The following is a 72089-nucleotide window of genomic DNA, read 5'->3' as shown; positions in this document are numbered from 1 at the left end:
TAGCATACCATCCACTGAGCACCTAGGAGGTGTGCTATAGTGTGTGAAGACTTTAAAATACTGACTTTTTTCTAAATCAGGAGAATAGTTTACATTATGCACATTCACTCATTCACTCAATCTTATTAAATGAAATTACAATATGCCTGGCATGCTGTAAGCATCATATAAGTGTTAGTGACCATCTTCTTTTATTCATATAATGGCTCAGTGTCTACGTTGAGCCAAGCACAATGATAAACATCAGAGGTACGACTGTGAATGAGACAGACACAACCACTGCCTTCAAGTTGTTTGCAGTCTGGTTGGGTATAGATACTATATAAATCAGCTTATATATATATTGATGTTATTGTCATTACAATGAATGTAGTGAAGGAGAGTTCCAGTTCCCATAATAAGATAGAATAAGGGACATGATTTAGTGTGATGTAGAAGGAGGAGGCAGTGAAAAAGTGATCTTTAAGTTAAGACTCAGAAGATACCCAGGTGAAGAGGTAAGAGGAAGAATGTTTCAGAAACATGGAATAGCATGGATGGAGGTTTTCATGCAGGAAGGAGCTGTGTAAAAAACAAGGAAAGGGAAGGTTTGTCTGAAGATTAATGAGCAGTGATGGGGAGGTAGCAGACATAAGATCACACAGGGCTTTGTAAGGCATGGTGAGAGTGTGAATTTCATCCACTCAGCCACAGACACTGAAAAATTGATGATTGGTCAGTCAGGGATTGGCTCTGAATGACCAATCATCATGATTTATATGACTTCTAGATGAATTATCAACAGCCAATCCGTCCTGAAATGTTTATTTAGAAACTACTGTATGAAAATCACTTGTGCAATGATGAAGAAAGCATGATAAATCTTCCATTATTTCCTGGATTATTTAAAATGAACTGTTTGGCCAGGGTACAAGGTTCAGCAGAGAATTGGAGGAGGATGAGGTTGAAAGGAATGCAGCTTAAAATGCTAAGACAAGGAATTGGATTTTAGAATTTTTTTTTGTCTTTTAGAGAGGAGAAAAGAAAGGCAGAAGGCAGGGAGAAGTTAATCTCGTTGATTGTCTTTCATCTGCCAGGCATCTGTATTGGATATTTTATACATAGATTATCATTTTATAACCAAAACTCTGAGAAATTAATTTAAGCATCTCTGCCTATTTACCCTCAACATCAAATTTTTAGTTATGAATACAAAAAAGGAAAAGAAATTTTTCAAGCTGAGCTTAAGATGCCGACCACTGCCTTCCCATCCTCACCTTTGTCTAAAACATTTTAACCTGCCTGCATCCTTGCTACCACACTGATATCCCCACCCACACAGCTCTCAGCCACAATTGAGCACCTTGAGGCATCTCACCCAGGAAATCTATCTCATAGACCATGGTGAGGTGATCAAGTTCACTCTACTGAGGATCTGAACCAAGTGAACCAGAGTTTGTGTCCGGTAGGAGATGGTAGGAGTTCAAAACCAAAGCCAGAGCCAAATGAGTCAAAGCTGAAGCTGTGGAGAACAGAGGAGTCCTAAGCAACAGAAATCTCAGCTGCAGAGAGATGCAGATGAAGAAAGCATAAGGCACAGAAAAATGCAAGGACAAAAGGCCTCATAGCCTCATCAGAGACAGAGGGCATAAACTCAGCTTTCCAAATCTTATACTCTCAACCTGTGTTCAGTTATCTATTGATCTGTAACAATCACCCCAAAACTGAGCAGTCTGAAAGACCAATAATCATATTATTCTTATTTCCCACATTTCTGGGGTTGGCTGGGACCAGCTAGGTGGTTCTCACTTGAGGTCTGTCATGTGGTTGCCATCAAACAGTGGCAGGCGCTGCAATCAATGGATGGATGGATGGCTCACTTGCATCTTGGAGGCCTGAGTTGGGAAGATCACACAGGTGGGGCTGAAACAACTTGGGCTCCTCAGGCATCTTTCTCTGTCTCTACATGGTCTTTCCACATGGTCTCTCCTTCAAGGTGGTTTCAGAAACCTGGAAGTCTTCCTGGAAGCTGCTCAATGTTCCAAAGGCCTGGGTCTGCCAAGAGAGAGCCGGCCAGAAGCTGCATTGCCTTTTATGACCTAGCCTAGGAAGTCATGAGGCATCCACTCCTGATGCATTCTACATTCAGCAGCAAGGTATGGAGGCCAGCAGTAGTTTAGGGGAGGTGAAAAAGACCCGCTCTATTGATGGAGAAATGTCAAGTAATTTGTAGACAGGTTTTTGAACACCACAGCCCACCTATATACTTTGTCTCTTGCTCTTTGATGCCTGTAAGATGCTCCTTATTTCTCTAAATTAAAACACCTCTTTACCAGTGAGGATGGATTTTCATACAACCAGATATGTCCTGATCAAAACACAAGATATACAGGCATACTTCTTTTTCTTTTGTTTTGTGTTGTTTTTTTTTTTTTTTTTTGAAACAAAGTCTTACTCTGTCACCAAGGCTGGAGTGCAGTGGTGCAATCTCAGCTCCCTGCAACCTCCACCTCCCAGAGTCAAGGGATTCTTTTGCCTCAGTCTCCCAAGTAGCTGGGGACCACAGGTGTGTTCCACCATCCCCAGCTGATTTTTGTATTTTTAGTAGAGATGGGGTTTCACCATGTTGGCCAGGCTGGTCTCTAACTCCTGTTGTAGAAGCTGCAGCAGGTTATCCAGAAGATCTAGCTAAGATCATCAATGAAGGTGACTACACTAAATGACAGATTTTCAGTGCAGATGAAACAGCCTTCTATTGGAAGAAGATGTCATCTAGGACTTTCACAGCTAGAGAGAAGTCAATGCCTGCTTTCAAACTTCTAAGGAATGGGTGACTCTCTAGTTAGGGGCTAATACAACTGATGACTTTAAGTTGAAGCCAGTACTCATGTGCCATTTCAAAAATCCAAGGGCCCTTAAGAACCATGCTAAATCTACTCTGTCTGGGCTCCATAAATGGGGCAACAAAGCCTGGATGACAGCACATCTGTTTACAGCACGGTTTACAAATATTTTAAGCCCAGTGTTGAGATTTTCTCCTCAGAAATAAAAGATTCCTTTCAAAATATTACTGCTTATTGACAATGTACTTGGTCACCCAAGAGTGTCAATAGGGATGTACAAGGATATTAGTGTTTTTTTTCATGCCTAATAACACAGCATCCATTCTGCGGCCCATGAATCGAGAAGCAATTTCCATTTTCAAGTCTTATTATTTAAGAAATACATTTTATAAGGCTATAGCTGCCATAGATAGTGATTCCTCTGATGGATCTGGGCAAAGTAAATTGAAAATCTTCTAGAAAGGGTTCACCATTCTAGATACCATTAAGAATATTCATGATTCATGGGAGGAAGTCAAAATGTCAACATTAACAGGAATTTCCCAGAAGTTGATTCCTACTCTCATGAATGACTTCGAAAGGTTCAAGACTTCAGTGGAGGAAGTCACTGCAGATGTCGTGGAAATAGCAAAACAACTAGAATCATAAATGGAGCCTGAAGATGTGACTGAATTGCTGCAATGTCATGATAAAACTTTAACAAATGTGGAGTTGCTTCTATAGGTAAGAAAAAAATTGCTTTTTTTTTTCTTTTGCAATGGAATCTACTCCTGGTGAAGATGTTGTGAACATTGTTGAAATTGCAACAAAGGATTTAGTTTATTACATAAACTCAGCTGAAAAACAAGCAGCAGGGTTTGAGAGGATTGACTACAATTTTAAAAGAAGTTTTACTGTGGGTAAAATGCTATCAAACAGCAATACATGCTACAGAGAAATCTTTCAGGAAAAGAAGAGTCAATCACTGCAGCAAGCTTCCTTGTTGTCTTATGTCAAGAATTGCCACAGCCACCCAACCTTCAGCAACCAGCACCTTGATCAGTCAGCAGCCATCAACATCAAGGCAAGACTTCCCACCAGCAAAAAAGATTACAACTTGCTGAAGTCTCAGATGACCATTAGCATTTTTTGGCAAAAAAGTATTTTAATTACATACGTACATTTTTAGACATAATGCTATTACATACTTCACAGACTACAGTATAGTGTAAATATAACTTTTTTAACCCCTGGAAACCAACAAATGTGTGTGACTCACTTCATTGTGATATTAACTTCATTAAAACATTTCCTTTATTGCCATATTTTCTTCATTGCAGTGGTCTGGAACCAAACCTGCAAGATCTCTAAGATATGCTCATAGTTCATTATGCTTAGATCCAGTATTTATACTCAGGCCTGCCTAGTTTCAAAAGCCCATGTATTTCTTATTGCACAATGTAGTAATAAGTTTCTGGACCATTGTGAGGCATTATATGGATGCAGCTGTCATCCAGACCAGCCACTGGAGCTCTAGGGTGGACTGTTAAAGGGTCTCCCCCAGCAGCGGCAGTTAGTGCTGTGTGAGCGGGTGAGCTATCTGAGGATAATGCCTGGAAAGCAAAAAGTAGAAAGGGAAGTACAGAATCATGGGGAAAGACACCATGGAGCAGCAGAAGAAACAGCGGCCAGCAGAAGTCAGAGTGGGGATCCAGTTAGAGAGCTGAGAGACCTGAGAGCCACAAAACCAAAAAAGAGAGAGATTCAAGAAAAGAAGGGCTGCCACTATTTGGAAATCTTGTTACAGTAGTCAGAACACTTTTGTATGTGAGAGAAACCTCAACTCAAACTAGCATGAGAAGGAAGGAAGGAAGAGAGAGAGAAAGAAAGAAAAAGAAAGAGAGAGAGAAAGAAAGAAAGAAAGAAAGAAAGAAAGAAAGAAAGAAAGGAAGGAAGGAAGGAAGGAAGGAAGGAAAGAAAGGAAGGAAGGAAGAGAGAGAGAAAGAAAAAAAGAAAGAGAGAGAAAGAAAGAAAAAGAAAGATAGAGAGAAAGAAAGAAAGAAAAAGAAAGAAAGAAGGGAAGGAAGGAAGGAAGGAGAAAAGAAAAGAAGAAAAAAGAAAGAAAAAGAGAGGACAGAAGGGAGGGAGTGAAAGAGAGAGAGAAAGGAAGGAAGGAAAGAGAGAGAGAGAAAGAAAGAGAAAGAGACAAAAGAAGTAAAGAAAGAGGGGGGGAGGGAGGAAGGAAGGAAGGAAGGAAAGGAAGGAGGGAGGGAGGGAGGGAGGGAGGGAGGGAGGGAAGGGAGAGAAGGGAGGGGAGGAAGGGGAGGAAGGGAGAATCTAGGGAGAAGGATCCTGAGGTAGCTCAAGGATGCAAAGCAGAGTTTTAGGAATACAGGCAGATAGGAGACCTCAGTAACTGAAAACCAACTTACCTCCCCCTCTTCTCCCCCTCCCTTCCCTCTCCCCCCCCCCCTTCCCCACTCCCTCCCCTTCTTCTCCCCCTCCCTTCCCTCTCCCCCTCCCCTCCCCCTTCCCCACTCCCTCCCCCTCTCCCTCTGCCTCTCCTTTTCCCTCTTCCCCTCTCCCTGCAGACAGACTCTCTCCAAGAAGCAGAGAATTTGGTCACCAGCAATCATAGATTCACACCCTTCTAGCTCCATGAAACAGACAAGAGTGACCTCCCTGCTAGCTCAAATTAGAAAAAATTCCTGGAGAGCACATGTGCACAACGTGCAGGTTTGTTACATATGTATACATGTACCATGTTGGTGTGCTGCACCCATTAACTCGTCATCTATATTAGGTATATCTCCTAATGCTTTCCCTCCCCCCTCCCCCGACCCCACAACAGGCCCTTGTGTGTGATGTTCCCCTTCCTGTGTCCAAGTGTTCTCATTGTTCAGTTCCCACCTATGAGTGAGAACATGCGGTGTTTGGTTTTTTGTCCTTGTGATAGTTTGCTGAGAATGATGGTACCCTAGAACTTAAAGTATAATTTAAAAAACAAATATATATATATATATATATATATATATATATATATATAAAGTTTTGTTAATATTGTGAGGAGATATTTGGCCTTTATATAGGTAAAAGCTTGTGGAAGGATGAGAGGTATATGGGAGGTAGACGGTGAGGAACTGATACCTGAAGAGTTTGTATTGCAAAGAATGCAAAATTTAACTGACTAAACCACAAACAAATAAATAACCAATATCAATTCATTTACAAAAAAAAGAAAAGAAAAAAGAAAAAATTCCTGGACAAAGACTCTGATTTCTCCAACTGTGGCCATTTCTACCATGAAGTCATCATGGCGGCTGAGGATGGAATACTCAGGCTGGACCACTGCAGTTAAGAGGCAGAGCCTGTTCTCAAGAGAAAGGTGCAGGAGGAAGCACACCGGGAGAGGCAATGAGAGTTTCCACAAAAGTTACAGTTGAGGAAGGGCTGAGAAGTTTTTGTGTCAAGGAGCGAACTGCTGCGGGTGTCCCCTCTGCTGCCTCACTTTCCACTACAGCCAGCTGGCCACCCATATCCCATATATCCACCTTCACCCCCTGCTGGGGGCAAACGTCTCAGAATCCAAATTCCACCCTGTTTTTGACTGTCTTGGTCACCCAGTCTCTCACCTGGATCTTCCGGTCATACAAAGATCTCTCACCAGCCCTCAAACCCCATCTCATAGTCTAATGAGTCTATGAGTCACAGATATCCCCCAAGCTGCCCATAGTCTCTCCGCATTTCCCAAATTGGGCCCCAGACTTAGCCTGGAACTTTGAAACCTGTCCTATGCTCAGGCTTTGCATGTGCCCCTCATGTTTATTTACTGCCTGTTCCTGACCTGTGTCCTGTACATGCTCCCAATCAGCCCTGTTCTCTTTATCCCAGCTCAGGTTGACCTTGATCAGCAGCCTCCAGAGCTTGCCAGCCACCTGACTCTCAGCCACTTTTCACCCTAGTTCACCTCCTCACCCTGTGTCTGGGCCCAGCATGACAATGGCCCCATTACAGAGCCAGCTATGAAGGTTTGCCAAGAAGAGATGAGGGCTCTCAGGCATGGGAGTTTCTTAAGCACACGTAAACAATACCCCACCTAACTTCCCCATCCGCAGAGACCTGTCCAAATGAACCGTAAAATCCAAACTCAGAAGAAACAGCCCCAACAAGGCTAGACACCAGAAGGTTTTCCATTTGAGGTCAGCTTCCTTACCTCCTTCAAGTCTTTGCTCATCATCTTGTCAGTGGACTGGTGGAGCTATCCTGATCACCTGTTTAAATTAGCACCAATCTCACCCCCTCCTACCACCATTCCTGATCCTCCCCTTTCCTGCTCTATGTTTATATCAGCTTATAAAATACTACATAATGTATGGCATATTATGTTTGTTTTTTGTCATCTCTCTCCTCTTCTAACTCCTGCTAGAATCTGAGTTCCATAAGAGTAGGGGTAATTAGGATGGCTGCTATTAAAAAAATGGAAAACAACAAATGTTGGTGAGTATGCGAACAAATTGGAACCCCTATGTGTTGTCAGTAGAAGTGTAAAATGGTACAACTACTGTGGAAAACAACAGGGTGGTTCCTCAAAAAATTAAAAATAGAACTACCATATGATCTAGCAATTTTACTTCTGGGTATGTATCCAAAAGAAATAAAAGCAGGGTCTCTAAGAGATATTTGTACACCCACGTTCATAGCAACATTATTCACAATCGCTGGAAGATAGAAGCAACTTACGTGTTTATTGATAAATGAATAAACAAAATGTGGCATATACACACAGCAGAATGTTAGCCTTAAAAAGGAAGGAAATTCTGACACATCCTAAAACATGGATGAACCTTGAAAACATTATGCTCAGTGAAGCCAGACACAAAAGGACAAATTCTGTATGATTTCACGCATATGAGGTACCTAGAGTAGTCTAATCCATAGAGGTAAAAAGTAAAATGGTCGTTTCCAGGGGCTGGGAAGAAGAGAAAATACTTAAGTTGTTGTTGAATGGGTACAGAGTTTCAGTTTTGAAAGATGAAAAGAATTTTGGAGATTGGATGCCTACCAATGTGAATGTGCTGAACACTATTGAACTGTGTGCTTAAGAATGGTTAATATGGTAAATTTTATGTTACATATATTTTACCACTATCGCAAATAATTTTTTTTAAAAAAACAGGGGTATTTATCTATCTGTTCATTCACTGATCATCACAAGTACCTAGAAGAATACCTGGAAAATAATAGGTATTCAATAAGTGTTTGCTAAATAAATACATGCCAGAAACTTCAAGAGGCCTCATAGATACTGAGGAGATAGGACCATACAGAAAGCACAGAGTTTGAAATTCTCTCTCCAAACAGAGTGATCCATCTGGGGAGAAAGTAAATGAGTCTCCGAAAAGACTTTCAGAGATACCTCAATCCTGGCTCATTTTAGGCAGTATAGCTTTTTCTCGGTACAGTTGGGCAAAAAAGCATTAAAAGTCTGAAAAGTGAAAAAGTAAAACGCAGTAACAAATTTTTAAATCATGGAAGAAAAAAGAATAAAACATTATACTGAATAAAACATTCAGTGATACTGATTTTAAAAAATACTAGCTTTCCCAGAATTAAGGAGAAAAAGACAATGACAAACATTATGATAAAGAAGATAATAGAAATGGAGGACAGAAAATGGCAAAATGCAACATAAAGATAACTTATTCATTTTCAAGAGATACCAGAACAGAACAGAAGCAATAAGAAGAAAAGAGAATGTTTTCCCAGACTAGAGAAATGATCTGTAATAAGATTATAAGGATATCTACATTTCAGATATCTGATTTCAAGCATCAATGAAGAGATTAATATCTAGACATAGTCTGGAAAAGTTTGCCACTTAAGAATTTTAGACCCGGAAAACTCGCCTTTTTTAGTGTAGAAGCAAAAACAAAACCGTTTTCAACGAAGACTTTGAAAATGTGCCACCATGCATCTTTCTGGAAATTAAAAAACCACTTGAACACTAAATAGTCAAGACATGATATAGTTAACAACTCAACTTTGGGGAAATCAAGGTATTAAAAGACAATGGTGAGTTCTGCAATCAGCCAAAAAGGTGATACGTCTAAGTAATGCTTGTAAATCTGTTTATAAAACAATGCATATGTCAAAAATTATTCTTAAGAAAAGATTACCTAATGCAAGACACTAGATTGTGTTCATAAAACCCAAGAGGTTGAGGATAAGAGAATAAAAATATGCTCATACTGCATATTAAGGAGAAAAAACTGAAAAATTAATTTCATGTTTAGTTATAAAAATTTAAAAAGCAACAGTTACAGAATGTTTTTGAAAATCTTAAATAAACCCACTACTCTGATTAAAATATATCTTCCAAAATGGCATTTTTTGAAGTAAATATAGTTCTCTAGTTTAAAACAATGCAAAGAAAAACAATGAGGCATAAAAGTTTAAAACATGAAACAAAGCTAAGGAAATAATATCAAATAGTTTTAACAGTAAATGCCAATATGTAAAACTCCACTATTAAAAGAAAAAAATTCCCAAATTAAGTCAAGGACAAAATCCAACGATACAGTTTTCAAGGACACAAGTGAAGTATCTTTCTATGTTAAATATGAAAAGGGCAAATGTGTATTAGATAAATGCAAATTTTAAAAGCATAAGTACTACATTCATATCAGATAAAGTACCTTCAAAGCAAAAACATATTACACAGGACAAGAAAGATTGTTATATATTGATAGAGTCTAGGTTTCATAATGAAGATTCAACTGTCATATCTTAGCCTGTGTTCTCTCAGAAGAGCATGAGACAAAGACTTAAATACAAGGACACATGGAACATTAATTACAAAAATTGACCATATCCTGCACAAAAGCAAGAGTCAGCAAATTTCAAAGGATTTACATCATGCAAAGTAAGGTCTCTGGCTACAGTGGAATTAAGCTTGAAATCAGGAACAAATAATAGCAAAAATAATTGCCATTTGTTTGGGAATTTTTTAAGTTGAAATACACTTCAAACAACCCATCAGTCAAAGAACAAATGATTAAGGAAATTAGAAAATATTTTTATGTGATTTATAATGAAAATAAAACATATTAAAATTTGAGAGATATAACTAAAGTCATGCTTATATTAGAAAGAATTTACAAGCTGAAAATCAGTAAACAAAGCATTTAGTCTTAAAAATTTAGAAAAGGAATAGCAAATTGAGCCCGAAAAAAAAAAAGGAAGCAAATGAGAAAGTTAAGAGCAAAAACTAATGAAACTGAAAAGTAGAATGCAACAGAGAGCCTCAAGGTAGAGAAAGTTTTCTTAAATCATACATAGAAATTACTAACCAAATAAGAAAAAAAGTGTGATAAGTTGGACTTGATTATAATTAAGAATTGTACTCATCAAAAAATACCATTAAGATTACAAAAAGGAAAGTCAGGAGAAGAAGTTATATAAATTAATAAGAAAAAAGACAGTCAACTCAATAGAAGAATGAGCAGGAGACTTAACTAGGTACTTCCCAAAAGAGAAAATCCTAATCTCCCCCCAGTCAAAAAAAGTATATAAAATGATGATTGATCTTCACCCAGTGCGGTGGCTCACACCTGTAATCCCAGCACTTTGGGAGGCCAAGGTGGGCGGATCATGAGGTCAGGAGTTTGAAACCTGCCTGGCCAACATAGTGAAACCCCATCTCTATAAAAATACAAAAATTAGTTGGGCATGATGACACATGCCTGTAGTCCCAGCTACTCAGGAGGCTGAGGAAGGAGAATTGCTTGAACCCAGGAGGTGGAAGTTGCAGTGAGCCGAGATTGCGCCACTGCATCCCAGCCTGGGTGACAGAGCGAGACTCCATCTCAAAAAAAAAAAAAAAAAAAAAGATGATTGATCTTATTAGTCATCAAAGATATACAAATCCAAACAACAAGATGCCACTACACAGCCACCGGCATGACTAAAAATAAAAAGTCTGACCATGCCAAAGTGTTGGCAAGGATGGATGCAGTGGAAGCTCTCCTACAATGTTGGTGAAAGTGCACATGGATACAGCTACTTTGAAACAGTTTGTACTACACCACTGAAGTTAAACACACACAAAGCCTCTTACCCAGTAACTTCACCCCTAGTAATGCATGCTCACATGCATCAAGAAACATAAAAGAATGCTTGTAACAGCATTATTTATAATCATAAAAAACTTAAAACAAGCCATTCAACCCCATTTCACCATTTATTCATTATCAACTCATTAATCCCAAAGCTGAAGAGACCCATTAACAAAACAACCCATTAGTACTCAAATGAACAAATAAATGGTGGTATATGCGTGTAAAAGTATAAAAAAATAAATTGCAGTATATTCATATAATGAAATAAACAGCAATTAAAATGAGTGAACTATGTCATAAATCTCACAAAGATAATGTGAAACCAAATAAGCCAGAAAGACAAAAATAAACTATATTAATCCATTTCTATAAAGTTCAAAAAGCAAACAAAACTAAACTGTAGTGTTTAGGTACACATATGTAGCTGGCAAAATCAAAAGGAAAAGCAAGAAAGTAATTAACATAAAAATTAAGATAGTAGTTACTTTGAGGGGAGAGAGGAGCAGCAACCGAATAGAGGCATAAAGGCCATTTCTTGGAAGGCTAGCAATGATCTGCTTCTGCACCTGGGTAGTAAATACTAAAGTGCCTCTTTGTGATCACTCATCAAACTATGAAGACAAAAATTAAAAATAAAAATAAATTTTAAAAAAATTTCCTATGGTATGTGACCAAATCTCTAGTCAAGGACAAATTCACTTAATTCCATGTTTTACTATTAAACAAAAAGGAATATAAAATATTTGCTAAGCTTAAAACTCAAATCTTAGCTATAAAATATTAGAGAAACCATGCAATAATTTATTCAGCATGTATCTATTAAATGCCTACTCTATGTTTGACACATATAAATTAACAAAAATACAAACAAAAAGTAATGATTCAGAAAACTGAAAAACACACAACACATACACATATACACATCCTTCTGGTAAGTTTTTCACCATCAACAGAAAGTAACCTGTTGATTAATTGGGGATACAGTTTGCATTGTGAACTACAGTAACACAATTCATATTATATGGCAGATATTACAATCTCACCCCTCATTGTAGCCATGCCCTTTGCAATGTGACTTTTTAAGTCCTGTCATGAAGAGAGTGAGTCTATTTTGGCTTAATTCTGGCCAATAGAATACGGCAGAGATGACCTTGTACAGTTCCAAGCCTAGGTCTCAAGAAACCTTACTTCCTCTCCCTCTCTCTTAGAACCCTGCCATCATAATGTGAGCAAAGCCAGGCTAGCCTTCTAGAAAATCAGAGACCATGTGAAGTAGAGATAAGCCACTGAGTTGAGCTCACTCCTTGTTCAACCAGCCCTGAGCTGGCCTGGCAGCTGACTGCCCAGCCAAAACCAGAAGAATCTCCCAGCTGAACCCAGCCCCAGTCGCCAAACCACAAAATCGTGTTGATTTTTTTAAGGAACTACATTCTGAAGTGGTTTGTTATGCAGTAAAAGATAACTGATATACTTTATGGGGACCACCAATGGTTCAAAATTAGACAAGCTACTGACTGAAAAGAAGAAGACCCAGCAGCCTGCTGTGAGTGCTCGAGTATTATCATAGGAATGTGTACTTTCATTTATCCTCACATTCTATGGTTCATTTTTACTGTTGACTTTTATAAATTGTGCTGCAAGCAAAAGTGTAAGGTTAAGTTCAAAGTTGACTCAAGGAGAATAGGAGGTTCCTGCATGTGAGAATATAAGGACAAGTAAGGAGATATTTGAGTTTGTTTCTGTTGGTATTGATAAATCAATTTTTTCATTTTTCATTTGCAATGACAAAATATACCTGCAGAAATAAAAATAAATAAACCTTTATTATTGACATTTCTGTAGAAAAAATAATTTATTGTAGATCTGAAACTGTCTAACTCCTAACCTTCTTTTGTCATATTGAAACAATTTTTTCATAATATAATCTTTCAAATGCAGTGCTTCTAACAGTATAATTGTTTTATACTAGAAAATACCGTAGAAAGAAACTGGGTAACATATATGAGCTTTTTCACATTAAGTAGTGAGTTTATTTTTACTCATAAGAAAGAATTAGGGATAATTCTCTGCTAATCAATTTGAAATCCTCAGTAAAGTAAATTTGGGTAATTTATATATTCCTAAAGAAGAGTTGAGAAGTTGGACGACTCCAGCAAACCATTAATTGTGTAAGAAATATTTTTTAAAAGAGAGAGGACCTATATTCTCAGGATTAGAAGTACCAAAAACCAAATTTAAACTTACCTTGGGAATTTATTAGAAGGATAATGGGGCAACTCAAATAACTATAGGAATGAGATCCCCTCCCCAGAGCTGCGTGTCAAGGGCAGCTGCAGCCAGACACTCATGCCATCTGCACTCTCTCCACTGGGTGCAGTTTTCTGTATTAGATTCATTCTGTCCTTCACATGGCAAGGATCTAGTTGAGCTGTAATTCCTGACTTCTAGTCCTATGGCTCCCACAATCAAAAGGGGGCTTCTTCAGTCCCCTTACCTCCAAATCAAAAAATCCTTGAAAAGACTCTATCAGCTACAGCCAAGGGAGCCGACTCCCATAGAACATACACAACTACTGGGAGTTGCAAAATAACTAATGAAATATTATCATATGTAATTTAAATTAAAAAGCAAGAGATATTTCTATTCTGAGTTAGGATGCTCATTGTTACCTTAACATCATCATAGAAGTGCTGGAAATATAAGGAAAAAGAGAAAGAAAAGGAGAGAGAAAGAAAAGGGAGAGAGGAAGAGAGAGAAAAATGAAAAAAAAAAGAATGTTGAAAAATATTCAGAATCATAGTTATTGTAAATGATGCCAGTTTCTACTTAGAAAACACAAGTATCAACTCTAAAGTATTAGAACTAATAAAACAGTTCATTAAATTTGGCGGTTACAAAATACATATTAAAAATGAGTACCTTCCTATATACATGCCATAATCTGTTAAAAAAAAAAAAGTGGAGGAAATTCTATTCATAGCTGTAACAAAAATATAAAATCTCCAAGAATAAATTTAATTATCAACAAGTAAACATTTTATGAAGAACACATCCAAACCTTACCGAGGCCATAGAATATGGCCCCTTCCCTCCATAGAAGAGAAAGTGACAAAATGCTCCTGAGGGCAAGACTTAAATATATAAAAATATAAATTATGCCAAATCAATTATAAATTTAAAGCAGTTGATAAAATTGTAAGAACAACTCTGAAGTTTAGGGAATAAACATCTGAGAGAAGCCAAAAAATTTAGAAAAAGAGGAAATATTGGCTGGAAGAATTAGAGACAGGGTAAATCGTCAAAAAGTAAAACCTTGTATACAGTTTCAATTATAAAGCCACTTGGGTACTGTACAAGATTAGACAGATCAATGAACACAATAAAAAGCCTTAGACATAAATATTTAGTACGTAATAATGGCAGCACTTTAAATCAATAGGAAAAGACTACATTAATAAGGATTGCTCAAATTATTTAACTACTTGAAAAGGAAAAATCCCAAGAATACTATCTTGTACTATTCACATACCCAAATAAATCCCAGACGTATTAAAGATTTTTAAATACAGGAAATGAAACTACTAAAGTGTTAAATATGTAGTTTTTTTCAGTTGGCCTTTGAATAACACAAGTTTGAACTGCACAGGTCAACTTATACGTGAATGCTTTTCAACCAAACGTGGATTGAAAATACAGTATTTGAGGGATGAGAAACCCAGGTATACTGTTGAAGCAAACTGAATATGGTCTGAGAAGGACTCTGTGCTTCTCTATTTGAGTCCTTGTGGATGAACTGTAGCCTAGCTTAATAGTCAGACAAGATTGAGAACCTAACTTAGGAGCATGCGCCTGTAACGATAACTGAGTCTTGGCAAATCCCAGCAGCCGTGCTTCAAACACTCAGAGGACTAAGTGTTCAAACTGTGTTCAAATGAGGCAAACGCCAACCTGGAACCAATCCAGCTGTTTCTGTACCTCTCTGCCGATGTCTGTACGTCATTTCCTTTTTTGGTTTATAAATTTTCTTCCACCACGTGGCTGCGCTGGAGTCTCTGTGAATCTGCTGTGATTCTGGGGTCTGCCGATTCACAAATCATTCATTGCTCAATTAAACTCCTTTAAATTTAATTCAACTAAAGTTTCTCTTTTATCAATACAAAGGGCTGACTTTTGCATATTTTGGTATCCTGGAAGGTCAGACACCAATCCCCTGCATATATCAAGGGACAACACACACACACACACACACGTGTGTGTGTGTTATATGTTATGTATATAAACACATACATATGTATGTTATATATACACACACATATACACACGTATATATACACACAGATATACACATCTATATGTGTAAATTAAAAACATCTATATGTGTATATATGTGTGTGTATATATACACGTGTGTGTGTGTGTATATATATATATATACACACAGAGAGAGAGAGAGAGAGAGAGAGAGAAATGTATATGTTTGAGTCCTAAGCAAGTAACCAAAGTAAGGAAAACCATCAGTAAAAACTAGATTGATTTTGCTATATAAAAATGTAATATTTTGGCCAAAGTGGCTCACACCTGTAATCCCAGCACTTTGAGAGGCCGAGGCAGGCGGATCACTTGAGGCCAGGAGTTCATGACCAGCCCAGCCAATATGGTGAAACCCCATCTCTCCTAAAAATAAAAAAAAAAATTAGACTGGCATGGTGGCATGTGCCTGTAATCCCAGCTACTCGGGAGGCTGAGGCAGGAGAATCACTTGAACCCTGGAGGCAGAGGTTGCAGTAAGCTGAGATCACACCACTGCACTCCAGCTTGGGTGACAAGAGTGAAACTCTGTCTCAAAATATATATATATAAAATATATATATAACATATTATTATATATAATATTTCAATATGTCAAGAAACATAATGAAGAAAATTGGAAGGCAAAAGACAAATGAGAAAATAATTGAAATAACTGCAATGTGCTTACCAGAAAAAGGGTTAATATTCTTAAATTTTAAAGACTTCTTGCAAATTAGTAAGAAAGGAATAGGCAGTGGCAAATTGAACAGAGTATATAAATAAAGAAATCATGAAACAAATGACCAAAAATATATGGAAAAATGTTTACCCTTACTACTAAACAAACCAATGAAAATTAAAACAACAATGTGATGCCATTTCTCATTCAGTGAATTGACCAAAAACACTTAAAGTCCAGTCCTGTGCACAATGTCAGGATATGGGAATTCTCAAGACTTATGAGGGTGCAACTTAATGGTACTTTCCAGAAGGCAGCTAAGCAATGCATATTACAAGATTTTAAAATCTTTGTACACTATTTTTTCTACTTTTATAAAATATATAAAATTTTTCATTAAAAATAAGTTTTAAAATTCATATGCTTTTAGCTAGTCATTTTACCTGGAAGAATTTATCTAAAGAAAGTAATAAAGAATGTGCATAAAGATTTATGAAGATATTATGGGTGGCGATGGTGATGGTGAAGATAATAGCGATTTGAGATGCTTTTGCTTCAAATGCAAAGAATGTCTTTGACTTCTTATATCTGCATCATCCGTACCCCCCAAATGGCTAAATAAAAAAAAAAAATCCTGCCTATTAGGCAGAGACCCCAAAAGCTTCCAACACTAATATTATCCCAAGATCCATTTGTATAATAAAACCAGTATTTTATATATTCATCATCCTTGAACATCTTAGAAATCTCTCCTAAAATTTGGTATCATAGAGAAATGACAATTGGTACCTTTTCTATTTCTTTGAGATAATAGTAATTACCTAGTAAAGTCCTCCTTGGCCTCCATCCTTTCTCAAAAGCCTGTGTCTTGACCTTTCATAGCTCAGGGGTAGTGGGGCGGGGAAAGTGGAAATCATGTGGGATAGGACCTTCTTATTAATGTCAGGCTAGAGCCAAGTCCCAGGCTCTGTGGTTCTAGTTTGACCCATCGAGACCCCTAAACTGCTGAAGTTACCATTATTTACATTTACTCAGATCTCTTATAAAAAAAATAAAAAGACGAGATTAACTAAGCGCCCTGAGTTCATAGGTTGATACACAATAACAATAAATGCTTATTTAAAATGGCAAATAAGGCCTTTGAAACATAATGAAAGCTCACATAACAATCAAATAAAACATGGTCAATTGTGACAGACTGGGCACCATTGTTCTTGGCTAAGTGGAAATTTAGAAGTGTTAAATATCATTAGAAGGCTTTGTTCTTTTTCTAGGAAAGGGTAGAAACTGATAGAAACTCTATATTGTCTGAAAATCCTTTCTGGGAGAAACCCTGTTCCAAGAGAACCATCTATGTCTCCTTCTGGGCTATCTCCACCTTGGCTCGTGTCTGGGAGCTTGGATAGATAGTTCTGGGGTGGTCTTTATAAAATCAAGCCAGCTTCTGTGTAGATGAGTGCAGAGAGCAAAGCTTCTCAATGTTTATTAGAGTGGGCTCTAAAGCCACCCGGAACCTTTACACCAGCCGACTGCCTCCAATACAAGCAGCCAGATTGTATGAGATTGATAAAATTAAATGCTTTCTGGCCTTCTCCAAAGGCTGAGGAAAAATATAGGTTTTGAGCAGCCCTTGGAGGGGTGCCATACCAGGGTCATCTTGGATTTCTCCCAAGAATGACTGGGAGGAAACAGCAGGGATGGGATTCCCAACAGAAGAGATAGAATACCAGATGGCCAGACAGAAGGAAGATAGATTCGGTCAAGGAGAGTTAAGACTCAGCTTTGAACAGCTGCCAATCCCAGAGACTAGTAACACCAGCTCATGACAGTACCCACCAAGTACAGCCTTTCCTGACCATACGTCTCCTCTCTCCTCAATCCCAGCCCTGGAGAAACCAGAAGTAACTATTGGTGGGATGGGGAGGGGAGGAAGGAAAGAAGCCAACGCAGATGGAAGAGAGAAGCTTTAACTTCTCCCCTTCCTGCAACTAGGATCCTGTATGTGACGCAGCACTGGCCAAGCAGATGCTCCTACCTGGGATCCTAAGGAGGTGAAGCAAAGATGCATTTACAATTGAGAATGCATTCACAGCAGCAGTAACCAGCAGCATCATCCTAACCAGAATGCCCCTGTGGTCCCTGCTGCCCAGCTTCCTGCCTGATCCTCAGCCTTCCCAATTCTATGAGCCATACCCAATATCCCACCAATGAATTCCTTTTCCACTTAAGTGAGCTGGGACTGTTTCCTATTGCTTGCAACTGAAACCACCTCTTTCATATCCAGCCACGCTATCTTTATCTCTTTTTGACTCTTACCTCTCAGATACCACTGTTTTCCTACAGAGGCAGAGCAACTTGAGACTGTAACAGCCAGTGTCCTTGCATGAAGCATAGACAAACTCATACTGGGATCACATGAACAGGACTTAATAAAAGAACCATTTGCAAAGGTGGGGGCAGGTTATAGGGAAGCTTTCAGGGACAGTGCAGTACCCCGGGATTAGTAACAATGTGGTCGTTATCTTTTCTAGGCTCATAATGACGAGGAGAGAGAACAGATACCAGAACTGGAAGGAGAGAATTTCATAAAAGGAGCCACCTTGAGGGGAACATTTACCTTCCACTGAAAGGCACAGCCAGCCTGAGGCAATTCCTTCAGAGGAATAGATACCCTGAGCATACCCTCCTCCCTCCAAACCTCTGATCTCCTGCCAAGGGTCCCTGTTGACTGGACCCGCCTAGCTGAAGCTAAAGGGCACAGGAACCTGCTCATGCAATCGATCAGAGTCAGCCTACTGGGAAGAGAGCAGAGCACAGCAGAGAGGCAGCAAAGAATAGCTCTGGGTGGTCAAGAGGCACTTGAAAGGCACTTGACACAACCACCTAAGACAAAAAGAGCTGCAGGTGATCCTCACTTGCCCACGGGGATATTTACCTAACCTGGCTTCTAGCATCCCAGTCCTATCCCAGACAACTCCAGGTTAGAACTCCGCCAAGACAAAAGAACTTACTTACAAGGCGTTGGGGTTCTCTGCCTTTGCTTCCTTTATCTGTCCCAGGACTGCTTTGCAAGAGCACCTACTTCTGCATCGTCATCTCCATTACTTCCTTCAGTCTTTCCCACCATTCACAGTTCCATTCCTTCTTCTATAGCATGAAGACGCCTGCACACACAGCTGAAACATTTTCAGTTGAGGACAAATCTAAAAGTTTTGTTTCTGCCAAAAAGCCAGGGGATATAAAACCACAGTGAGACATGGAGGCAGCCAAGAGACATAAACCTCAGATCACAGGGCACTCAGATCCAAGCAACAAAGCGGAGCAACAAGCCATGTGAGCCATTTGTCATTCTGCAGGCGATTGTCTGTTGGCATTTTTCTGAGAATATGAGAGGAAAACAAGATTCCCTTGAAAACATAGTTCAGAAAAAGTCCGTACTTGACAATATGAAGACCATAAGCAATTGCAGATGGAGAGACTGAGAATTCTTTGAAACTACAGAAGTATAAAAGGCTTTGATACAGAGAAACAACCCGTATAACATAGACCATCATGAGATGCAGAAGCAGATTGGGGAAAAACACTGACCTACGATTCATCTATTCAACTTTCTACAAATATGTATTGAGCCTTGTGGGCACTGGACTAGGATTATAAAAGAAGGCCAAAAGAGCTAAAACAGAATGCTTTCCCTTAGCTATGTCTGATTAAGTCTTTTTTATCTTTTCCCTAGGGAAAAAGGGTTGGAAAAACAATAATAGCTACCATTTTCTGGGCATTTACAATGTATCTGATATTGTCCTAAGCATTTCCCATTTACATCTCTCTACAGCTCTGATAGGCAAGTACTATTCTTATCCCCATTTTACATATAGGGCATGGAAGGCAAGTAACCAGCAATGAGTCACACCAAAGGAGATGGTGCACAGAAATAATAACAGAACTAGGACCATAAGGTGTAGTATTTCACTGGATGTATAATGCTTTACACAATAAGAGGTGTGTATGGGAGAGGATGGGGACATAGCAGAGGGAAGGAGAAATGCATGCTACCTAGCTACCTACAGATGCTTTATCAAAGGGTTCAACTAAACTTTCAGTCTAATTGATTCCCCCTTCCATGGTTATTTTCTTCATTAACTGGTCTTCTGTGCACTGACAATGTTTTGTCAGAGAATATTGATGCTTGGACATTTAAATCAATTAATGCATCCATTTCAATTGCTCATCTGTCAAGAACACCAAGTTTTCTTTCTAAATTAAGGATAGAAGGACAGTGAGGGCAGGAAGAAGCATGTATTTGGAGAAGTATTTATAGTTATATAAAAAGGAGAAGTGTTTATACTTTGTCAAGATAAAAAGACTGATTATCATTTTTTACCTAAACAGACAATCAGGGGAGTTCAGTAGAGACTCTGGATGCAGGCTGGCTGGGTCTACCTCCCAGCTCCAGCTCTTTCTAGCTATGCGGCTTTGAGAAGAGTCCTTAACCTTTCTGAACCTCATAGAGATGATAATAACATGTGTTAAGAGCTCAGCTGTTTGGTATTCAACCACCATTGCCAATTCTCTAAGACACGTTGACCAAACCCATGGCACTAGAATGTTCAGGGCTAATAAGCTACTCTCTGACACACTCATTCGCTTCAGCTTCTAAAAGCTGAGTTGTTTAATCTTGCATTGGTTCCAAGCGTGCTAACGCTATTTATACTTGTTACTATAATCACAGATTTAATTAAATATTATATATAAGAATCGATGCATCTATGAAAACTGTGTTTGAATACTGTGCACAAGGCAAATAACTTTTTTAAAAATTCTACAGAATTCGGAGTTTGGGAAAAACAAAATTCTAGAAGGATTCCTGCCCTCAGATTTCTTCACAGGTTGAATTCTTGCCCACTTCAAAGCAAGTTAAGTTAGAGATCATCGTTGATATGTAAACTTCAGCAGAAAGGAAACCTGGGTACTCAAGGAAAATACCTGGACCCCCCACATCAAAAGACTCATGAATGCATGTACACTTATATGCTTAAGTTAAAATTAAATGCTTAAAGTGTATATAATTTGTATGATTTCTTACCTTAATTGATTTTGTTCAGTTATCTAGCCAAATACCCATTCTAGATAAGCAGATTTTTATACCTACCTCAAAGGGATATGGTGAGAATTAAACGGGAAAAGCCAGCCAGGCATGGTGGCACAAGCCTATAATCCCAGCTACTTGGGAGGCTGAGGCGGAAGGATCACTTGAGCCCAGAAGTTTGAGGATGCAGTGAGCTATGATCATGCCACTGCACTCCACCCTGAATGACAGAGTGAAACCTGTCTCTAAAGAAAGTAATTTTTTAAAAGTCCAGGGGCCAATGCTGGCACATAGTAAGCCCTCTTTAAACAAAAGCAGCTCCAAGGCTCACAAAGCACACAATAAATGTTAGCTATTTAGTAGGAGTAATAGCAGTCTGGTTCTGTCACTACTTAGTGCAACATCTACCAGTCATTTTGCCTCTTGTCAACAGTAAGTGGAAGCATTTGGAGTAGAATGAGTGATACTCAGACTTCAGCATGCATATAAATCACCTGCAGATCTTCTAAGATGCAGACTCCAATTCAGTAAGTCTGGGTGTGGCCTGAGATGTTGCTTTGGTAACAAGCTCTCCCAGGACATTGATGCTGCTGGTCTATGGCCCACAATTCCAGTATCAAAGGCCTAGCGTATCCTTCTCAAACTTGAACATGCATCAGAATCACCTGGAGGGCTTGTTAAAACACATATGACCAACTGGGTGCGGTGGCTCACGCCTGTAATCCCAGCACTTTGGGAGGCCGAGGCAGGTGGATCACTTGAAGTCAGGAGTTTGAGACCAGCCTGGCCAACATGGTGAAACCCAGTGCCTATTTTTAAAAATACAAAAATTAGCGAGGCATGGTGGCACATGCCTGTAGTCCCAGCTACTTGGGAGGTTGAGGCAGGAGAATCACTTGAACCCGGGAGACAGAGGTTGCAGTGAGCCTGGGCAACAGAGCAAGACTCCGTCTCAAGGAAAAAATATATATGTGACAGTGTTAAAACACAAAAACTCTGAGAGCTTCTGAATCTAGTTCTAGCATAGAACCCAGGAATTTGCGTTTCTAACAAATTCCCAGGTGGTGCTGATGCCACTGGTCTGAAGACCACGCTTTGAGCATCACTGTCCTAGATAATCTCTAAGCACTCTTACAACTTGAAGCAGAAACTCAGAATGGTATGACCATTTCAAGCCAAAAAAACGCACTGTTGTTGTGTTACAGATAGAGGAGACCAGGCAAGCTCTCAACCTTCCTAATCACCAGAGGCCCTATCAGGAATCAGAAAGATAGTGATACAAATCCTAGCTCTCTGTTTCTCTGTAACTCACTTCGCCTCTGAACTATAATTTCCCCACAAGTCAATAGGGTTCCTTTTTCTGCTTCTTTTTTGCTTTTTCCCCTTTCCTTCCATTCTCATCAAGAGGCCCACAAGAAAATCTTCGTAACGGGGGTGGGAACAAGACTTTGGCTCTAATCCTAGTGTCTTGACAAGCTCAAAGATGCAAACATCACTTAACGTGACAAGCAAACCATAACTGCAGTGAGAAAACACTGTTAGTCAGGTAAAGAGATAATGTGCACAGAACATGCTGAGCAAATAACAGCCCTTTGTGAATCAGCATTAGCATAATTACTGAACATTGGTAATTGCTGAAATTATGTTCACTAGGATCCTTTATAATTCTAAGTGAGAGGCTTCTTCCATGTATTCTCTCAGCAGGGAGATGAAAGTGGCTCACCAACTGGTGTTAGACACTCAAAAAAGCACTAGTTGTCTTCCACAGGACATCCCAAGCATAGTCTTCAAATGGATTGTCATCATCAGGCGGGCCCCAAACTCTGCCTGGAATTTCCTGCCTCTGTATCTTTGTTCCAGTTGTACATTTCCTCTAGAATTCTGTCTCTTCTTAGTTCAATTCGTCCAACACTGGCTGGTCAAAAAGACGTATGTAGTAAAATATAGAAAGTTATGTAGTAAAATGTAGAAAGAAGGGTTTGGATCATGGCATGCAGCAAGTGCAATGAAAGCTGGATCACCTGTCCAAGTGGGATCATTTTAAAGTCAGATTCAACCAGGGAGCTACCACATGCTACTCAATGCAGGGCAGGATATGAGTCCTCCCATCCCTGCAAGAGAGCAAAGGGGTTAATTGGTTGTGAATAGCACCTTGCAGAGTATAACAAGGGAAAAGAAACCTTAAACCCAGCACCATGTGTATCTACATCATAGATGGAACTGTGCAGGTATGTGAAGAGATTATATAAAAGGTAACCTTCCGGCATATTAATAGACACTGAGAATTGACTCCCATTAGTCCCTGGCAGTAGGATGCAGATGATGGAACAAAGAACAAAGAAGAAGATCCAGAGCTTCACAAAGAAGAGAAGGAACTGGATAAATCAAGGCAAGATGATGCCCCTTAGCAACTTGTAACAAAGGGTATCAAAATCACATTATGAAGCAAATATCACTCCATCCCCTCAGGCAGGAAACCTGGGAATCATCCTTTTTACTCCCCTTTCTTCCCCTGCATTCTACCTCCCACCAGTACTTAACCTATATAAGCATATTTTTGTTTGTTTTGTTTACTGCTATATCCCCAGAGCCTAGAACAGCTGAATTAATAAACTGAATGAATACATCAGTGAGTCCTGACAGCTCTACCTCCAAAAAAGATCTTGCCTCTGTCTGGGTTTCTCCGTTGCCACTGCTATAATGTCCTAGCCCAAGCCACCATCATTTCTCACCTGGCCAACTCCATCAACTCCTACCTTGTGTTCCTCTTCAACTTTTGCCCACCCTGAGCTAGGCTCCTTGCAAAATCCAGGAAGTTACTAACACCCAGATCAGGTAACACACCTGATTGTAATAATCCAGATGCTTCCCCAAGTGTAAAAAGAAGTCACTTCAGAATTCCTCTTTGCTAAATCAAGACCTCTCCTAAGCTTATATCTCTGTTTGCTAAAAGTTGGGCCTCGTATATGCCAGGCAGTATTTTCTGGACTTTCCAAAGCCTGCCTCCTCTGAAAGCCCAGTTCAATCCCACCTTTCCTGGTAAGCCCTTTATGACAATCTCTGCCCAAAGTGTCTCTCTTGATGCTGAACCTTTCTGTGTCCTACGCATTTGGCATTTAGCATTTGCCACTCCATGTTACAGAATGACCTTTCGCTGGTATAAAATTGCTAACAAATACACTGTGCTTTTCTAGTCTCAAAGTGGTTTTCTAACTAGAAACATACAACAAGCTGGCTTGTCAATCACTGTGATTTTCACCTGCCATTTTACAGGTGAAACAGTTCCAGGGAAACTGCTCAAAATCATGGAGAAGTAAGTGGTAGAACTGATATTCAAACCCAGGACTTCGGACTTCAGTCTCTATGTATCAGGTGCCCCATTTGCCTTGTGTATGCCTTGCCTCTCCCAACTGGCCTTATTTATAACCCTCGATGCCTAGTGAAGTGGCATATAAGTAATAAATAGTGATTACTATTAATGGTGCACTTATAACATTCTCCATATTTTATAAGTGGCTTACACAGGTTGTCATTTAGTTCTCACTGCCCTATGAAGTATATCTTATTATTATCCTAAGGTGCAAAATGAGACTTCTGAGGCACAGAGAAGTTAAATAACCTTCCCAAAGCCACACAGCCATTAAATAATGGGGCCAGAATTTAAACACAAGCAGTCTGGCTCCTAAGCCTACACACTTAGCCACTGCGCTATGCCACCTCCCTCTCTAATAGGCCCCCAGAGACTATTTAGAGGTTGACTGGTGGCACCATAGACTTTCAGAGCCAGGAGAAGGGCCTTGGTGAGTTCAAATGTCTACACCATCCTTAAAATACCTGGCTTGGAGTGACAGTTAGCAGTTGATAAGGTTTGACATTTTCAAATCAATTTCTATCGATTTCTTTCTCCTGAAAGAAAGGACTTGAGTTTGATGGATAAAGCAAGTACTTGGTGTGCTTAGGAACAGCAGGGAAAATGGGCCATGAGCTAGCTCTGCAGAGGACAGTGGGGAAGGGAATAGCAGCTGCATACTGTCTGTCAGAAAAACCCCTGCTTGGCAGAGCCCTGCTCCAAGGTATCAGAACACACTGTCAGGTAAATAACACGGGCTCCGTTTTGTTGTCATGTGATGTTTTCTCCTGGCAGAGTGGCGAGGACGCAGAAGCAGTGGTATGTGTTTGGGCATTGTCATAAAGTTATGAATATTTATGTGGTCAACACATAAAATCCCATTTTAATAAACACCATTTTGATGGATTTAACAAGTTAATCTAAGCAATTTCCACATCCTGGTGGATGCCTGCAAGAGATGAATGGATGGCGTTTCTGTCAATTGTACTGAGTGAGGAAACGTCTGAAACAGATGTGTGCATTAATCCACATTCATTTGGTAAATGTATTGTTTTGTTTCAGTATCGGGCCTGTGCCATGTGCCTAGCACCATGCTGTTGCTTTTAGTGCTGGATCCTCACAGCCACTCTTAGAGGCCCTATCCACACTGTTCACATAGGTTTGGGTGAAACCCAGAATCTGAGATGGGGATGGGCACCTTGATGGGGCAGAGCTCAGAGGTGTGTGTGAGAACACATAACTTAGGGCTAAGCCCTTGCCTGGCTGGGGCAGAAAATCTGATGCCCCAAGCAGGTGGACTTGAGAAGGACCGAGGTTCCTGCATTGTTCTGCCGTGAACCTCTCTCATCTTCTCCACCTTCCCTGACCACTGGGGACAGTTGCTCCCATTAGCTTCTTCCCCTACTTGGGCTCTTTCAGCTAGCAAAGCATCTTCACCTGCTTGTTCACAAGCTGCCCTCCCAATAAGTATAGTAATTGTACTTTTGTCTCCATTTTGTGGCAGGAGAAAATGAAGTTCAGAGAGTTTAAGGGTTTTCATCATGAACAGATGGTTAGCAAGTTCCAATCTGGTCATAGACATAAATATCGATCTTCGCATTTTAAACTATGTACTATTGCTCCTATGTCTGCTCTTTATCCTTAAGTTCTTTGTTCTTGTACCCGTTCTGTAGGGGTTTTCTTCCCCAACCCTGAGATCACTGGAGGTACATTGGATTGCTATCTCCAATTCTTTACCCCCTCCCTTTTTGGAATTTCACGTCCAAGCCTTTTGCCATATGACTTTGCAGCTCCTACCACTACCTCAGCAGTATATATTTCCTCAGCCCATTGATGTTGGGCTTGGCCATCTGATTTGCTTTGGCCAATAGGATTGTGGAGATAACACAAACTCAGGCTACAAATATGCTTTTAGGGTTTGGTTTGGCCTCTGACACTCCTGGAATCCATTATAAGAAGAGCACACTCCAGGGAGTTACTAATCCAAGGAGAAGAAGGAACTATAAGACTCAGACCTGAACCCAAGCCATGACCTGGAGCCAAGATTAGCTTGATCAACTCACCTGCAAGCAAGAAAATAAATGTCTATTATAAGCCAGTGAGAGTTTGAGGTTGTAGCATAGAAAAAGCTGACTGATACGCTACCAAACTGTGACAGAAAGGCTTTCAGAAGACAAGCTCAAAAGTCCTCTAGAAAACAGATTCTTATCCTTCCTCCCGCAAGACAACAGTTTTCAGCAAATGTACACTCTGCACCAAACTGCTGTAACATTAATTTTGCCTTATCAAGTAGAATATTTTGCAATTATGTACTTGAATTCAACAAATTTCAACTCAACACAGTGAACCTGTTAAACATGAGATAGGACAGACCACCACGGAGAGAGAAATCTGGCTCAGTCCTCACAAGTTCACAATCTAATGGCAAAGACAGACATGAACATGAGTAATACTAACAAAAGGTTTTGAGAAATAAGCGCTGTAGCAGGTGACAGAATGTTACCTGACAAGGGGACTTACAAAGTCAGCATGGCAAATATGACATTTGCAGTCGGAGTTAAAGGTCAGATGGGATTTCCAAAGGCTAAGATGGGAGAATAGGAGGAAAAGACCATATGGGGAAAGAAATAAGAGTATAGTCACACAAAGGCCAGAAAGCCATGTTTAAGAATAACTTTTTGCAAAACTGGCCAATAGCAAGGGTATCCAAAATGGGGTGCTAATAGATGCAGTGATGTCACAGAGAGCCTTTGATGCTAGACTGTGGTGTTTGCACAGGATTTGATGGGAAGCAGGGAGCCATGGAAGGTGTGAGAGTGAGTGAGGGAGGACTATGGGGGATTTGTGCCTTAGATCATTATGGCACAGTGCCAGATGAAAGGATTGAGGGGGTTGAGCCTGGAGCTGAAGGCACCAGGTAAGAGTCTGTTGCCATTGCTCAACTTAGGGGTTTGGGTAATAGGGTCTGGACCATCAGACACTGTGGGCAGGGCCACAGCAGGGATCTCCAGTTCACTCCGATTTTCTCCGCTCCCCTTTCTCCCTCTCAGTTCCCCCACTTCCCTGAGCTATTCCTGTTTTTCTTTTTCTCAGGAGCCTGCAGGGTTATTCCTGCCACACATCCTATCACTCCAGCAAAGCATCAGCAAAAGCCATCCATCCATCTGCTGACTCCACAAAAACGGTCAGCACCAGATCCAGGGACAGAGGAGGAGGGAGGGAGGGAGGGGACACTTTCCTGATTACAGTATTTTATCCTCAAGCATTTGCCACCATCCATCAAATTTGCTAACACGGCAAAAAAAAAAAAAATCAGGAACTGAAATGTGGGGGGAGGAAAGGAAAAGGAGGCTCCTATCTCCCAAATAACCTAATACGGCTTCCCCAGCAGTCTGGGATTTGTGGGCCGACTGGATGTCCAGATGATAGTGAGTGGGGAACCAGATTCGGGAGCTTGGGGAAACCAACAAACCCAGTAGGGGGCTCCAGATTCACTGGAGTATTTTAATAACCACTCAAAGAAATGACCTCTGTTTTGACGGGGAGAATTGGAACAAATTGAACACAGGTCTGTAATTCCAGTGTGATCCGCCCCGTCCTCAGTCCAAGCAGCTGGACAGCCTCTACCCTTTGTGTTCCATCCCAGCCCCAGGAATCTCTGCCTCTCCTTCCCTCCTTTCCTCTCCCCATCCCTCTTCCCCATCCACCGTCCCCAGCTTCTCAGTCCTCATATTTGTTTTCTGTGAACAGGAACCTCATCTGTCAGTTCTCTTCAGCACCTCATGCAGGGCCTGGCACTGCCTCATGCTAATAAATGCCTGTGGACAATGGTCAGCAGAGGCGTGCACTGCCCAGCTCCCTGCCAGAGCTGCCCTTGAAGCCAGCAGACCCAGCCCACACAGCTCCGAGAACGGAGATGCCAGCACCCCCTTGCCCATGGCCTCGCTCTGGGTCATTTCATATCAACTGGCCTCCTGCTCCCCTGGCTGACCACAGCTTTGTCTCCATCTCCCAGATTCCGAGGCTCTGCCCACCTCCCCCACCAGAGACCTTGGCTCCCACATACACTTCAAGCCATGTCCTGCTCAAACATCTCTGAGTTGCACCTGCCCCCACCCTGGCCAGGACCTCAGGACCACGTGCACACACAGCACATATGTATATGGACCATGTATACCCCACACATTCATACCACACATGTGTATACATGCCACATATACATATACCACACATGTGTATACACAAACTACATACAACACATGCATATACATACTCTGCATAACACATACCCACACATACAAACATTGATAGACACCACACACATATGCACCATGGGCACACACACACACACATGCCACACACATATACATAGGGGTAGACACCATGTACACACCCCACACATACACCCACGTGTGTATACATATGTGTACATGGCCTGTGCACACCAACCCACATGTATACATACCACATATACCATGCACACATACCACATGTATATACATAACATGTATACATGCCACACACATATACACAGCATACATACCCCATGTATGCACCCCACACAGCTTTCCACACCATGTACACCACACATATGCACACTCACACACACAACATTCACTAGGACTATAATTCCTCCAGAGTGGCCTGTTCTGATCCAGCCCAATCAGAGGTTTCTTTGGAAGGCCTCTAGAAACCTCATTTCTGTTTGTTATTTTTCTAACCAAACCTAGGACTTTTCTTAAATAAATGTGAAGATTTTCAGCTCTCAAGGAGGAGGGCCATACTGGGCCCACCTCGGGATGCCAAGGGTTTGAGCCAGCCCACTCTAACATCTTAAAGACAGTGGTGGAAGGCAGCCTGAGATGAAAGGTATGCAGGGGCTGGGACTGGGATCAGCAATTGCAAGAAGTCATTGTCCTCTTCTCACAAGGGCTGGGGCTGACCTGGCCAGGGGCCCACCAAGAAGCCAGTAGAGATGGCAGTTTCCACAACATCAATGCCAGAACTGGACCTGAGATATCGGTGGCAGATGCAGACCAAGCCCATAAACATGGGCAAGGCCAGGTCTAGATGCCAAATAACACAAAGAAGCCCAGGATCTGGGGCCAGAGGCAGGACCCAGGTCCTTACCCCAGAGAAGAGGCCAGAGCCCAAGCAGTTCTGGAACAAAGATAGAGAAGTCAGAATGGCCAGAAAGTGGGGCTCGCTTTCCTAGCGCAGCAAGGATATAGGACGGAGAAAGGCAAATTGGCTTAAAAGATTAGGGTAGATCAGACCTCCCTGTGGAAAGTGGAGGCAGAAAGCAGTATTTAGAGTGGTCATTCATTCAACAAAAATTTATTGTGCTGCTACTACGTGCCAGGCACTAATACAATGGCAATAGGCAAGTTCCTGCCATTAGGGAGTTTACCAATTTATTACAGTTAAATACTGAGATAAGGACTGACAAAGAGAGTGTGATTCTACCAGGTGGCCTCTCTGTCAAGAGCCACCGTTAATCTCTGAACCTTAAGTCGCCTAACTTTAACTTTTAGCAGCTCCATGTCACATCCCCAAATTCCCTCTAACATACACCACCTCTCAGGCTCACTATTTTTCCCATTAGCATGCCAATCTTGTTCCTAATTTAGCCCTCAGAATAAGCCAGGTTGTCAGTTTGCTATTCCCTAATCCCTTCTCACCCCAGCAATTAAAACTAATGTTTGCAGTGTTGCTGAGTGCCTTGTGTCTTGATCTGTTGTGCTCAGAGTGGGTAATCAGTACCACAGATGGCTTATGGGAGCTCACAGAGCCAATGCCAGGTAAACAATGTCTCCTGCCTCCACCCTGGTCTGATCTGTTTCAATAAGCACCTTTAGGGTCCTTATGTTAGGAATTGAGAACCAGTTTCTGCCCTCTGGAAACTCACGGTTCAGTGGGAAAGGCAGACCCTGATGGGTTATTCAAATGATACTGAAGGCCACCTAAAGTGGGTGGGTGTTTTGCCAAACCCCTGTTGACTCCAGTGGGATGGCACCATGTTCAAGAGGCCAAAGAAGAGACCCAGAGCCAGCGAATGAGACATAGAGTTTTATTGGGGGCTTACATAAAGGGGAGAAAGTACAGAGGTTGGGGGCTGGACAAGAGAACCACACAGCCCAGTGGTGTTGGGCTGGGAAGAAAAACTGGAGCCACTTGCAAAAGGCATGGAGTTTATACAGCATTTTCACTTAGCACCCTTTCCCTAACAACTTACACCTGTCAACCTTTATTCAACCCCAAACTGAGGCCTCGATCCCTTGTACTGCCAGTGTTCCACAGGACAGGTGGGGGCTCAGATGTTCCTCAGAGACAACGAACAAATCTCCAGGTTGGCCACTCCCAGATTCTCTAACTTGGAACACATATTCAGGTGTGTCTGCCACACAGGGTCATTCTCAGTGTATGTGTAAGTTATTGCCATCAGGTGCATTTCCCCTCCATGAGGGCAGTGCATGTGGGAAAAAGCCAGGGGCATCTTACTGGAGTTGAGGATGCCTGAACGGCATCTTGGAGAAAGAGTGGGAGAAAGTCAATGCCTAAAGATGGGGAGGAGGAGGAGCCATACAATGAAGAGGGACCCCGGGAAGCAGCAGCGGCACAGTGAGCCAGGTTATCTGCACATCAAGGCTGCGGGAGTCCAGAGAGCAGGCCAAGTCTGGCAGGTGAGAAGGCTGTAAGGGACCCTGGGGCCAGCCCCTGGAGAACCTTGTCAGCCAGGCTAAAGAGCTTGGGTTGCTTCTGGAGCTGATGGAAAGTCACTGATGGATTCTTTACAGAGAAGGAGGCCAGTTACGTGGCTGTTGCAATAGTTCCAGGAAGAGCAGAGGGAAGGGATGACTTAACCAGGTCACCCAGATGCAGTTACTGGGCCCCTCCTAGGACACACTGAATCAGGATAGCTGATGGCAGCCCCACAAATGTGCCTCTTTAATAACCCGGCCCTGGTACTAAAGTTTAAGAGCCACCAAACAAGATTTAAAAAATCACAATAAAGATGTTAGTCAATGTGCCACTTGGCTTATAAAGCAGGACTTTATCTATGACCATATCCAACTTAGGTATCTTCTTAAGCAAACCCTTAAAAGAGAACCACTGAAGACTGAGATCTAAGGTATCACAGCAAAGCACCCCTTCGTAGCAAAGCTTTCTCTTTCCTGTGAAACCCCATGACATTGATTAGCACATCTTCTTGGCCTGCAACTCATTCATATGTGCATATTTTGTCAGCCCAATGAGAGTGTTAGCAGAAAGGGGTGCAGGAAAGAACATGAGTACTAAGGTAACTATCCTGCATTCCAATCCAACAATGATATTCAACAGCCTTGGGGTTTAAGACAGTCACTCAAAGTTTCTGGACTTGAGTTTGGGGTGACCAGCTTATCTTGGTTTGATGAGAACTTTCCAGGATTTAGCACTGCAAGTCCCATGTCCTAGAAAACCCCTTAGTTCTGGGCAAGCCCGGATGGTTGATTACCCTACTTCAGTTTCCTCATTTGTAGACAAGAGTGTTGGCTGGGCACCATAGCTCATGCCTATAATCCCAACACTTTGGAAGGCTGAGGTAGGCAGATCGCTTGAGCCCAGGAGTTCAAGACCAACCTGGGCAACATGGTGAAACCACATCTCTATGAAAAATAACAAAAAAATTGGCTAGGCATGGTGGCACACACTTGTAGTCCTAGCCACTCAACAGGCTGAGGTGGCAGGATTGCTTGAGCCCAAGAGGTCGAGGCTGCAGTGAGCTGTGATCATGCCACTGCACTCCAGCCTGGGTGACAGAGGGAGACTCCGTCTCAAAAATAAAATAAAGTAAGAATGTTAATATCTGCCTACAGGGATGCTGTGAGGATTCAAGGGGGGTTAATCAAAACAACAGTTCCCTGTTTTTTCTTCTGTCCTTGGGATTCCTCCTCCAGGTCGCAAACAAAAGCACTACATCCCATTTGATTGGAGGAAGCAATTTGGCTTACCACAAACTCGTGTGGATGTAATTTGATTTGTTTCTTACAACAACCCTGTACAGAAAACAGGGAGGATATTTTGTGCCCACTTGATAGATGGGGAAATGGGAAATAAGACGAGTTAAATGGCCCAGTGGGAAACATCTTTTCTCTTAACCCTTTAAGTTTCTGCCTAGGTCCTGAAGAAAGAAATTTCTACCCACACTTTCAGCCCCCTGGAGAGGAGGAATGGCTAATGGAGTCATTCACGGGGTGGCATTTACTGAGCTCCACTTCACCGATGGGTGGTGTGCCATATACCCTCGCCCTCCCTTCTGCCAGGTTGTTCATTTTCTCCGTCGAGTTATAGGTTTGTTTGAAAAAAACAAAACAAAACAAAAAAACCTCCAATTTAAGCAAAAGTGAGTAGGAAACAGGAAGCCTAGTTAAGCCTAGCAGCCAGAACAAGCTTCTCGAGCTCTGCTTCTCCCAGAGGGCAATGAATTGGGACCTGGAGCTCTTGTTCAATCATGGCTAAAACAGGAACTTTGATTCTGATCTGGCTATTGATCTTTTGCCAGAGGACCCGACCCAGTGGGGTGTGGAGAGGAGTGGCTGCATGCATATAGGCCTCACAACTGGACTCCCAAGTTGCTAACACTAATGACTGACTCAGTAACCCGATGACTAAGCTTCCAAGCAAGACATGAACCCATGGTGACTGCTCCTGGATCCAACGTGCATTTCCCTACATTGCGCAGCTGCACCCTGGAAACCACACCTCATAGGAGCTCAATCAATTATTGTTAACACTCTCACCCCAGACAAGCAGCTTTAAAAAATCTGTTTTAGGCAACACCATCAGCCTTTTGCTGTCGTTCATTAAGGGTTTAGCAGCTTGGTATTGATTTTCTTGCAGCTGCCTCTGAACTTTAATTCCTGCAGCAGAAAACAAGGCTTTGTCTGTGACATTTCCTGTCCAAGTGGTGGGTAACAACCATTCCTGGGATGCTGATTTCCCCAGCTATGCTACAAACCACAGGTTGCCTGCAATATGTCCTTTGTCTATTCCAAAGAGTAATTTCTGTAGCTGCAGGAGGTCCCTTCAAATGTGAGCTGTGGCTCCACCTCCTTCCTAAATCAGCAGTGCCTTCAAACCCCAGCCTTTGGAAATCCAATGACCACCCCTTTCCTCACACTGACTTGCAGCTAAGAAAGTGCTGTCATGTATGTATGTCATATTTGTTACATTCAGATTTCTCTTAAATGTTAATTCCTAGGGATTAGAAAGGACCTTAACAATCTTCTCTTGCAAGCATCGCCCTGATATTTTATCCCCTCTGCAACATCCCCACCAAGTGGCCATTCTGGCTTTGCTTGAACACCTCTAAGGACAAGAAACTCACCTCCTCCACAGGAAAGCAACTTTGTTCAGGAAAGCTCTGAAAGGCAGAAAATTTTTCATTGTGTGGAATCAAAATCTGCCTCCCAGAAACATCAGCCACAGCTTTCTCTGCCTAATCCCCGCTTCTCATCCCTGAAGCCCTGGATCCTATCCACAACACCTGTGTGGTTGAAGAACCCACCTCTGAGGCAGCCCCTATGTGCTCCGCATACTTCTCTTCCCAAACCATTTGATTTGATTTCCCGCTATTGAACAAGCACTGTGCTGTATGCACCTGTGAATGTTTTCTCATATTTATCTCATGCGGTAAGCTTTGCTATCCCCATTTTACAGACCAAAAAGCTGAGGCTCAAAGAAGGTAAATAACTTCCCAAGGATACACAGGTAATCAGTAGTAGAGACAGACTCCAATCTTAGAGTTGCCTGCCCCAGAGCCTGTGTTCTCTCTGCTATTCTGTGCTTTCTAAAAATAGAGCAAGTTTAGTTTCAAAGGGAGAGAAGACTCTGGCAAGACATGTCCAACAAGATCAGCAAATTTCTCACAGCCACTAAGGAGGCCTTGGGAGAGCCCTGCTCCTGGCTCACCCCTTCTGTCTCTACAGGTGGAAGGCATGGAAGGAAAAGATATTGCTGCCAATGGCGCATGAGGCTGCAGTGGACCAAGTGGTCACTCAGCGGCCAGCGGCAGCCTGCCTGGTGCAACAGGGCCCATGGTGACAACTGGTGCCCAATTCCGGTTCCAAGGCACAGTCACAGAATGGCATTCTGAGGATGGAACCACCACTAAGAAGCCACATTCAGAGCTCTGCCTTCTGCTTTGGGCCTCTATTCCAAGCGCCTGCTCCTGTAGCCAGGGTTCTTAGGCTCCTCGTGAAAGCTCAGACTCTCGTCACTCCTACCTGTCCTCTTCCTCACCACCCAGAACATGCCTCTGGGGCTCATACCTGACCTGGACTGTAATCACTCTGCAAATGGACCCACCCATGCTCTAATGGACCAGTCTGGAACTAGACTCCTTGCTCACCACACACCACCATCACCCATTCCTGTCTCAGCCACAAAGCCAGAAACGGGACATGGATGGAAGAAGGAAGACAGAAGGCAGGAAGGCCAGCCAAGAGGCTTTTGCAACTGTCCAGGTGAAAGATGGCAATGAACCACAAAAGAGGTAGTAAAGCTGCAGAGAAAGAAATAGCCAAGATATTACAGCGGTAAGAATGGAATACAATGACCAACAGTATGCTGATCACAGTCATGGTTGGGATATGTGGCTGACAGCTTCAAGATGCTGCCAATGACCCTCAGTACCTGGCATTCATGCATTGGATATTAATGTAATCCTTCCATTTGAATGTAGATTGGACTTAGTTGTTTCTAATAAATGTAGCAAAAATGATATATCATTTTGGAGATTAGGTTACAAAAGCCTCTTTCCGTTTTCCTAGCCTTCTCTCCCTCACCCTGACAGAAGGCTGGGGCCATGATATGAGCTGCCCTATGGAGAGGCGCATGTGGCAAAGAGCCGAGAGGAGCCTCCAGCCAATGCCCAACAAGGAAATGAATCCTACCAATAACCACACAAGCACACTTGGGAGTGGATTTTGCTCTGGGCAAGTCTTCAGATAACCGCAGCGCCAGCTGATGCTTTGATTGAAGCATCAGATCAAATCCTTCTGAGAGACCCAGACTGGAGGACCCAGCTCAGCTGTTCCTGGATCCTCTCCCACAGAAACTGAGCTTGTAAAGTTCATTGTTTTAAGCTGCGAATTTTGAAGGGCATTCGATACACAGCCTTAGATAACCAATATAAACAGAGAAACAAGAAAGGTATGCTTTTTCAACTCATGAGGAGTTTGCAGATGTCCAGGGCAAAGAAGAGAAAGAAGTCCCTGATGGTGCCCATGTTCTTATCATGGGAACTCACATGCATGTCAATGTCATTTACTGAGCTTAGAACCCTAATGGTGGAACAAGCTTTTAAGGAAAGAAACCAAAACAAGCTTTGGCCATGTTCAGCCTGAAATACCTAAGAGAATAATGGCTTCCAGCTTCATCCATGTCCCTACAAAGGACATGATCTCATACCTAGGTGATGGGTTGTTAGGTGCAGCAAACCACCATGGCACACTTTTACCTATGTAATAAACCTGCACATCCTGTGTACCCCAGAACTTTAAAAAAATTAATTTTTAAAAAAAGAAATACCTAAGAGAGATGCAACTGGGTGAGTCGAGAAGGTATTTGGATTTATGACCCTGGAGCTCAGAAGAAAAACATTGGCAGGAAACAACCATCTGAGAATCATCAAGCTCCTCCCCTGGGAGCCACTTGGAATGTTTATTTCTCCACCCACGTGACAGTCTTTGAAGTTTTTTTTTGTTGTTTTTTGTTTTTTTGAGACGTAGTCTCACTCTGTCACCCAGGCTGGAGTGTAGTGGCGCAATCTCGGCTCATTGCAACCTCCATTTCCCAGGTTCAAGAGATTCTCCTGCCTCAGCCTCCCAAGTAGCTGGGACTACAGGTGCCTGCCACCACGCCTGGGCAATTTTTGTATTTTTAGTAGAGACAGGGTTTCACTATATTGGCCAGCCTGGTCTCGAGCTCCTGACCTTGTGATCCACCCACCTCGGCCTCCCAAAGTGCTGGGATTACAGGCGTGATCTGTAACGCCGGCCTCTTTGAAGTATTTGTAAAGAGTTCTCATGTCTTCCATGAGTTTGGCTTAAGTATGTCCACTCTCTTGCACTTTTTCTCAGATAATTTGGCTCCAAGTTCCCAGTCTGCCTCTTGGCTTGTCAGATACAAGTTTTATTTCACCTGCTCTGCTTATAATTGAATGGGCAAGTTACTTAATTTTTGGTTTCCTCATTTGCAAAACAGTTGTTTTGAGGTGAAAATAAAATAATTCATGGCAAACATTTAGCATTGTGACTAGCACATAAATGGTCAATAAATGTTAATAATTATAGCATCTGTTAATAATTATAGCATCTAGAACAGCACTATCCCTATTATGCAAGCAATATATGTAACTTCTAATTTTCTAGTGTCCACATTTTTTAAGTTTTGGGGTACAGGTGGTTTTTTGTTACATGGATAACCTCTTTAGTGGTGATTTCTGAGATTTTGGTGCACCTGTCACCCCAGCAGTGTACACTTTACCCATGTGTAGCCTTTTATCCTTCATCCCCCTCCCTCCCTTCCCCCCAAGTCCCCAAAGTCCATTATATTATTCTTATACCTTTGCATCCTCATAGCTTAGCTGCCACTTTAAGTGAGAACATATGATATTTGGTTTTCCATTTTGAAAAGTGAAAGAAACAAGAAAAATTATATTAATATATTTGATTAATATATTAATATATTGGCCAGGTTAGTCTCGAACTCCTGACCTCATGTGATCCACCTGCCTCAGCCTCCCAAAGTGCTGTGCTTACAGGCGTGAGCCCCTGAGTGCGCTCTGATCTTTTTTTTTTTTTTTTCTCGAGATGGAGTCTTGCTCTGTCGCCCAGGCTAGAGTGCAATGGCACAATCTTGGCTCACTACAGCCTCTGCCTCCTGGATTCCAGCGATTCTCCTGCCTCAGCCTCCTGGGTAGCTGGGATTACAGGCACACACCACCATGCCTGGCTAAATTTTGTATTTTTAGTAGAGATGGGGTTTCACCATGTTGGCCAGGCCAGTCTCGAACTCCTGACCTCAGGTGATCCACCCACCTAGGGCTCCCAAAGTGTTGGGATTACAGGCATGAGCCACCACACCCAGCCCTCTGATCTTAATTCTGACACTTAGTAGCCAAGTAACCTGAAGGCTCAGAGTCACTCTGCAAAATGAGGATAAGAAATCCATCTGGCTTATGTAACAAAGACCATAAAAATATCTAGAAGTTTCTACTCAATAATACTTATCCTGATATTCCAAGGTAAGGAAATAATCTGAAATATATGAAAACCATTATGCACAAAGATGTGCATCACAGCATTGTCTACGATGGCTTTCCAAATGAAATAATCTGATTGTCCCACAGTAGGGAAACAGTTAACAAACATCCTCAGTGTTTGGGCATGTTACATACTGTATCTTACTAACTGTCACAAGAGCTACTTCATCTCTATAGTAGAGATAAGGAATTGAGACTAAGGGAAGTTGTCATTTTTCTTGGACTGCAAAAACTCTTGAAAATGAATCAAATATAATTATTATTAGACCTCATACTTAGATAGCATTTACTTTGTGATTTTCATATAAGTCATTTAAATCCTGATTTGTGCTTTGATATAAGTCATTTAAATCCTGATTCATCTGACTCCATAGTGTTCAGAATTATCATTAAAAACTATTTTGTGAACCAGCCAACGTGCTAAGGATGTCAGCTGCAATACCTTATTTCTGTCTTACAACCCTATAAGGTGGGAGCTATTATCAGATCCATCATGTGGATTAGGAAACTGAGGCTCAGTGAGTAAGTTGGCCATTTTATTATTTTACATCATTAAAGGATAGGAGTAAGGGCTACAAAGAACACATTCCTAGTCATAGGAGGAGATCATAAGAGTTGGCAACAGGAAACACATGTATTTATGAAACATGTACTAATGTGCCAGCTATCGCTGTAAGTGCCATGGGCACAGAGACAAAGCCCTTGATCTCATGGCATGGGATTTTGAGTCTAGGATGAGAGGTGGGTAGTAAACAAACATAAATATACATGTGTGTAGATATGGATATGGTCAGCTTGTGATTTGTCTAATAAAAGACAAACAGAAGGAACAGAGCATGTTAGTCATGGGACAGAGTTGCTATGGTATACAGGTAAACAGAGACAAATTATTTAAGGGAGTGGCATTTGGACAGAGATCTGAAGGAAGAAAGGAATAAGCCATGTGCCCTGGGAAAGAGCATTCCAGGCAGAAGGAAACAGCAAATGCCCCAAGATAGGAGTGTGCCAGTGTATTGGAGGAACAACCAATACACAAGGAAGCTAGTGGTTCTGAAGAAAAAAAAAAAAAATGAGCAAAAGGGAAAATAATAGGAGATGAGGCCAGTGGCCCAGACTGTATTGGCTTTTGTGGTCATAGCAAGGTTTTGGCTTTTACTGTACGTGAGATGGGAGCCAATGGAAGGTTTGGGGGACAGAGGAGTGGCATGATGTGATGTGAGTTGTAAAATTTAAAAATAAAATCACTCTGACTGCCATGTTGAGAACAGACTGCAGGGGAACAAAGGCCGAATCAGGAGAGCAGTTAAGAGGCAACTTCAGTAACCCAGTGAAAGACGCTGGTAGCTTAAACTGAGATGATAGTGGGAAAAGTAGTGAAAAGTGGTTAGCTTTAGATTCAGGATGTATTCTGAAGGAGAGATAACAGGATTTGTTGGTGATTTGAATACAGGGCATAAAAGAAAGACAGTCAAGATGAGTCCAACCAATGTTTTTAGCCAAAGCAATTGGAAAAACAGACATGTTACTTACAAAAATAGGGAAGATCATGGGAAGAACAAGTAAGGGGAGAAAACCATGAGTTGGCTGGACAAGTAATGTTTAAGATGCCTGTTAGACATCCATATGGAAATGATGAATGGTCTGTTGAAAGTATGGATCTGGAGGTCAGAGAAAAGCTATAAGTTGGATTGATAAAATTGGGAGTCATCAGCCTATAGTGGTATTTAAAGCCATGAGACTGAGTGGGATCACCTAAGTAGCAAATGTAGATAGGGAATATGTCTGCAGGCCTGAGTCCTAGGATATTCCAACCTTTAGAAGTCAAGGAAATGAGGAGAAACTAGCAAAAGGGGCTGAGGAGGAGCTATCAGGAGTATGGTATCTTGGAAGTTAAGTGAAAAAAATAAAAACACTTCAAGGAGGAATAAGTAAACAATTGTTCAAATGTTGCTATTAAGTCAAGTAAGATAATAACTAGCATTAGCACTAGCCATTGGACTTGGAAACATGAAGGTTATTGGTCACCTTAACATGAGCTGTACTGGCACAGTGATGAGAATGAGAGTCTAATTGGATTATCATTAAGAGAGAATTTTTTTTAAAAAGGAAGTAGAGGTAAGTATGGATCTCCCCCAACCTTAGACATCTAACATAGGCACAAAGTGGTCCACCAATGTGATTCAGATGGATACAAAGGTACATTTTCCCTTCGCCATGGGGACAGAGCTCAGGACAGAAAGGTAGCTTCTCATCAGCAGACATACAGAGGCTTTACAGAGTCAGCAAAAAAATAAAGGAGAAAGTAATATGGCACAATACCAGGCACAGCTCCATGTCTAGAGTGGCAGAGAAGACCATGACAGGGACAGGGAATCTATGTGGCCATTGTTATGAAGGGTCCCAGTAACTCACGAGGAACCAGGAAGGTGGGGTTTAGGCTGAGACTGAGACAGAGACATGTCAACTGTTACCATGGCGACCTCTCCCACTCCTCCTGCATAGATGTGACCCATGAAACAGGTTTACACATGGGAAAACGTAGACAATTTAATTTAAGGAGAAAACAATCAGAATCATGATATATGCAGCATGTATTAGCCCATTCTCTTGCTGCTAATAACATACCCAAGACTGGGTAATTTATAAAGGAAAGAAGTTTAATTGACTCACAGTTCAGCATGACTGGGAAGGCCTCAGGAAACTTACAATCATGGCAGGAAAAGAAGCAAACACATACTTCTTCACATGTCAGGAAGGATTGTGCCCAGCAAAACGGGGGAAAGCCCCTTATAAAACCATCAGTTTTCGTGAGAACTCACTAGCATAAGGACAGAAGCATGGGGGTAACCACCTCCAAATTCAGTTATCTCCCAAGGGGTCCCTCCCACGACACATGGGGATTATCGTAACTACAATTCAAGATGAGATTTGGGTGGCGACATAGCCAGACCACATCACAGCATGATTGTTGTATGAAATAAAATAAAATAAAATTCCAGGAATAAAGACACTAATGACACTTAGCAACATGTAAAACAATGTCAGTGTTGAAGCACCATAAATGTGGATGAGTTCTTATTTTCTCTATTTTGTAACTTGTAGTGGAACTTTTAGGTAGTTTTTATAGCAGAAAAAAATTTTAAGTGGATAATAATCCAAGCCAGTCTCCCAGAGTTGTTATGAAGATTATAATGACTAATATTTGAATAGCTCACAAAGTGCTTTTCACACATTTAATCTCATTTAATCTTCACAACCAACATGCCTTCTCTTGGCACTTTGTAAAATCCTTTTTGTTGTTGCTCTTAGCAAAAGGTATTGCAATGATGTGTTTACGTATCTTTTTTACATCACAGACTGAAGTATCCAAAAGATAAAAGCCATGTTTTTTCTTCCTTCTCCTTGACAAGCAACATAAGCCCTGGCACATGACAGGAGCTCAATAAATGTTCAGGGATGGATAGATAATGGTTAAACAGATTAATGAGAGGATGAATGGTTGAGAAGATGGATGGATGGATGGATGGATGCAAAGAGGAATGGATGGAGGGATGGAGGGATTCAGGGATGGATGGATGGATGGATGGATGGATGGATGGATGGATGGATGGACAAAAAATCAAAGGGTGCATCTTTGGACATGAGAGCACTTGACTGTCCCAAGGCCACAGAGTTACACTTAATGCCTATAGACTGAGCCAACCACCAGTCCCTTCACCCCAAGCTAAAATATTTGGAAAACCCCATGGTTCATTAATACTCCCCATATCTCACATTTCTGATTGTATTAGTGAGTCCTTCTTAGCTTTCCTCTCCCATATGTATATTCCCACACTGCTCTATGCTTCTCTCTCTGCTTCCCTAATTCCATATTGTTCTTGTCTCACCCAAACCCTTCCATTCAATACCCAGAACCCTCTGAACCATGAAGAATGTGTCTATACCCTCAAACTCTCTTTCCTCTTCTGCACTGAAGTGAACCTAGCTCTCACCTGGGACCCCACTTTCTTATAGCTCACCCTGGAAAGCTTCCCATTTTTTCCCATCTCTAGGACATCTTTCCAGAACATCTCCACATCAGGTTATGTTCTGTTATGTGCTGTTGCAGTACCATGGATTGCATATGCAGGTGTATTATCTTTTTCAGCAGTTTCCTCTATGTTATCCAGAATCAGTACACATGAAGCCAGATTGTCTATGTAGATGCTTCAGTCTCATTCACATGTTTGAAAAAATTTTACAATTAGATATTTACAAGAACCATGACATATTCTGCATATGCATCAGGACTATTTCAGTTGCAAGTGACAGAAAACCAGCTCAAACTGGCTTACATTAAATAAAGGGAATGTATTGGCTCATGCAACTGGGAAAGTCCAGCAGAGGTTCTGGCACCAGATTACCAGGTCTTTGTCTTCTTTCTCAGACAGGCTCTTTCTTCATGGTGGGAAAGATGACCGCTTGCAATTTCAACCTTATTTATGCCCAGAGTCCAAAAGCATCCATCTATCAATCACATAGAAAAGCTCTGATTGGCTCTGAGTTTTAGCATATTTATGAAGTTAAGAGGAATGTAGCAAAGCATGAAGATTGAGAGTCCTAAAAGGAGCAAATGGAATTGAGGGAGAAAGGGAACATATGAATCCCTCAAGATAAAACAACACACACACTACGTTTAAGTCAGGTCTATGCTATCTCAAAACAGGTGGACAGTGACCTGGTTACTCTCACATCAAATAATTGGTCTTTTGGCTTTTATATCTACATCATTTTTCAACTTGTTAAGAATTAGCAGTATCTAAATAGAACATGGTAAGAAAAGATGGGGGAAGTTCGTCCTCTGATCAGAAATTAACATATAAAATTGTTGACCCTGGTCTCCTCTAGGGAGAAAAGTGGGAGTGGGAGGGGGTGGTGATAGAAATAAATTTGATTTTTTTCCTTTGTATACTTTTTATGTATTGTTTGCTGGTTTCCCATGGAGTATGAAGGAACTGAAAAGCTCCCTATAAAGAAAAGAGAAGATTCAGGAGTTTGGTTCAGAGGGATTCTGGAGAAATAAGATGAAGAAATGACATTTTCTGGAAGATACGTGCATAGCTGCAGAGCCTGGTTCTATTTACTTGTTATTGGGAAAGCTAGCCCAGGCGTAAGGCAAAGAAGGGTGACTGTGATCCCTTCCCAAAGCTGAAGAGCTGGCATTATAGCCAAGGGAAAATTGTTGTTTTTATTAGTGCTGTGTTTGTCTAATGTTTAAATCCACACTCTAGTGTACTAGGAATTTGAACTTAAAAATTACATTCATTTTCTTTGAACAGTATGCTAATAAACTGAAAGTTAAATTGGATCTAAAATCTATCCTATCTTTAAAAAACAATCACAGAAAAATTTCAGAAAAACTGGCCAGCATTGAAGTAGGAAAAGACCAAGCTGGGAATTAATTTTTCCTCCAAATTTGATAATTATTAAATTCCTGTGGATGTAAGTTCCAGTTGAATTATCAACTTTGTCTGGACAGAATGAGAATGATTTTTTAAAAATAGCCTATAAGTCAAATTGGGTGAATGATGATATACAATGTTGGTGTATTTTGGAATGAGGAAGAAATGAATGATATATTTGAGTGTCATCAAGCCTGTCATTGATGAGAAATTAGGTCACTAAATCTGATAGTGTGCTCATGATTTGGGAGCCAAATCGCCATAGAATATAAAATTAAGAAAGATAGACATGGCATACCTAATCCATGTGCAGGATCTGATCAGTTTTACTCAGAACACAGTGGGATTTGCTGGGAATTACTATGTTTAAAGACCATCAATATTGTATATTTTGGGATCATGCTTAGTTTGAAAAGAGTATGGATAAATTGAAAGAACATAGCTTTATTGAGACCACCTGATGTTAAGGAATTTTACACCAATCTGAGTGGATTTAATTTCCTAAAGCAGTGTGTTTGTTCTTGTCTTGATCCCCCCTGGATGTGGTGAATAAAGAGACAGATAAACAAGTGTTTAACATTCCTGACTAGACCAAACCTTTGTGCATTATTCAGCATGCAGCTGCTTGGAGGGAAAATCTTTCCACCCAAAGAGGAAGAACACGTAATCATCTAACAGATATACTAAAAGGCCCTCCTCTTTTATACTTTGTTAACCACAAGTCTGTCCAAAGAGATTTTTTTTACACTAAATTTATCCAAGAGTCCAAGGAGAGTACGAAGTGTCCCAGAATAAAGATAAGGAATAGTCACATTAAATTGGTGACTATAAACCAGGTGTTTAAAAGAAGGACTATGATTGCACAGGTCAAGAAGACCATTTATCTCAGGTCTTCCATTTCCAAAGGTGCCCCAAACCACTTTTCTATTATCTTCAATTGTCTTGTTATACATTCATTCACAGAGCCACCTGACAAGTATTCATCATGCTTTAATCTTTTGTCCCATTACCAAGCCCTATCACGTAATATACCATGAATTAATCCTATAACTAAGTTGTGAAGAACATAATTATAGTGTAGTTTATTTTGGGGGTCCTAAAGTGTTAATTTAATGTAATCCTTTTTTAAGGTCTCTGAAACTATAGACCTGTTTCAGCAAGTAGGGTTTTTTCGTGTGTGTGTGTGTGTGTGTGTGTGTGTGTGTGTGTGTGTGTAAGCCTCAAAATATAAAGAAAAGAAAAAGGCGGTGGGAAGAGAAAACAAAATAAAAAGAGTTCTGTTTTCCTTTCATCTCTGAAAAGCCATGGTCACCAACGAAAATGAATAAAAACATAATTAATGTAATTGAAAGAAGTGAGATGGGTGAGAATAGGAAATGGCGAGGACTGTAGCAGACATAAGAGTTCAAAAGAGCTTATGCCAAAATGCCCCATTGAGAAGGAACAGTGAATATTTAGCACCAGCTGCTTATGGTGCCCTGGGGAAATTCAGACCCAGGGTTACTAGATCTTCTAATATTTTCAAAAGGAACCATGAATCCATATATTCATTGAAATTTCTCAATTTTTAAAGGTTGGATGAATTTGTACTACCATTTTTTATACCAAACAAAACATATCTTCTATCCAGAGTTAGCCTGTGGAGCATCAGTCTGGATCTATGATATAATTAAAGGTAAAAGTCCAGTTGCAAGGCATTTAAAGGCATGGCAATTTGGTGGTCCTCCAAAGGATAAGACAATCAGGGTTTGGCCTATGAGTCTTTATGCAAACACGAGCCAAAGCCCAGACTAGGTAGATGAGCCAAATTCGTTTCTTCCGAGCAGATGTACAGCTGTTGTTACTGGGATGCGTGTGCTATATGTTAATTGGAGCTCATGCTATTTTAAATGTGTGAATGTTTTTGTTATGGATCTCTCGTGTAACTCATAGAACATTGCCTTTTGAAGCTCATGAATTTTTTATAATCTAGTATTATCAGAAGAAAACAAGTAACAAGTAGATTCAGACTTATTTAACTCTAGAAACTGTTCTTAATAAATTGAGACAAGCACAGAAGTTGAATTCAGGAGTCATAAAAATGTAGAGCTGGGGCCGCAAAGAAATAACAACAGGTAAAACTTTAAGATTTCACAGATGGCCAGGCACGGTGGCTCATGCATGTAATCCCAGCACTTTGGGAGGCTGAGGTGGGCAGATCATGAGGTCAGGAGATTGAGACCAGCCTGGCTAACACAGTGAAACCCCGTCTCTACTAAAAATACAAAAAATTGGCCGGGCATGGTGGCACGCAGCTGTAGTCCCAGCTAGCTGGGAGGATGAGGCAGGAGAATTGCTTCAACCCAGGAGGCAGAGGTTGCAGTGAGCCAAGATTGCGCCACTGCACTCCAGCCTGGGCAACAGAGTGAGACTCCATCTCAAAAAAAAAAAAAAAAAAAAAAAAAAGATTTCACAGAGTCAAATATATCCACTTATTTATTCAACAAGTATTAGTGACTAATGTATACACACTGTGTTAAGAGCTATACACACACATGGTATTTAATCTTATGGCAACCCCGTGTCTTAGTTTGGATTCCTGCAGAAATAGCATCCAAGACAAAAATCTGAGGGCAAGTTCTTTATTTGGGAGGTGATTGCAGGACACACTGGTAGGGGAGTGGAAAAGTGGGACAGAGAAGGGAAAGAAGGCAGTAAAAAGGTGTGGTGTCACAAGCAGGAACCACCATGGACAATTAGAGCTCAATACCACTGGGGAGCTCTGAGATACTGTGTTGAACTTGAACTGCAGAATTCTCCCATTTGAGGAGTGAAGGAGCTGGGATATTTAAGCAATAACTCCCTTTAGTCATTGGCTGAAGGCTGCTCCCAGGAATTAGTTCCTTGGCATTTCTGAGCTGTCATGCTTGTGGTAGCCAAAGAGAGACCCCAGGAAAAGAAATGCATGTACTGGCAATGAAAAGTTAGGCAAACATGCACAGAAATGGTAAGAGCCAGAGATATCAGTGGGACACAAAGAGTGTCTACTACAGACCTGAAGATAGATCCTATCCCACTTCGCAAATGAGGACACATGGGGTTTACTCTTCAGGTAGAAAGTGCTGGCAGGTAATCCCCCCTTGGAAGCATGCCAGTCAGAAGCAGGACAGCCAAGACTTCTTCAAGAGACAGGGCATGGAGAGACAAGTTGTCAGCTGCTTTGACGGCCTAGGGGAAGGTATTGACTGGCAGTTTATATATGGGTCCCCAGGTTTAGGCATCAACAACACATCAGCAGGAATCAGCATGCAGGGTTTTGATGCAGTGATGTCAATGCTCTTTGGGCATCATCAGAGATGGGATCACAATGAGCTAACACAGGAGAGGAGGAAAATGACAGGTACTATATGATCACCGAAGGGGCCATTGTGAAGGACTGATGAGACATACCTTGGAGATTTCTGATACTCTCATGAAAAAGTGAGGGTGTATATATTTCCCTGGACTAAGTGTAGACTGTGTGTGACAGTTTACAGTGGCCCAGTTTTTATCCACAAGCCATCAAAGGTACACTGGGCTTCCAGAAATACTTTTTCTTCCTCCAATGAAGATTGTGCCAATAATTTAGGATGACACAGACAAATTACCAAACTATTAAATGAGTGTTAACATCTTTGGAAAGTGAATACAAAATGAACTTACTAATACGGCCATGTTATAACCCCATTGTGTATAAAAATTAGGTTTAAATGCTTAATGAACGTACAAAAATATAATTACCAAGTTATTGCTCTTGCAGAGGTGATTAATAATTATACCATTGACTTTTCCACTGTGTTCTTGAGCTACTGAACTGGAATATTTCCGATAGGCTCTCTTCTCTGCAGCTTTCTTTTTTTTTGTTTTTGTTTTTTGCTATTTATACTTCCAAACTTCTTCCTCTATTAGACTCTAAAATGCTTGGACATTTGGGCACTGCCATTATTCACTCCTTATTTCTAGCACCTAACAGAGAACCTGATATGTAGTAAGTGCTTGTGAATGACTGTAGAAACTTTTATAGTTGAATAAAACTTTTGTCTTTATTTCGGGATGTAGCATAGAACTGAATGATCATAGACGAGATAGATCTAGGTTTAAATCTTGGGTCCACCACTTATTAACTGAGCAACCACAATCAAGTCACTTATACTCTCTGAATATCAGTTTTCTTAATTGTAAAATGATGGTTGTCTTACCTTGGGTTCCTCAAAGGAGACCTTGAGATAAGGACTTGGATGCTGGTGATTTTCTGTAGCCAGTGAGGAAGTGGTGAAGCAGGGAAAGCCAATCAGGCATATGTTCATGAGCAGGTTCCTGCTGTGAGCCACTAGAGCCCAGTCCCACAGGAAGTACTCCAAGAAATAATGTAAAATGTGCCCCCAGAACCTTCATGCAGGACAGGGAGGCTGGGGCAGAATATCTGCCTACGCCATTCTCTCACTGGTTGATGGCTACCCCTGAGGTCTTTAACTTCTACTTTCAGATTCTCTCTATGTACTACACAGCAAGTTCCCATAATGCCAGATAAAACCCTGAGGCACAGAAGAGAGATGGAAGCACCTGAGGTGAAGAGCTATTATAGTGATGAGAATCACAGCTGCAGGTCAATTCAGATGGGCCAAGGGGAGATGGGGCAGGGTGTCACCAGCAACTGCTACAGTATTAACATCTGTACCATGGAACCACCTCACAAGCTGGGACTTTTAAATTAGAAAATGTATGTAGAGCACCAACCATAATGCCTGACCCACAGAAAATTGCCTATAAATTGTGTTGGTTGTGGTGTTGTTCTCATTAAATACTGTGGTGAAAATTGAAACTCATAAACAGAACCACTTGAATGTACAAGTCAATTCTGCATTGTTGCTGCCTGTTTTGAATCAATGTCTTTTGCAGGCTTATGGATTATAGTTGTGAAGAAAATATGACTGCTCCCTGCTTGAAGCTCAGAGTTTGTGGGACAGCCAGACATCAAAGCAAATACTGGTTCTCTGCTCTGCCTCACTTCATCTCCTTGGGTTGGCTTGATTGTCCTTGATTGTTCCAAGATAAAAGGACACAGTGCACACATTTTTTATTGCTAACTAAACAAAAATACAAACTATGCCATCACCTGTACAAAATTTCGTACCACATATGTGATGTGTATGCCACAATTACTGCCTTGGACTAGAAATATGTTTATTCTGCTATGATTCTTTTCCCTTCTAACCACTATTACCCATTAACAATGTCTTTATTTGTGTTTCTCTTGAAATAGATGCTGAGAGGATTCAAGGGCAACGACTTTGTTTAGGAAACGATTTCTGGAAACTCCAATAGGAAAGTGGGAAAGTGAAATAGGAAAAAGGAGACAGCCAATCATAATATAGGGTGCATTATCAACCAGTGATCACTGCAGACAACCAGATCTTAATCATATGGGGAACTCAGAGTCAGGGTAAAGCATACACCTTACAGTTATCCCACCTGAGGGATAAGAGATCTAGGATGCTTAATACATCCACCAACTCCCATAACGCACTTGTTGAGGGCTTCTCCCAGAGAGTGTTTATTGTCTGGTACTTCTGGCCTGCTGTGCTTTGCTAGCAGAGTGGGCTCTGGCTGCCAGAGAAAGCCTCGGGCAATTGGAAATCAGGCAACAAACATGACCATACTAAGATCCCAATGGATACGTATAGGGCACTAACAGGGTCTACTCAAACAGATTATTACATATGGGATGGTGGCTGCCATGTTAAATCATAAGCATGGTATCGTGGGGCCATAGAGGAGGCTCAACTGAGAGCTCTTCAGTAGGCATGTGTCAAAGACACAGAGAAGAGATTCACTCCACAACGTAAACCCAGGAAGCCAGTAACTATGCCTGTCTTCCTCATCATGGATCCCCAGTTTCTAATATATTTCCTGGCATATAGCATTCAATGAATACTTTTGGATGGATGGGTGCATGGACGAATGGCATTTGTGCTGAGTCCTGAAGGATGAATAGGAGTTCACTCAATACTCCAGGATGAAGAAACAGCATACTAAGAAGTACAGAGTTATGCAGAAATGTACTTCTGTGTTGGGGAAGATCTCAGTGCAACTCATTCCTTTGTTAACAATACACAGCTGCGTAGTGTTTCCTTCTAGGGAAGCATAATCTGCCTTCCTGTGGCTTGCACATTTGCATCCTACTTTTGCCCTTTGAAGCAGCAACAACAAAATTCTCACTTCTATTGTATATCATCGTCCTTCAGATATTTGTTGACATGTCCCGTTTTCCAAAATGTATACATCCCCAGTTTCTTCTCCATGCCCCGCAAGAGATTCATCCAGGTATTTCTGGACCGTGTGACACTAGATTTTGGGTCCTCAGATCAAGGGTGTAGGATATCGTGTTGTGTAGTGACTTTGGTGTCTTCTGAGTTCAAATTCTGACACTGCCAATTGTGTGATTTTGAATAAGTAACTTGTCTTCCTTGAACCACACTCTTTATCTAAAATGAAGGTGATAATGCTTATCTCACTGGAAGTCATAATGGGTGTTTAGAAAAGCTCATTCTCTTCCATTGAATTTACTGACCTTTTCTCCACCACGTTTCTGCTAAGCCACAGCTCTCTGTCCCCTCGGATTTAAGAGCCTTCAATCCAGAACAAGAATGCAACTAGATAAATACCCATATCACCCAGGCCACTGCACAGGGGCTTTGGTTCAAAGGAAGCCACTCTGGGCCTCCCTCCCTCTCTCCAGCAGCTCAGAGTTAAGCAGCCACCCTTGCTTCTACAAAAGCAGGAGTAAGTACTGCTCACTCGTTCACCCGCTGAGAAAAGGGACTGATTACCCAAGAAAAGGAAGTGTCACCCACAGAAATCAATACAGATGAGGCTTTGAAAAGGTTGGCTGACTGCACAGGATTAGATATTGATCTTGCTTGTTTTCCCAGTTATTGCTCTGCTCACCACCTGTGGAGGCCATTTCTAATCTCCCCCTAATACCAAACAAGACAAAGAGCTCAGCCCAGAGCAGGCTTAATGCATGAAAATTTTAGGACATGGAGGAATTCCCAGTAGCTATGAACAGAACACCATGAACAAAGGGGTAGGAGATCCCCAAAACACTGCATGACAACTCAGGTTGGGTGGAGGAGTCAAAAAGAGCTGGACACACAGACTGAAGCTAGTGTGAAGCCCAAGCTGCATACCTGCCCAACAAAACTCTGAGGAGTCCAGGAACAGTCAAGAAGAGAGAAGAAAGCACTTACATCAATGTCTGAAGATCCATGAATGGAAATTTAGGACATAAAAATAAGGTCCAAGATTTTAAAATACCCATATGAGTATAGTAAGAAAACTGTAAGAGAACATTGCTTTTACCAGCAAATTGGAGAGGGTTTTTTAATGATAATATTGAGTAATAGCAAATGTTCAAGGAAATGGAAATAGTAAATAAACTTTTCTGGAGGGTAATTTGATAATATATTTCAAAAGCTGTAAAATTACTTTGAACCAGTAATTTCACTTCTAGGAACTGATCTGAAAAATTTAATTAAGAAGGTATGCAAAGCTTTGCTAGTAGTTAAAAGGCATGTGCCCCTTCTTGGGACACAGAGTTAGGGCAGAAGGAAGACTGGTTGCGAAGCCCAGGAAGGGCTGGGGCACTACAGTTTCAGAACTCTGTGTAGTGGAGGGTCCAGAGTTGCCTCAGAGGAAACCGTATCAAGGTCAAGAGATCCTTGGCTAGTCAATAAACATGTGGCCGTCACTGTGTTAGAAATGTGAAAACCCTGGGCCGGGCGCGGTGGCTCACACCTGTAACCCCAGCACTTTGGGAGGCCAAGGCAGGTAGATCATGAGGTCAGGAGTTCAAGACCAGCCTGGCCAACATGGTGAAACCCCGTCTCTACTAAAAATACAAAAATAGTTGGGTGTGGTGGCATGTGCCTGTAGTCCCAGCTACTCGGGGGGCTGAAGCAGGAGAATTGCTTGAACCCGGGAGGCGGAGGTTGCAGTGAGCCAAGATCGTGCCAATGCACTCCCGCCTGGGTGACAGAGCAAGACTCCATCTAAAAAAAAAAGAAAGGAAGGAAGGAAGGAAGGAAGGAAGGAAGGAAGGAAGGAAGGAAATGTGAAGACCCAATCTTTGCCCTAGAGGTGTTCACTTTATAAAAGGGGGCAACAGGCATGGAAATGGAGAAGTATGCAATCTGTTATAGGAGCAATGGTGGAAAATCAAGGTGGGCGAACACAAAGGAAAAGGTTGTTAATTCCACATGGTGGGTCACTAAGGCTTTATCAGGGTATCACTTGTGAACTAAGTAGGAATTGAACAGGACTTAGGGGGGAAAAAAACCCCACTTACACCTTCAGAAGAGCACTCTAAGGTATAAGAAAACATTCTTGAAAACTAATGTGTATAGGGAAGATATGAGAGGTATGTTAGGAAAACAGGAAAGACAAGATTATGGGAGTTCTGATGGGCCACGGTGAGATGCCTGGGTCATAACGATCAAAGGGAATGATGCAGGACAAGTAAGCCCCATGGGGCTTAGCCCAGGAGAATTCTTGGCTCCACCCAGGAAAGAATTCAAGGGTGAGCCCGTGGTGTTAGACAGTAATCTTTCATTAAGCAGTACTGCTCCTTGCCAAGCAGAGTTAACTCATAGGCAGTACACCAAGAATAGGCAATGTATGGGTCCTTGGCAACTGTATTTATACTCAGATAAGTCCACATTCCATTGCATATAAATTAAGGAACAGGTCAATGCAAATTGAGGGGTGGGTTGTTTCTAACTTTCTGGGAAAGGGGTGGTAACTTCTGGTTTGTTGCCATGGCATTTGTAAACTATCCTAGTACTGGTGGGAGTATCTTATGTTAATGAGCAATGAGGGCAGCTGGGGATCAGCCTCAGGGATCACGCTCATCTTTGCAAGCCAGTGTTTTATAGGAGATGTAATCACTTGAGCCCATTCATTCTACTACTGACTATTGTTATATACTCTAACACCTTGTATAACATTCTGGTAAGACAATGTTATAGAAAAATTTGGTAATACAACATAAGATTTTCAGCAGTTTTTATTGCTCTTTCCTCTATAGATGGAAATTGGTCATGGGCTACATGAGCTAAGTATCAACCCCTGGATATTGATGCTTCTATAGAATCAGGCCCTAATACCCATGTGAGATGGAGAATTAATAGAAAGAGTCCTAACAGGAGAGACTACAATTCTCAGTGAGGAACAAAACAGAATGTGCTCTAGCCACCTTTCTCTTTAACTTGTATTTCAGTAATGTGAATTTGCCTTTAGATGAGACAGGCTTGTGTCTACCAGCTACAGAGGGCAATAAAAGATAAATGTTCCCTTACAAATTGATAACATGGTTTCGTTGTCACATACTAAAAGAATGTGTATTGGAAAACTGGCCCTGCTATCAAATCACTGCCAGAAGAAATAACCTAGTTCAACTATTCCCAAACCAAACCAGTCTTTTCGTAGCTGCTCCCAACATTACCAACTAGTAGCCATATCCATAATCACTAAAGCAAATGACCACAATTATTTTCCTCCCTGTGTCTGTGTCCTTTTTCAACATGACTTTGAAGCTCTACCAAAAAAATGATAGTATCCATTTTTTCAGTCTTCAAATCTAGGTAGGCTTTGTAACTTGCACTAGCCAAAAGAATGTGGGAGAGGAACCCAGGTGTCAATGGAATCTATATGGGAAACCTAGGCTTCTACTCCAAACTTGTATTAATAAAGCATCATCCCCTTCCCCCAATGGAGTGTTGCCCGAGAAAGCCAGCTAAAACAGAGATAAATAGGATCCCAAGTCTCATAATACCCATATTGTCTTGATTTTAATTTTTTTAAATCATTCATCATACCAAAAACCAGGAATATCTCAAACTGAATTTAAAAAAAGCAAACAATTATGAACATGCTTAAAACAAATGAAAAAATATAAATTCTAAGCAAGAAAAAAGACCTCCAGACAAACCAAAAGGAAATTTTAGAACTAAAAAATACAACAACTGAAATTTTAAGCTCAATATATGGACTCAACAGCAGAATAAAAGAGAAGGGAAAAAAGGGTCAGTGAACTACAAGATTATAAAAATAAAAATTACCCAGTCTGAACAACAGAGAGAAAAATTGAATAACAACAACAACAACAACAATAAAACAGAGCCTCAGAGGCTTGTGGGACTATAACAAAAGATCTAACATTCATGTAATTTGACTTTAGGAAGAAGAGAAAGAGGGCAGGACTGAAAAAGTAATCAAAGAAATAATTGCTGATTTTTTTTCCTTTGAAATGTGGCAATATACATAAACCTACAGATTCAAGAAGCCGAGCAAACTCAAAACAGGATAAATTTGAAGGAATTCACATCATAGGAAAATTTGAGAACTAAAGACAGAAATATCTTGCAAGCAATGAGAGAGAAATTATACTTTATCTATAGGGAATCAATTTGAATGACAGTGGATTGCTCATTAGAAACAATGGAAGACAGAAGGAAATGGCACTGGGGTTTTCAAGCGCTGAAATTTATATATATCAAAAATGAATAGTAAATCAAGATATCTTTCGATGAAGGAAGACTAAGACAATTTTTCAGCAGCATGCCTACTCCAAAAGAATGGCTAAAAGAATTTCTCTAAATAGAAACAAAATGATAAAAGAGGAAACCTTGAGCCATCAGCAAAGAAGGAACAAAATGAATAATTACAATAAACTTCCCTTTTCCCCTTGAGTTTTCTAAATTATGATTGATGGTTTAAAAAATTATAGCAAAACATGAACAAGATTAGTACTGCAAAAACTACAAGCCTGTGATGAAGAGAAAACCTAAATAAATGGAGAGATATATCATGTTGAATTAGAAGAGTCAACATAGTAAAGATGTCAATTCTCCTCAAGTTTACATACAGATTCTATGCAATTCCTATCAAAATCCCAGCAAGACTTTTTGTAGATATAGGCAATATTACTCTAAAATATACATGAACATACAAGGGAATGATAATAGCTAAACCAGTTTGTAAAAGAAGAATAAAGCAATATAAATCAGTCTACCCAATTTCAAGACTTATTGTATTTCTAGTCATCGAGACAGTATGATATATTTACAGAGAGGTAAATAACAGATCAATGGATATATCAGAGAACCGAGAAATAGACTCATACAAACATGCTCAACTTATTGTTCACAAAGTACAAAAGCAATTACATAGAATAAATATAACTCTTTCAACAAATTATTATGGAGCAATTAGACATCCATAGGCAAAAAAATAAATTAATCTTGGTCAAATTCTTACAACTTACATTAAAATTAACTTAAAATAACTTATATGAAAAGATAACTTAGGTTTGGAGAGCAGACTTAAATGTAAAGCATAAAACTATAAACTTTAGAAAATTAGAAGAAAATTTTCAGGACCTATAGCTAGACAGAGTTCTTAGACTTGATATCAAAAGTAGAATCCATAAAAGGCAAAATTGATAAGTTGAACCTAATCAGAATTGAAAACATTTGCTCTGTCAACTCTGCTGAAGATCAGAGATGGTCATAGGTGTGTGAGCTTATTTTTGTGCTCTTTATTATGTGCCATTGGTCTATATGCCTGTGTTTGTACCAGTGCCATCCTGTTTTGGTTACTGTAGCCCTGTAGTGTAGTTCAAAGTCAGGTAACGTGATACCTCCAGCTTTGTTTCTTTTGCTTAGGATTGCCTTGGCTATTTGGGCTCTTTTTGGTTCCATATGAATTTTAAAATAGTTTCTTCTAGTTCTGTAAAGAATGTCATTGGTGGTTTGATAGGAATAACATTGAATCTGTACATTGCTTTGGGCAGTATGGTCATTTTAATGCTATTGATTGTTCCTATCTATGAGCATGGATGTTTTTCCATTTGTTTGTGTCTTCTTTCTTTGAGCAGTGTTTTGTAATTCTCATTGTAGAGATCTTTCATCCCTCTGGTTAGCTGTATTTCTAGGCATTTTACTCTTTTTGTGGCAACTGTGAATGGGATTGCCTTCCTGATTTGGCTCTCAGCTTGGCTGTTGTTGGTGTATAGGAATGCTAGTGATTTTTGTGCACTGATTTTGTATCCTGAAACTTTGCTGAAGTTGTTTCTCAGCTGAAGGAGCATTGGGGCCAAGACTATAGGGTTTTTCTCTCCCTGTTCAATAAATGGTGCTGGGATAACTGGCTAGCCATATGCAGAAGATTGAGGCTGGACTCCTTCCTTACATTATATACAAAAATCAACTCAAGACTTAAATGTAAAACCCAAAACTCTAAAATCCCTGGAAGACATCCTAGGCAATACCATCCTAGACATAGGAATGAACAAAGATTTCATGACAAAGACACCAAAAGCAATTGCAACAAAAACAAAAATTGACAAGTGGGATCTAATTAAATTTAAGAACTTCTGCATAGTGAAAGAAACTATCAACAGAGTAAACAGACAACCTACAGTATGGGAAAAAAACGCAAACTATGCATCTGACAAAGGTCTAATATCCAGCATCTATGAGAAACTTAAACAAATTTACTAGAGAAAAGCAAACAGCCCCATTAAAAAGCGGGCAAAGGACATGGACACTTTTCAAAAGAAGGTATACATGCAGCCAACAGCATATGAAAAAAAAAACTCAGTATCTCTTATCATTAGAGAAATGCAAATCAAAACTACAATGAGATACCATCTCACACCAGTCAGAATGGCTAGTATTAAAAAGTCAAAAAATAACAGGCACTGGTGAGGTTGCAGAGAAAAGGGAACACTTACACACTATTGGTGGGAGTGTAAATTAGTCTAACCATTGTGGAAAGCAGTATAGTGATTCCTCAAAGAGCTAAAAGCAGAACTACCATTTGGCCCAGCAATCCCTTAACTGGGTATTTACCCAGTGAAATATAAATCATTCTACCATAAAGACACATGCACGCAAATGGTCATTGCAGCACTATTCACAATAGCAAAGACATGAAGTCAACCTAAATGCCCACCAATGACAGATTGGATCAAGAAAGTTTGGCACATATACGTGACAGAATACTATGCAGCTATAAAAAAGAATGAGATCATGTGCTTTGCAGGACCATGGATGGTCCTGCATTATTATCTTTAGCAAAGTAAAACAGGAACAGAAAACCAAATACCACATGTTTTCACTTATAACTGGGAGCTAAATGATGAGAACTTATGAACACAAAGAAGAGAACAACAGACACTGGGGTCTACTTGATAGTGTGGGGGTGAGAGGAGGGAGAGGAGCAGAAAATATAACTATTGGGTACTGGGCTTAATACCTGAGTGACGAAACAATCTGTACAACAAACTCCTGTGACATGAGTTTACCTATGTAACAAACCTTCACATGTGCCCCCAAACCTAAAATAAAAGTTAAAAAGAAATTTTGTTTTTCACTCCATGAAAGACCATGTGAAGCTCTCCCTCTCCCTCTCCCTCTCCCTCTCCCCACGGTCTCCCACTCCTTCTCCCTCTCCCTCTCCCCACGGTCTCCCTCTGATGCCGAGCCAAAGCTGGACTGTACTGCTGCCATCTCGGCTCACTGCAACCTCCCTGCCTGATTCTCCTGCCTCAGCCTGCCTAGTGCCTGGGATTGCAGGCGCACACCGCCACGCCTGACTGGTTTTCGTATTTTTTTGGTGGAGACGGGGTTTCGCTGTGTTGGCCGGGCCGGTCTCCAGCTCCTAACCGCGAGTGATCCGCCAGCCTCGGCCTCCCGAGGAGCCGGGATTGCAGACAGAGTCTCATTCACTCAGTGCTCAATGGTGCCCAGGCTGGAGTGCAGTGGCATGATCTCGGCTCGCTACAACCTCCACCTCCCAGCCGCCTGCCTTGGCCTCCCAAAGTGCCAAGATTGCAGCCTCTGCCCGGCCGCCACCCCGTCTGGGAAGTGAGGAGCGTCTCTGCCTGGCCGCCGATCGTCTGGGATGTGAGGAGCCCCTCTGCCTGGCTGCCCAGTCTGGAAAGTGAGGAGCATCTCTGCCCGGCCGCCATCCCATCTAGGAAGTGAGGAGCACCTCTTCCCGGCCGCCATCCCATCTAGGAAGTGAGGAGGGTCTCTGCCCGGCTGCCCATCGTCTGAGATGTGGGGAGTGCCTCTGCCCCGCCGCCCCGTCTGGGATGTGAGGAGCGCCTCTGCCCGGCCGTGACCCCATCTGGGAGGTGAGGAGCGTCTCTGCCCAGCCGCCCCCTCTGAGAAGTGAGGAGACCCTCCGACCAGCAGCCGCCCGTCTGAGAAGTGAGGAACCCCTCCGCCCGGCAGCCACCCCATCTGGGAGGGAGGTGGGGTGTCAGCCCCCGCCTGGCCGGCCACCCGTCCAGGAGGTGGGGGGCGCCTCTGCCCGGCCGCCCCTACTGGGAAGTGAGGAGCCCCTCTGCCCGGCCACCACCCTGTCTGGGAGGTGTACCCAGCAGCTCATTGAGAACGGGCCATGATGACAATGGCGGTTTTGTGGAATAGAAAAGGGGGAAAGGTGGGGAAAAGATTGAGAAATCGGATGGTTGCTGTGTCTGTGTAGAAAGAAGTAGACATGGGAGACTTTTCATTTTGTTCTGTACTAAGAAAAATTCTTCTGCCTTGGGATCCTGTTGATCTATGACCTTACCCCCAACCCTGTGCTCTCTGAAACATGTGCTGTGTCCACCCAGGGTTAAATGGATTAAGGGCGGTGCAAGATGTTTTTGTTAAACAGATGCTTGAAGGCCGCATGCTCGTTAAGAGTCATCACCACTCCCTAATCTCAAGTACCCAGGGACACAAACACTGCGGAAGGCCGCAGGGTCCTCTGCCTAGGAAAACCAGAGACCTTTGTTCACTTGTTTATCTGCTGACCTTCCCTCCACTATTGTCCTATGACCCTGCCAAATCCCCCTCTGCGAGAAACACCCAAGAATGATCAATAAAAAAACAAAACAAAACAAAAAAAAGACCACGTGAAGAGGATAGAAAGACAAGCTTCAGAGTGGAAGAAAATAGTTGCAAACTACGCATCTGACTGAGGACTAGTCTCTGAAACATAGAATTCTTTTTTTAAAAAAAATCAACAGTAAGAAGATCTATTATTTCCCATAATTGCATGTAAATCTATAATTATCTCGAAACAAAAAGGTTAATTAAAAAGGTAAAATAAAAGAATGTGGTACAAGTAACTGTGCCAATTCCAAGCTGAGGCCTCAAGAAGCCTTCACAGTCCTTTATTCAGAATCCTACCCAGACACCATGTGAACAAGCCTGGGCTAGCCTGCTGGAGGATGAGGGACTATGTAAAACAAGACAAACCATCTCAACTGACGCCATCATAGACCAGTCAGCTCCCAGCAAACCTGGCAGTCAACTGCAGAAACATGACTAAGTCCAGCAGAGACCAAAAGAATCACTCAGCTGGGCCCTACACAGCTGTGAAATTGTGAGCTAAGCAAATGGTTACTGATTTTAGGTGCTAAAGTTTTGGTTAGTTTGTTACATAGTAAAAGCTAACTGATACAAGCCAATGCATTTACATATTTTAAAACTGATTTATCTTGAAAAGATCTCTGAAAGATTATGCTGTTTGAAATTAGAATATTTTGTAATCTTTTATGACTGAACTGAACTGAACATTTAATAAGCCCCATTAAAAGTCTTACAGGCTAATTAAGTTATTATTGACTATAGTTACCCTATTGTGCTATAGAAAAGTAGGTCTCGTTCATTCTTTTCTAATTATTTTTTGTACATTTTAAAATAACTTAAAGAATGTAACTGGATTGTTTATAACTCAAAGGATAAATGATTGAGGGGATGAATACCCCACTCTCCACGATGTGCTTATTTCACACTGCATACCTGTATCAAAACAACTCAGGTACCCCATAAATATATATACCCACTATGTACCCACAAAAATTTTTAAAAAAATAGAAAAAGGTAGTTAGTTAAACAAAAAACAAAAAAAAAACCCTTCCAGACTAAAAGTATAGGGGTGGTACGAGACCCTGATCTGGCTCCTAGATTTGCCCTAGGCCCATCTCATTAGGGAGATGGGGTGGCATTATATTCAGGCATGAATCCTTGATAAGTTCCCCGACATTCATTAGTGGCCATCAGTGCTGCCCTCAGGACAGTGGACAGTTGAAAGCACACAGCTCTGCCCTTAATGGGCTTCATAGCATAGCGGCTACCCAGACACCTGACCTCCAGCTCGCTCCCACTCAGACCTCACCAAGAGCTCAATATTTGTGTAGGAGTGTCTGAAAGCGTCAGACCATCCATTCCTCCAGGTACTGTAAGTGCTGCCTTTGAATTAAGCCATACCATCAGAGAATAAAGGAAACACATTGTTTTGGCCCTCACAGAATTGTTTTTATTGAACTGCACTCTGGCATTTAGCCACTTCCTTATACTAAGGGACTTAAGAAAAAGCACCATGGAACCCAATATTGTCTTTGCTCTGATGACAGGGCTAAGAATCCTGTTCACAAAGAGAGCCTATAGGAGAAATCTCTCTCGTTTTTATTAGTAGGAAGAGCATCACTCTCCTAAGCAGCTGGTTTGTGTTTACTATGTGGCCCCTATGAATCACGACATTGACACAATTTCCCACTTGTCCAGGCAGCTCAGAGCCAAACTGAGCAGTTAAGACTCTTGTAGAATAGTGTGTGGCTCAGAGCGTAGGCACCATCAGACTCCAAACCTAGCTCTTCTCACCTGTAGCTTCTCTGCCTGCCGTTAAACCCAGAGCTGATGGCCTGCTCCAGGGAGGTCTTCTCAGTGGCCCTGGATCATGGCAGTTATGAGAAGTCACATGAAACTAAGCTTATAAATTCAGCCTGCTCCCTTGGTGCATTAACCACCAAGCTAATCAGGCATGCAGGCATGGGCTCCCATGCCTGGAAGAAGAGGAGCGGGGTGTAGAGAAATCTGCCATGGGTGAGCCCCTCAATGTGTCAGTAGTAATGTATATGCTATTTCTCCTCAAATCAACTCTCGAGAATGGATATTATTATCTGTATTGTCCAAAGGAAGAAAATGAAGGTCAGTGACCCACCTAAAAGTCACACGACTAGTCAGCAGGCAGAGCTAGGATGTAAACCTGAATCTAATCCTGATGCCCCTGTTGTTTCCTCTAGCCCCAGGGTTGGCAGACTAAGACCCTGGTCCCAATCCAGCCTACCGCCTGTTTCTGCAAATGAAGACTTATGGGAGCACAGCCAATTCACGTGTTTACGTGTTGTCTGTGGCTGCTTTTATGCTACAGCAGCAGAGCTGGGGGATGGCAACAGAGACTGTATGACCCACAAGGCCTAAAATCTTTACTATCTGTTTCTTTACAGAAAAAGTTTGCTGACCGTTGCTGTAAACAAAAAGCTCTAGACAAATGATCCCTCTGCCTTAAATTAAAGAGGGGCCATCAGAATCGCCCATTGGGGTGAGAGAGGGCTTCTTAGAAATGCACATTTCCACCCCCACCTCTGACCCACCACATTAGACCGTTCCTGGTTGGAGGCCTGCATCTGCATTTCTCATGTTCTCCCTCTACCTCCAAGTGCTCCTTACATTCACTGAAGCTTATGAACTACAGCCCAATCCTGGCACTCAGTGTCCCCCTCAGCAGCCCTGGGTCAGATGGGCATTGAGAGATAAATGTCCCTGCTCCCTCGCCCCTTGGGTGGGGTAACACTGAGGCATACCCTACACTCGCTCCCAGTGTCCCCAGCAGGGATGAGCCCCACTCGCTTTGTACACGGTGATAACTTGCTGGACCATGCTACTAACTGGATTCTGATGACCCCTCTTTAAAATAGAGGAATCATTTGTCTAGAACTTTTTGTTTACAGCAAGGGTCAGCAAACTTTTTCCATAAAGAAACAGATAGTAAAGACTTTAGGCCTTGGGGGTCATACCGTCTCTGCTGCCTTCCCCCAGCTCTGCTGCTGTAGCATAAAAGCAGCCACAGGCAACACGCAAATACATGAACTGGCTATGCTCCAATAAGACTTCATTTGTAGAAACAGGCGGTGGGCTGGATTGGGCCCATGGGTCTTGGTCTGCCAACCCTGGGTGCAGAGGAAAGAAGATGGCCATCAGGACTCGACTTCTTTTCCCTACCCCACTTCCCCTACTCATCTACTGGTGGCTCCTAGGATCAACTCCTAAATAAACTACTTGCCCTTGAATCTTTTTCTCAGGATCTGCTTCTGGAAATGCCCCCCAAACACAAAAAGACAAAAGCCAGAGACATTGAGATAATTTTTTAAATGCTACATGTGTAATGACTTGCATGTTCCCACCAGGAATCAGGTTCTGTACTCATCCCAGAGAGGCACAGAGTAGGGAAGGGGTGGAGGGAACCAAGCTGCAAAAATTGATGAGGCATGGTCCCCAACTCTGACAGAGCTGATACTTTAGGAGAGGGTAGGGGTGCTGGCCCATAACACAGGAAAATAGAAACAGGAAAAGCAGGAGCTGAAGGATGCATCAAGCTAGCCTTCAGTCTCCAGATTAGGCACCTGGATTTATAGCAGGGGCAGGGACCACCACCACCAACCATCATGGCACTCAAGTGGAGATTACCCATGTCGGAGGGTAGCAAAGTTTAGAAAGTGTGTTCACACGCCAATATTAATTTTTCACCTTCACAGCAGCCTCATAAGGTAAGCAGGAATGGCATTATGATTATTCATTCCATTTTTCAGGTAAGAGAACTGGAGTACAGATTTGCCCAAGTCAGGGCAGAACAGCTCACAGCCCACAAGCCCTTCCGCTACTCTGCTACCAGTGACTCATTTGAAGGCTACAGTTATCCAGGATCCCATTCTGCTGAAAGTTTCCTTGGCTAAGCTAAACTGATGATTTCTGCTAGGGGAATACCACTACTATCCTAGTCCCAGCCAGCTCTGGAATCTGGTGGGGAAGGGAGGCTCTCCAAAAGAAAGAGTTCTAGGGACTCAGTTCTGAGCCCGGCTGAAAATGGGGACTTAGTTCCTACCTCAGGAAGTGGGGTTTTCCCAGTTCATCGCCTAATCTCACCTCCTGAAGCCTGGTATCCACCACTTTACCCACCCTTCCCCCAGCCTGGCGTGGCCCCTCTACTCCCAGTGGATACTTCCTAACCCCAGAGAGCCAGAGGGATAGCGGGATTGTGGTATCCATGGCAACACAGCCAGGTTCACAAAGCAGCAGATCCTGTCTTTGCGGTCAGCTCAGTATAACTGTCAGTGGCCAAGGCAATTTCAAGTCAGGCTACAAGGTTAATTTGTCTGACGCTTTGTCTGCACAGAAGCCCCCAGCATGGAGGAAAGGTGAGTCATCAGCCCAAACCACACCATTAAGCCAGGACCAAATACAGTGGCCTTTCTTTCCCCCTACACACAAAGCTGAGGAGGTCAGCCCAGGTAAACAGAATATCGTCTGTTAACCTCATGATCTCTGAACATCTCATGGGTTACACCCAAGGATGCAAGGAGACTTCCAGCACAGCATGTGCTAATGCACATGACAATAGGGACTAGCATTCTCATTCTCCAAGTCCTCTCTCAGCCTTCTCTTCTCTCCCCCAGGTTACGGGGGAAGCAGACAAGGAGGAGAGACACAGGATCCAGCTCCAAGGTAGGAGCAGGATCTGCTCAGATGGCTGATTGTTGGGAAACACTGGTTCCTGTCCTCAGTTCTCAGTTCAGAGGAGGTTTTGACAACCTCCTTGGGACTTGTCAGAGCCCAGTCCAGACTGGCAGTAGTGGTCTGTCCAATAGGAGGACATTGCCCTGCCCGAGCCCTCTCATGTGTCCTGAAAGATATACCTTCTAATGAGCCAGCAATGTAGAGGGACAATGAGCCCTCTTAATTGCCTAAGACTTGATTAGGAGACCCTTTGCTCAGGTGCTGACCCTGCAGGGAGGCTGCGCTCCTGCTCTGCAACTGGATCCTGTGATGTCTTCACTATGGTGCTCAGAAAGGAGAGTGGCCTGGTGCAGACCCCTGCCCATGTCCAGGTGAGTGCATGCTTGCATGGCCCATGGCTGTGGACAGGTCATTACTGCCTGCCAGAGGTTAGAATATGGCTTTCAGCATAACTTTTAATCCATGTATTTGAACAACATATTAGAATGCTGTGTGGGTGGCACATTCCAACAACCTTATTGGAATAAATGAACTGAAAGAGGAAGAAGAATAGCAGCTGCTACAATTTAATTGAGTGCTTAGCATGTGCCAAGCACTGTGCTGAGCATTTTATTAATATTATGTTATCTAATCCTTGCTGTAACCCTATGAAGAACTCTTTTTTTTTACAGGTAAGAAAATAAGGGTCAGAAAAGTGAATTAACTCACTCAGAGTCACACAGCCAGTGAACAGTGCTTTGCACTGTTTGAACTCAGAACTTTGTAACTCCAATTCCAGATTGTCAATATCTTTTCCATGCTTCCTAAACCAGGAAAATAAAGTAAAAAGGCAATTCCAAAGGCAACATTCCATGCACACCCTCCCAACACAAGGAATTCATCGGATTAAAGAGCCTCCCCTCTTGAGGGAGACATTGATAGGAAAATGTTGCAAGTTTGCAGTGAAAACTCACAGAGGCCACTCTGAAATCTTAGCCCCACTAAGGTGGTGTTTCCTAATCAGAAAAAGAATATGGATGAGAAAGTTTAGGAAAAGGAGGGAGAGAAGTGTACTGTCACTTTACTTGTCAATATTAAACTATACTTGTAACTTCACAGGAAAAAAAGGATAATAGGAGAAAGAATTTGGGATCTAAGAGTGAGAGAAAATATCCCTACACATAGAAAGAGACACTAGGAGCCCATGGATGAAATCCTTCTACTTTTAAAACTGAAGCTGCAAATACATTGTTTCTTTCTAAACACAGTTAGACAACTTTTCCCAGCCTTCCTTGCAGTGAGGTGTGACCATGTGATTAAGTTCTAGCCAATGGAATATAAGTGGAAGGAATGCCTGCAGCTTTCAGAGTATTCTATAGAAACTTTCCACCTATCCCTTCCATGCTCTTTTCTCCTTCCAGCAGAATGAGAGAAAGTATCACAGTGGTCCTGAAAGCCACATGTTGAAAGCAACAGAGCCTCTATCAGAATAAATCCTGCCTGAATGACCATGAGAAGGAGGCCACCCCCTCAAACTCTTCACCTGCCCATGATTGTTATGTGAGCAAAACATAAACATCTAGTAGCAATAGCATCGGAGCCTGGAGTCAATGTTACTGCCCCCTTACCCTGCATGGCCACAGGGAGATTAAGGCCTGGAATCCTCATGCCTGTATGACTGTAGGTGGGGAGGAGTCTGTCCAGCAAGACCCACAAAGAAATGCAGGAGGACATGGCCCATGAGTCTGACCAGTGTGTAGGGATCAAGGCAAAGGAGATGGTCTGCATAATCAGGAGATTGATTATATACAGGGGAATTGAGAAATTAAGTGACTAGATTGAGAAGAATGGAAGCCAGATTTCTTACTGTCAGAGAAGAGAGATACAAATATGGAAAAAAGGGAGGCTGGGAGTTAGATTGGAATTGGAGGCATCAGTGTGAGCTCATGGTTTTTAACATATACAGGTACATATATAATCAGAATTTAATCATGAAGAAATATCAGACAAAGCCAAATTGAAAGACATTCCGGAAAGCATCTGGTCTGTACTCCTCAAAAATGTCGAAGTCATGAAAGACATGGAAAACCTGAGGAACTGCCTCAGATTGAAGAGAACTAAAGGGACATCACAACTAAATGCAATGCATGACCCTGAATAAATTCTGGACCAGAAAAACAAGGGTGCTTATGAGAGACATTTATTGAGGCAACTGGCATGATTTAAATGAGTCTGCAGATTGAACAGTATCACCATATCAATGTTAATATCCTTGATTTTACATTTTTACTGAGGCTATGCAAAAAAGTGTCTTTGTTTTGGAGAAATACACATTGAATTATTTAGGAGTTATTGGCCATGATATCTGCAACTTACTTTCAAATGATTCAGAAAAACTGTACTAACAGCGAGACAGAGAGAGATGATGATACAGTTGAGAGAGTGAAAAATAAGACAAATATGGTAAAATGATAACAATTGAAGAATCTGAGTTGAGAGTATGTGACTCTTTTGTTCAATTCTTGAAACTTATCTATAAATTTAAAATTATTTCAAAATAAAAAGTTGAAAAAGACATTCTATTGTGTTGAACAATTATATATTTGGTTCTATTTGTTACTTCAGCTTAACCTATTCTAATACAGTATGTAACTATTTTTTTCCAAGTAGGACTTTAAACATTTCAATTGTATAACAAATATTTGAGTACTCTCTGTGTGCCAGACACTGTGCTAGGTACCAGGGATAGGGCACTGAAGAAGACAGGTGTGAAAGTTGATTAGACAAATTGGGTGATTTTGGTCATACCCAACTAAACCAAAGTTGAGGGGCCAGGGGAATAAAGCACTCAGGACATATGACAACCTACTCCAAAAATTGAATTTTCCACAAGCCCAGCTGTTGAAATGGCCTGCTGTAACAACTGTAAGACCATTAGTACCTAGTATCTGCTGAAACAACCTTCCATACCTCTAAGACTAGTTTTACCTGCCACCCTCAATCACCAGATAAAAGCCTGCCAGCTCCCAAAAGCTTCTCTAGTGCCGATGAGCTTTCTTTCAAAACAATATGGAACATTTCTCTTTCTAATAAAACCCCCAACCTTTCCTTTGCTCCTCAGATATGCTAAAGACCACTCAGTCTGTATGAACGCCCCAAATTGCAATTCTGTAATTCCCAAATAGAACATTAAGTTTAGAGATTTTTTTGTGTACTTTTGACTTTGACCTACTTGGTGTCAGAAGTGAGACTCAAAGCTGATTCACCTCAGGGAGATCACTGGCCCCTGGTGCTATGGCATGCAGAATCCACACTCAGGGCCTTTGAGCCCCTTCCCTGCTTCCCTGGGACACCTCAGACAAACCTGCCTTAAGACAAAAAGTTTTTCTTCTGGCCTCTTTATTACTCAAATGTGACCTGGGTGCCTTACATAGCCCCCATGCCTTCCCCCCAATGTGGGACAGAGACAGCAAGGAAAAGTGCATCCTGGCACTGAAAAACAATTAAGCCTAAGTTCAAGATGATTCACAAGCAATGCTTTTATAAAAAGATCTTGATCAAAAGGAGGAAATGTGAAAGTTGACTGCATCAATTGGGTCATTCTTGTCGTAGCCAACTAAATCAGAGTAGAGAGGCCAGGTGGGGAAAGGACTTGGGGCACATAGCACCTGCTCCAAGAAATGGAATATTCCACAAGCCCAGCTGCTGAAATGACTGCTGTAACCCTAAGACCAGTTTCACCTAGTATCTGCTGAAATGACGTGGTATGACTCTGAGACTAGTTTTACCTACCACCATCACTCACTAGTCAGAGCTTGCCAGCTCTCAAAATTTCTCTAGCGCCAATTCTCTTGCCTTTCAAGAGAATACATAACATTTCTTTTTTTAATACAACCCCCAACATTTCCTTTTTTCCTCAGACATACCAAAGACCTCCTGTCTGTGCATATGCCCTGAATTGCAACTCTGTGATTCCCAAATAAAATGTTAAATTTACAGATTCATCTTTGTTTTTTCTGTTGTTGTTTTTGTTTTTGGAGACAGAATCTCGCTCTGTCGCCCAGGCTGGAGTGTAGTGGCACGATCTCAGCTCACTGAAACCTCCGCCTCCCAGGTTCATGCAATTCTCATGCCTCAGCCTTCCAAGTAGCTGGGACTACGAGTGTGCACCACCGTGCCTGGCTAATTTTTTGTATTTTTTGTTTTTTTGTTTTTTTTTTTTTAGTAGAAAGCGGTTTTTGCCATGTTGCCCAAGCTGGTCTCAAACTCCTGAGCTCAGACAATCCACCTGCCTTGGCCTCCCAACATCTCTGTATTTTTATTTTTTCTTTAATACAGGCATGATCCCTACTCTCATGGAGCTTTCAGTAAGGTGCGGCAGATATTAAACAACCAATTACATAATTTTTCATCAGAATCAGGATAATTTTCTTTATCTGTTAAACATCATTTCTTTGGAGAAATCTTGGATACCCCAAGATGAGATTAGATCAGCCTATTACAAACTCTTCCCCCTAGCACTTACCGTAATGGGGTGCTTTGCACAGTTGAGGAGTTTGGGGTAGTCCTGCACTACGAGTTGTTTTTTATGGGAACATGTTAACAAGTTAATATGGATTCTAAAGGCCAGTCTGTGACCTCCACATCTGTGTTTGCTCACTTTGTGAATCAAATATAGCACCTAGCTGAGAGGGCAGCAAATATTATTGGCAGAGTGAATGAATAATCTAGGTAAATGAATTAAGATAGTGAGAATAAACAGCATGTGAAAGTTGATGGAAAAATGCCAGAACTTGGGAACTGACTTTTATACTGGGACAGAGGTGTGTAATAAGAAGTCAAAGAGGACCTCTTGGGTATTTGGAATCTGGGGGTCCAGGAGCCAAATTTTTAGAGTTCTTGAGGAATTGAGATGGTGGAAAAGAATTTTTCAATGCTCTGCCCATAATCCTCCAGATCCCCTTACCATTTCGTGCACAACAGAGGACACACCTGCATCTTTATCGTAGGCCTGCCTACAGGGTATGCCACTTTGCTCACTGTATTAGTCAATTTTCATGCTGCTAATAGACATACCCAAGACTGGGTAATTTATACCAAAAAGGTGGTTTAACTGACTCACACTTCCACGTGGCTGAGGAGGACTCACAATCATGGAAGAAAGCAAAAGGCATGTCTTACATGGCAACAGACAAGAGAGAATGAAAACCAAGCAAAAGTGTAAATCCCTTATAAAACCATCAGATATCGTGAGACTTATTCACTACCATGAGAATAGTGTGGGAGGAACTGCCCTTATGATTCAATTATTTCCCGCCAGGCCCCTCCCACAACACATGGGAATTATGGGAGCTAAAATTCAGGATGAGATTTGGGTGGGGACACAGCCAAACTGTATCACTCACCTACCTGGCCCATAGAGCAGCCCTCAACTAATGATTGATGGGTATGGGAGTATAAGTACCTCAGCTCTCTCACCCTTTGTCTGGGATAAATCTGAGATGTGTGTATTAGAAGGTCTCTCCATGTTTTCCCCCAGGGGATTAAGCTCCAGTTGCCACTGTGGTAGCTGGATTAAGCGTTCATTATTTGTGGCCTTTCTTTCCCTGGATTACCTCCCTTCTTATCCACTCAAGTTCCTTACACCTCTCAATAAAATATTAGCCCTTGAATCCTTGGATCAAACACTCGAGGCTGCTCTTCAGAAGCTCCAAGTGGGTTGTGAGCAAAAAAATCCTATGACAAGAACTATGCTCCAGCAAGACACCTCCTGCAACCCACACAGGAGAACTGGAGGAAACCACTTCTGCCCTCCTGCCTGCATTGCCCAGTGTTTCCCTGTCCCACTCTGCATGAGATCCCAGCTCTGAGGATTCCAAAGTGCCCCCAAATGTGAGTGGTTTTGCTATTTATTTCACAGGATGCAGAACCTATTTTATCTCTTTCCAGACAGTTGCTTTGTTTTAACGGACTGCTCTTTCGCCTGTGCATAATTCTTCTCTAAATTAAATTCTCTTTTCAGCCCAGCATAATGCACACTGGGCTGTCAGCTCATTACTTTTAAATCCTCCCTTATTCTGTTTATTCAATGGTTTAATTAACTATGAATTGCTGTGTAGGCAACAGGAAAAAGCCCACCCCCCAGGTGGCTATGTGGCTCCACTCTGCAAGGGAAGAGAGGCAATACAGTATTGTGGGAAAATGCTAGAAGGTGAGATGAGAGCATCAAGATTCTAATCCTCTCACTACTACTTTGAGTGTTTCATTTATTCACTAAATATTTTGTTAAGTTGCTGCTGTGTGCTTGACATTATTCTAGGTGTGGGAGTGGTGAGAGAGACAGGGGCCCTGCCTTCACAGAGTTTACAGTCTATCCATGGAAATAGATGAGCAAGTATCTTAACTATCTATTGATGTATAGAAAATTATGCAATACTTGTTTCAAACAACAGTACACAGTTGTTATCTGTGACATTTTTAATTCCATATCTCAAGTGGGATCACAAGTTGGTCAGGAACTCAGGAGTAGTTTGGCTGGGCAGTTCTGGCTTGGAGTCTCTCATAAGATTGCGTTTCGAGCCACCTGGGGCTATAGTGATCTGAAGGCTTGATGGGGCTGGTGAATCCACTTCCAAGGTGGCTCATTCATATGGCTGGCAAGCTGATGCTGGCTGTTAGTAGGAGACCCAGTTACTGCTAATGTGGGCTTCTCCATGGGATATTTGAGCATCCCCATGACATGGCAGCAGGCTTCCTTAAGCAAAGCAGAGCTGCAATGCCCTTTATAACTTAGCACTGGAAATCAAACATCACCATCTCAGCCATACACTCTATTAGTCACACAGACCAGCATGACTCAATATGGGAGGAGACTACAAAATGGCATGACTACTGAGAAGTGAGGAGGCTGTCTACCATAGTAGCGAACAAATAAATAAGGCAATAATTACACACTGTGATTAGTGATGTTAAGAAAATAGAGCAATGTGGCTAGCAACTGAGGGAACCGCAGGTTACCTCGTCAAGGTGGTCAGGGAAGGCCTCTTTCTAGCTGTGCAAACCAACAAAAGTTCCCTAGCTTTTTTAACCCTCAGTGTCCTCATCTTTAAAAGGGGAGCAATTGTCATTCTTTACACACAGAGTAGTTGTGAGGCTACAACTGGAATCAGAAAGGAAGTATGGGAGAAAGGGTGGGAGAGACTTGTTAAAGGATAAAAAATTACAGATAGATAGGAGGAATAAGTTCTAGTGTTCTATAGCCCTGTAGGATGATACAGTTAGCAATCATATATTCCATACTTCCAAATAGCTTAGGAGGAGGATACTGAATGTTCCCAACACAAAGAAATAATAAATGTTTGAGAGATTAATATGCTAATTACCCTGATCTGATCACTACATGCTGTATGTATCAAAACATCACTATGTATCCCATAAATATGTACAATTATTATGTGTCAGTTAAAAAAAAAACTAAATAAATAGTAAATTTTAGAAAAGTTCAGTTGTAATTTTGTTTTCTGTATTCAAGTAGCTACATCTCTTTGCATCCCAGGATAGGTGGGTGGTCCCAGTACTGCCATTTTCTGAAAGGAAATCCTAAAAATATGTTGGCAGAGATCAGAGCTACTAGGACCCAGCTGAGCTACACAACCAGGGAAAGAGAATCTCAATTTTTCTCCTACTTCCAGCTAAGAAAACACATTTGGCTTAAAAAAAATTGTCAAGCTCTGTGTTCTGCATGAGGCACAGACATTGGCAGGTTTGATTCACCCCTTAGGAGAAGGACATATCATTCACAAAATTTCAGCCAAGTTGGTGCTGGACAGGGTAAAAAAAATTTTTGGAACTCACAATTCTGAATGTAGAAGAGAAAAGCACAGCTGGATTTTATCACTTCTCCCTACTCCGTCCTGGGCAGGAAATGAGAGGCAGGATCCACTCCTGGATCTCACTCTGCTTTATTTTGCCTGCTGCTGTATACATCCAAGCTTCCGTCTCATCAGCAAAAGGAAGCAGCTTGACCACTGGCAAAGATAAAAAATATGATAATACATAATAATGCTTGAGAGGATATAAGAAATGGGCAACGTTCTACAGGACTGAAGGGAGCAAAAATTGGTTTAACCCTTCTCAGGGGTTGGTGGGAGGAGGATGAATTGATAATCATGACAATAATTTAGAGGAACCCTTTTTAAAAAGCATACCATTGAAGGACAGTCTCCCACTGGAGTTTATCCGGATAAATAAAGATGTGCTCCAAGTCACATGTAGTTATATGGAAATATGTTTAAAATACATTATTACATGTTTAAATACATCTGCAAGATACTATATACAATACGATTCTACTTTTAAAGAAAAAGATAGAGATGTAAACTTTTTACCAGAATAGTGATGAGGGTTCATCAACTGCCATCAGCCAATACAGACTATATTCTTTCTTTAGCATGCATTGAAAACTTACAAAGACTGATCATGTAGTGGGTCACAAAGACAATAAATTTCAAAGAATTGATATCATATAGCCACATTATATTATGACAACAGAATTAAATTGGAAATCAAGAAAATGCTTACTTAAATGGAAAATATTGTTTGGTGAGTTAAAAAGCACTCTTAAGTGACCCATGGTATACAGAGGAAATTACAAGAGAAATTACAAAATACAGACAAGTCCCCAATTTATAGTAGTTTGACTTAACGATTTTTAGACTTTATGATGCTGCAAAAGCAATATGCATTCAGTATACTCTGTATTTTGAACTGAGAAGCAATGAAAATACTGCATGCCAATCTTGTAGGATAGAGCTGAAGCAAGACATCAAAGAAAAAGCACTGCCTTCAATTACCAAATAAACATGGCTTAGACTGGTAACTCTACATCAATATCTATTCTCCCTGTTTTCTATAATAATAAAACCTCTGCTTTCTAGCTAGGTACGAGGCTGCTGACAATAAAGACCACATTTTCTAGCCTCTCTTGTAGTTGGCATGGCCAGTGTTGAAGCTCTGGCCAAGGAGCTGAAACAGAAGTCACATGTGCAGCTTTCTGGTCATGTCTTCAAACTGCCTTATTGGCATTTTTCACTGTCCCGCTGATTGGAACATAGACATGATGCCAGCAGACTGACTATGGTATAACAAATAATTTTTCTAGTCTTTGTCCCTGGTTCCTATCATGGAGCTTAAAAAACCCTGGGAATTTCCTGGGAGATAGGAGTGTCTCTATTACCCTAGTGAAGTGACTTATGGTGGGATCCTAGATAGATTCAGAATAGGGGCTAGTCACCAGGAAAATCCAATATGTAATTAGAGGGCTGGAACTTTCAGCCACCCATCCTCTGGAGAGGGAAAGGAGGGATGGAGATTGAGTTTGAATACAA

This window comes from Pan troglodytes, chromosome 21 (genome assembly GCF_028858775.2).
Source record: "Pan troglodytes isolate AG18354 chromosome 21, NHGRI_mPanTro3-v2.0_pri, whole genome shotgun sequence".
Taxonomy (NCBI): domain Eukaryota; kingdom Metazoa; phylum Chordata; class Mammalia; order Primates; family Hominidae; genus Pan; species Pan troglodytes.
The sequence above is the reverse complement of the archived record's forward strand: the minus strand, read 5'-3'. Positions refer to the sequence as shown.